The sequence below is a fragment of the Lolium rigidum genome, chromosome 1 (assembly GCF_022539505.1).
Source record: "Lolium rigidum isolate FL_2022 chromosome 1, APGP_CSIRO_Lrig_0.1, whole genome shotgun sequence".
NCBI lineage: Eukaryota > Viridiplantae > Streptophyta > Magnoliopsida > Poales > Poaceae > Lolium > Lolium rigidum.
Genome location: NC_061508.1, coordinates 205907145 through 205979233, shown reverse-complemented (window position 1 = coordinate 205979233; position 72089 = coordinate 205907145). Strand labels below are relative to the sequence as shown.

General features: G+C 44.2%; 1 protein-coding gene across 1 annotated transcript; it reads right to left on the bottom strand.

Annotated features, from left to right (window-relative positions):
- Window positions 1-34340: 34340 nt before the first annotated feature.
- On the bottom strand, window positions 34341-40664 carry LOC124688664 (protein RAE1-like). The gene is made up of 12 exons (XM_047222309.1): window positions 40623-40664; window positions 39635-39715; window positions 39449-39535; window positions 39299-39364; window positions 39002-39195; window positions 38001-38142; window positions 37786-37866; window positions 36486-36614; window positions 35781-35858; window positions 35176-35247; window positions 34809-34889; window positions 34341-34729 (listed from the first exon to the last, which is right to left on the bottom strand). The coding sequence occupies exons 2-12, from the start codon at window positions 39686-39688 to the stop codon at window positions 34682-34684; spliced, it is 1032 nt and encodes a 343-aa protein (XP_047078265.1). The 5' UTR covers window positions 39689-39715; window positions 40623-40664; the 3' UTR covers window positions 34341-34681.
- Window positions 40665-72089: the final 31425 nt, after the last annotated feature.

Genomic DNA, 72089 nt, shown 5'->3' with positions numbered 1-72089 from the left:
GAGGATAATTCGATTTGTTGGTGGAGTTCGTGCTTGACGATCCGACTACACGTGCAAAGCTCGTGCGCCAATGCAATCGCTAGGACAATCTCCGGGAGTTACCGATCTTGCGGATGCACGATCAGCCTGACCAGCAAGGGTCTTAATTCCTACCTGAAATCGAGAACAAGTAAGAACTAAAGATGCAATCAGAATATTGCGAATAGAGATGAAAGCTTGATTGATAATGGTGGGATTCTGAATAGGCGGTCTTGTTCTGGGCGTTGGCCTCAAAAGAAGTACACGTAGTTGCAGCAATTGGCTAACTTTTAATCTAATCAAAATCCGAGTCTAAACGTGACGGCTATGGGGGTATTTAAAGGAGGGAAAGGTGGGGTTTCGGCCAGCCATGCATATGGTGGCCGAACCAAACCCTAGAAGGCCTTTCCCCCTTCAATACGGACTCTAAAAAGTGGCTGACTTAAATCCTGCGAAAATTACATGGGCCTGGCCCAAAACTAAAGGTGTCGCAGCACCATGAACTCATGTGGACGAAATTATGAAGTGGAGAACTCTATATTTCGTCCATGTCTTCATCTCCAATTATGGTGGCTTCAAAGTTCTGAAATCTCCACTCGCAGCGTCTTCTTCAATCCTCATATGTTTGCTGCCATCTCCTCCATGTGTGATCATGCTCCAATGCTTGTCCCTCTCATCCATGCTAGGTCCATCATTCCTAAGAGTAACAAACACATCTGATTTAGGCAGCATCATATTCTCATGTATGTGAGGAATAGTTCCAAGGAACGAAAGTACATGATAGTTAAGTTGTTTGGCACGAGCTCGAGTGATTGGTCCTTGAATTTGTGTGGCTGTAGGTACAGCGGTTGTATCAATAGATGGGATGTCCTCATCACACGTGGTGTAGGTCCGACATACTTATTGCCCAAACCTCGCCTTAAGTCAGAGGGGTCGACATATGGATTTCCCAATTCATCGAAAGCCTCTGATGTCTCCTCCTGATCGCGACTTGCTTCTCCAATGGCGTAAATCTGATGATATGTTGGGTTCTGAACCTTGCTGGGTTTGGTGACACCATCGTAGAGATTGGTGAAGACCTTCCAACAGTGATGGATTTGTCGATGAAGCTGTAGCTGTCGGTGTCACTCGAGTCATCGCTTATATAGGAGTCCGCGGATGACTCGAAAGACATGTCGCTGAAGATCTTGGCGAGTTTTTCGCTTGCCTTGGTGCTGATGAAGCGTGGCGACGAAATCTCTTCGTCGCCTGACTCGATGGATGATGCTGAGCTTGAAAAATCGGGATCGACCACCGATAATCCCGACGAGATCGTAACTTCGAGACGATACGCTCCTTCTTTCTCGACGCGGAAGTGGAACTTTCCAAACGTCATCTCCATGGGCTCCTCCAGATACGCATATGCATCCAAACGGGAGGGCGGGTGAGGAACAAAATCGACTAGACCAGTTTCGATCTGTTTAACTCTGTCCAAAGCGTTGCTTGCAGTTGATGAAGTCGACGATCTTGAACGTGCCATCGAGATCAGCTCCTTGTCGCCTCTAAATCCCACAGACGGCGCCAATTGACAAGGTATTAACTTGTCAATGCCTACAAGTAGTAGACTAGGGTTTCGTTGGATGTAGAGGACAAGTAGATCTCGAAGGTTTCAGCCGAAAAGTACTCGACGATGTAAAAGTTAGGGTTTGTGAGACAATGAATCGATCCTTTCTTTGTCCCTCGACTCCCCCTTATATTGGAGGCGGAGCCGAGGGATTCGTGATACACAAGTTTACAGAGTCCGGGAGGGTTTCTAACTCGTCCCGCAAGATTACAAATAATGCTTCTATTACAACTCTAGCTTTCCTTAATAATATCTTGGACTTCCGAATCTTCTTATCCTTCGGGTCGTGGGCCTTCAGTAAACCCCGGGTACCTTCTTCGGCAGGCCCATTGGAGATGCCTATGTCAGCCGATGATATAATTCTATTCATGGATCATGACTTGGAAAAACCACGAAATCTGAAGTCAACATTCGAGCAGTTGTCAGGTCTTAAGATTAGTTTTCATAAAAGTGAATTGTTTTGTTTCGGTGAAACCAAAGACGATGCCAACCTATATGTCGAGTTGTTCGGATATGGGCTTGGTTGTTTCCCGATTAGCTATCTCGGTATTCCGATTTATTATCGGAAAATGACCGTTGGATGAATGGAAATTTGTTGAGAAAAGACTACAGAAATGTCTTAGTAGCTGGAAAGGCAAATTACTGTCCCTTGGGGGGAGATTGGTTCTCATTACTTACGAATATGGTATTGTATATGATTTTCTTCTTCCACCTGCCCAAAGCTATCTTACATAAATTGGATTATCTCCGATCAAGATTTTTTTTGCAAGGGGTAGTGAGAAGAAATAATATTGGTTGAAAAAATGGAGTGTTGTTTGCCGTTCAAAAAATCAAGGTGGGCTTCGAGTTCATGATCTTGAAGTTAAGAACAGGGCCTTGCTAGGAAAATGGCTGGCCGGGTTGTTAACTAAGGATGGTATATAGCAGCAACTATTACGGAAAAAGTATGTGGGTTCAAAAGCGATATCTCATGTCTATTGAAAACCAGGGGATTCACACTTTTGGGATGACATTATGGCGACTAAGAAACACTTTTTTCATATGGTTCGTTCTCCATAAGTAATGGGGCGGAGATTAATTAGATTCTAAGAAGATAGATGGTTGGGAACAACTACTCTTCGAGATTAATATCCAGCCCTATACAATATTGTTCGTTATAAAGGTGATACCTTGCAGAAGGTTATGGAAACTTCTCCACCTGCTATGACGTTCAGGCGTGATCTTATTGGTCCCCATCTAACTTGTTGGAATGAATTGCTACAGAGGTTAGTTTCAATACAACTAGTTCAGACTGATGAATTTCGATGGAGTTTTACCAAGAACGGTGTTTTCTCGGTCAACTCCATGTATAAGGCGTTTACCACTCCCAGTCAACCGATTTTCAATAATAAATCCATCTGAAAAATGAAGATACCGCTGAAAACAAAAGTCTTTGCGTGGCACCCTTGGCGTCTCAAATGGCGTCAGCTTCCATGCCACGAACGCGTTGGCGTGCGCTCTCCCGCCTTCCATTCCCCTGCCACCGCCAACACCTTCCGCCTCCTCTGCGTGTGGCATCTCTGGAAGCATAGAAATGGCGTGGTGTTCATAGGGCTCGCTCCCTCGCTCTCCCTTCTTCGCAAAAGTTGCAGAGATGACGCTGCTCTCTAGCGTGCAAGGTTGCCACTTGATCACCGTTGTGATGTTGATCTCTGGTTAACCTACCTTCTCCCCGAATGACCCTGATTAGCTTTTTTTTTTTGTTTTGTTTTCGAACTCACCCCCTTGCGTCGGGTGCTGTCTCTCCCGAACCTCATGTATTCGGCTACCTTACACACGGTATCTCATCCGATTCAGGCGGGAGCCTTGCTCCCTCCGATGATACTAAAAAAACTATAAAAAAACCTTGTATGAATTGTTTTGGCACGCTCATCCTCACCTCCAGCCACCAAACTTCGAGCTTATCATGTGCATCTGGAATTCTCGCCTTCCCAACTTTTTCAAATATAATGCAAGTTTTCCTAGAAAACGTTCACCGCCCTGACACATAACAACTTGTAGGTCGAACCTGCTGTGTACGCACCTGACTTGACCATGGGCAGCTGAATTCGTCCGGCTCCGACTGTGTGATCAATGCTTTTGATAGCTTCCCAAAGCTTGACGAATTGAACCACTCCATGGACCATCAGTGTTCCAAAGATGTCTCAAACCCACCTGTTTGTATTGAGAGCCTAATCACGACTTATCTTTTCGAAATTATGTGATTTTTCACGGCCTGAAGAATGAGAGGAAAAATTTCTTTGACTGATCTATCTTTCACTCCAGAATCTCAAGTTAAGTGCCCATCTCCTACTTTAATTTGAACAAGGCTGCCAAATACCTCTCGAGCATTATTATCAGTGAGAGACGGCTAACCTTGCCAAGGTCGAGAAGGATCCTTGCGAGTAAACTGTACAATTAGAGGATACGATGAGGGATTTTTTCTTCCAACATGCGGATAGGACATTCATCTTCATAGGCAATTATCTATGTACATTTTCTTTTCTTTTAAGGGTTGTGTCCATCACTTGGATGCAGAGACCGGGGTGTAACCCCCATTTCGAAACAAAAATGTACCTTTTCTTTTATTGAGTCTCAGTCATAAATTATTATTGGCTTTGGTTCTTCCGTGGTGTGTGCGTCTGTGTACATATTTTTATGTAGAGGTCGGGTGTAATGTTTAAAGTCTTAAGTAATAAAACATCCTTTGTGAGGAAAAAAAAACCCAAACCTTGCAGTCTCAAGTGAAAGTATAGAGATGGTAAACCTAGAGGGGGGGTGAATAGGTTTCTACAAATTTTAATTCTTTCTTTGCAATGTTAGGCTTTGCGGAATATAAAGATGAGCCTAATGCAAACTAGGTGAAGCAACCTATATGAGGATACAACTAACTCAAGCACGAAGGCTCTCACAGGCAGTTAAATCACAAGTAAGGAGTTCGGTTAGAGATAACCGATAGCACGCGGAGACGAGGATGTATTCCCGTGTTCCCTTGCTTTGCAACAAGGTACGTCACGTTTGGAGGAGTGGAGGTCCCACGAAGGATTCCCCGCGCCACGAAGGCTCACCCTATTCTCCGGAGCCTATCCCACGAAGGAATAGCTCACTCACTTGTGGTAGACTTTGAGGTAGCCTCCAAACCTTCACAATCTTGCCCGGAGCAAATCCACAGCCCGGATGCTTCCGGACTCCTCTTGTCCACCTAGGGTTTCCAAGGAACCCTAGGAAGCAAGCTTCTCAATGAATACAAGGGGGAATGAGATTTGGCTTGGTAGAACGGTAGATCGGGTCCTCCTCTAATGATTCCCCGGAGGGATTTGAGTTTGGGTGGAGGAGGAGGGAGATCTGAGGCTTTTGGTGTTTCTAGCAATGGAGTAAGAGAGAGAGAGCTCAAGAACAGCTTATAGTATGTTGCCTAACCCTTCCAAGGTAGAAGAAGGGGTATTTATAGTGTTCTTCAAAATCTGGCCGTTGCCACTTGCCACCTCAAGCATTCTTCCCGACAAACCCGGTCAGACCGGACCACAGACCGGACAGCCCGGTCGTGAGGCCGGTCAGACCGGACTGGTGACCGGAGCACCTTTGCGTCGTCCTGGCGCTTCTCCGGTTGGTGCCCGGTTGCTGCCCGGTTTCCGACCGGTCGACCGGATGGAGCGCCGGACCCGCCGGTCAGGAGCCCGGTCGACCGGGCCACAGACCGGACCTGCTGGTTCCTCCTTTGGAGCCCGGTTTCCGACCGGTCGACCAGGCCAGCACGCCGGACTGGCCGGTTGCAGGCCCGGTTGGACCGGGCAGGTGACCGGATTTCTCCTGTAACCCCTTTTTGTTTGTTGTTGAAATGGGGGGGTCTCCTTTAGCCTTCTTGTTCCTTTGATACACCATTTACGCCTCATTGCCTAATACCTGAGATTATCCTTATAAACATATTAGGCCAAATACTTTAGCACGGTGTCATCGTTACCAAAATAATGGATAAGGGTGAAATACCCTTACAATCTCCCCTTTTGGTATACGATGACAAACCGAGCTAGAGTCACAAATAGATATTATGATAAGCTCTAAACCTTGATTCCATATAAGATATTACGAAAGCTCCCCCATAATGTGTGCACTTGGAGAATTTGCGTTTGAATGCAAAGTGCACCATTTGTGAAACATGAGAAGCTCCCCCAATATCTTTAGGAAACAAGCATGGTATGGAGATGTGCATATCAAGATATATAAGCATAGCACACATAAACATCCTAACATAGAGTAGCACACATAATAGTCGTCCATACACATCCATACAAGAATTGTTGGAAATAGCAAATGGTTCTTGAAAAACTCAAAGTAAACAAGCACAAGCCATATAAAATCCAAATAAGGCAACTCCCATGGCTTGTGGCACTCAAAGAACCCCGTGGTCCTAGACTCTACTTCTCTTCTCCCCCTTTGGCATCGGAACACCAAAAAGGCGAAGAAAAGAGGAGAGATGCTAGCGCACCCATCAGTAGTGACCAAACCCAAGCGAGGAGGAGCTCTCGCGTGCATCATCATCAGCCGCATCATCATCATCACCCGCATCATCATCAGCATCCTCAGCAGCATCATCAGCAGTAGGAGTGGGAGCACGAGCAGTCCTAGTAGGAAGAGCACCATGAGCGTACACGGAGTAGTCGAAGTTCTGAAGCATCTCATCGGTAAGAAGAGGCATCTCCCACTGAGGAGCTACCACAGGCTCCATCTCAGGTCCAGGAGGAGGAACAAGGTGGTTCCTTGAGGCCATGAATTCATTCTGGCGCCTCCGTGTCTCCTGAGTCATAGAAAGAGTCTGATGTGCAACATCATTGCTGTTCTTGCACATTTGGAACATGCATGTGAAGAAACGAGCAGCCCCATGCTGGGAGCGCCGAGAGTGACTGGAGCTAGCATCATGATCATGGTGTGCCTTGGAGCGGCGCTCAGAGGTGGGCATCATGGAGGGAATGTCTGGACGAGTGGCCTCCTGAATGGGAAACCTGAAAAGGTCCATGATGACTCTTTCACCTCGAACGTTCCGAGGAGCGGGAACAATGTAGTTGATGAGCCGCTGAACATACTGGGCGTAGTTAGGAGTCATGCGGTCCATAACGGCTCTCTTCAGTTCACAGTAGATTAGATCACAGCCATCAATCTTCCTTACCCTGTCAGGATGACAATAGTACATCAAGTTGAGGTGATAGTTCCGGACTTCACTGTGGTCGCCAGACTTGCTGATGAGGTTCTCACGGAACAGCTTGGCAAGTACCGGATAGGAGTAGTACATCCCGGAGATAGTGGGAGGTCCAGGTGTAGGGTTCGCAGGATAGCGAGAAGAGATGTCACCCTTTGTAAGCCTGGACCGTGAATGAATCCTGTATCCTGGATTACTGTCATCACCACAACCCATGGCTGCATGGAACTGAGAGTAGGAGCATGAGTACTTCGTCTTGCCGGTCATCCAGGTGAGGGTGCGGTCCTCATCATCATGGAAGAAGACGGTGCAGTGAAACTGGCGGACAAGGAGGGGACAAAAGGTAGGATCATCTTGGGTATCATCCGGCTTGAGGCACACGAGGTCATACAATCCCAGACTCTTCAAGGTTTGAACCACAAAACGGTACTTTGTGGCTTCATGCAGGGCAAGCTCGTCAGGATTGATGGCCTTGGGTGATACAATATTACCATGCTTCATAAACTCATGAGAATCATAGAAACCCTCCCGCAGGGCTGCTTGTGTGTTGGTCCAGAAGGCCCTGTCCGAACGAGTGTAAGTTGGCTCCTTAAAGCGATACGGATTCACTGTCCTCCATTCCTGCCACTCAAGACGGTTTGCAAGCCCAACATTGAGGGTTGGCACTACCTCATCATCCTCGTGGGCAACATGCTTATCCTTGTGCTTGGTAGCAACAGATTTGGTTCTACCCCCAACTGAGCTACCACCGTCAGTACCCTGCTGAGCTTGAGGAGGAACGCGGCTACTAGAACGACGAGGAGGATCAGTCCTTCCTCTCTTGGAAGCTTTGCCACGTTGCTCACCACTCCAACTACCTGTGAATGAGAAAAATAGAGCAGGGATAGAAGTGGGGTAAGCGTACATGTCATCGGTAAGAGAGAAGCCAAGAGAGCATAGCATATATTCAAGTGTAGTGATGAAATTGTGCGAAAACTGGGCAGCTCGGCGCAGAGGCCGGTCAAACCGGACAGCAGACCGGACTGGCCGGTTTCCGAACGGTTGATCGGGCCATGCACCGGGCCGGCCGGTTGAGCGGCCGGTCGACCGGGCGTGTGACCGGGTCTGTCGAGTTGTCATGTTGTGCCCAGATTTTCTACCACAAAACCATGCAAAAGCTCATAAACTTGAATATAGACTATAGCAATACAGTGGAGAAGTGCATTGTGGTGAGAGACACTCTAAAGGCATGAGGACTTTACAAACCCTAACCCTAACCCTAAGTTTTCTCAACTTTCCTCAACATGTGACAATGGGAGAGGGAAATCACGAAGGAGAGGGAATGGAAAGGAAATTTACCCGATGACATTGTCCTTGTTGCCCAAGAGAGCAAGAAGAACACGTGGAGAGGGCTTGAGGACCAAATCCCCAAGATCTTCCAAGCAAACTCGAGAAAGACCAAATCCCTTGGTGAAGAAGCTTGAGAGACCCCGATCTACGGTTGGGTGAAGTTTGGGGAGGAACTAGTGGTGGGAAGGACCTAGGTTGTGGTGGAGATGGTCAGGGCGCCGGCCATGGAGGTTGGAGATTGGGGAACAATGGGGAAGAAGACCCCAAGGGGTATCCCGTCCCCAATATATAGGTGGCGGCGCGACCGGTCGAGAGTCCGGTCAGACCGGGCTGGTGACCGGCTGACCCGGCCCAGACTCCGGTTTCCGACCGGTCAACCGGACCATCCGGTCAGGGACCCGGTCCAACCGGACCAGGGACCGGCCAGCCCAGAATTTCCTAATTTTGCCTCGTTTTTGCCCCTATGCTTTGTGTAATGTGTGTGAGTGCTCAAATGATGACATGTACATATAGATAGATAGATGATGATGAGATGAGCATAGACATGGGGTTGGAAACACAAAGTTCTCTAGGCATACCCATTGGAGAGAAAATCCAAACAAGATGTGAATAGCAACAATGGGCATGATTCGAAATGTATATCAAGAATCATAAGTCATTTTGGAATGATTTTTGCAATAAGATCATTTGGCCTTATATAGTCAAATCAATTTGTAATGAAGGCTCAATGAGGGGCGGGGGATTACTCCCCCTATGTGAAAGCGCAAATGTCATGTGACCGCGAAGAGACATGCTTGGGTCCATATAATGACATTGGGTCTATTTATGTTGCACACATAGGTATGCATCATACCAAGACATGGTAAGATGACTATCCCCATATGTGCTATACCTCTAAGCTAGATAGCAAGATAAATGCAAGAATATAGTGCAAGAAGTTAATCAATCCAAGTTTTTAGGATCAAGAATACCTAGTTCTCCTCTCAAGTTAACAAAGCGGGCTTCATCCAAAGGCTTAGTGAAAATATCCGCCAATTGGTAGGTTGTTCCCACATGAGTGAGATCAATATCCTTATTGGCAACATGATCACGTAGGAAGTGATGGCGAATGTCAATATGTTTGGTGCGACAATGTTGAACCGGGTTGTTGGCGATCTTTATTGCACTTTCATTGTCACAAAGAAGAGGCACCGTACCAAGAGACACACCATAGTCTTTCAAGGTTTGCTTCATCCATAACAATTGAGTGCAACAAGATGCCGCGGATATGTATTCGGCTTCGGCGGTGGATAGGGCGGTGGAGTTTTGTTTCTTGGATGACCAACTCACCAATGACCGGCCAATAAATTGGCAAGCCCCGGAGGTAGACTTCCGATCAACCTTATCACCAGCCCAATCGGAATCCGAATAGCCAATGAGTTCAAAGGTTGACCCCTTTGGATACCATAGCCCGAGAGTAGGAGTGAGAACAAGGTATCTTAGTATCCGTTTGACCGCCACTAAATGGCTCTCCTTGGGAGCGGATTGAAAACGAGCACACATCCCTACACTTAGCATGATATCCGGCCTAGAGGCACAAAGGTAGAGCAAGGATCCTATCATGGAGCGGTATACCTTTATGTCCACATCCTTCTCACCGTCACATGAACCAAGTTGCCCCTTTACGGGCATGGGTGTCTTCATTGGACTCGCATTGGTCATGTTGAATTTCTTGAGCATGTCCTTCACATATTTTTCTTGAGAGATGAAGGTGCCTTTTGCAAGTTGCCTCACTTGGAAACCTAGAAAGAACTTCAACTCTCCCATCATGGACATCTCAAATTTCCTAGTCATCAATAGCTCAAAAGCTTTGTTATGATTGGGGTTAGTTCCACCAAAAATAATATCATCAACATATATTTGACATATAAAGAGGCCACCCCCTTTAACCCGCTTGGTGAAAAGGGTGGAATCGACCGTACCCATGCAAAACCCATCATGTAGTAAGAAATCCCTAAGGAACTCATACCAAGCACGTGGAGCTTGCTTGAGACCGTAGAGTGCCTTATGGAGTAAATACACGTGGTTGGGTCGGCATGGGTCTTCGAAACCCGGGGGTTGTGCCACATATGCGGTTTCTTTTAGGGGACCATTCAAAAATGCACTTTTCACATCCATTTGATATAATTTGAAATTGTGGAAAGATGCAAATGCAAGAAAAATACGAATAGCTTCAAGACGGGCTACCGGCGCAAAGGTATCCTCAAAATCCATACCTTCTATTTGGGCAAACCCTTGCGCCATTAACCTTGCTTTGTTTCGTATAACAATGCCATTCTCATCTTGCTTGTTCTTGAATACCCATTTGGTCCCAATGACATTGATGCGATGATCCTTGGGTCTCTCAACTAGAGACCATACTTCATTGCGAGTGAAACACTCCAATTCTTCTTGCATGGCAATTACCCAATCCGGATCGACCAAGGCTTCATGTACCTTGAGTGGTTCAAAACTAGACACAAAAGCATGATGTTGACAATAAGTGATAAGTAATGCATGGTGTCTACGAGTTACCACTCCTCTTGAGATGCTACCAAGGACTTGATCCACTTTCATGTCGCTTGCCCTTGTAGCGGCCTTGATCTTCCAAACGGTTCCTTCATGATCAATGAATTCATCTCTTGCTAGTACTTGATCATGAGGGACCATTTGAGCTTGATCATGAGTTGAGGATGTTTCTTGATCGTCATCATGATCTTGCTCCATGGAATGAGGGTCTTCTTCTTGTTCTTTGGATTGTGACTCATCTTGAGTAGAGGATGGTTCTTGAGTTGCACATGATGGTTCGGCTTGAGTTGAGCTAGGCTCCACTTGTGGCGTGCTTGAAACATCTACTCCATCATCTTGATCATCATTATGAACCTCCATGGGCCGGATGTGTCCAATGCCCATATGCTTGATGGCACTAGATGGATCATCATCATTACCCGCAACACATGGAACAACTTGCTCCACTTGGGAGCCATTATCCTCCAAGAACACCACATCACAAGATACTTCAATGGTCCCGGAGGACCGGTTGTAGTATCTATAGGCGTGAGAGTTCTCCGCATATCCAACAAATATACCCTCTATGGTTCTAGTTTCAAATTTACCGAGCTTTCCTTTGTTGTTCTTAACAAGGCATTTGCATCCAAAGACACGAATATATGTGACATTAGGCTTGTTACCGGTAAGGAGCTCGTATGGGGTTTTGTTGTGGAGGGGACGGAGGAAGAGCCGGTTGGAGTAGTGGACGGCCGTAGAGATGGCTTCTCCCCAAAAGTTGTGGGGTGAGTTGAATTCACTCAACATGGTTCTTGCCATCTCAATGATAGTCCGGTTCTTCCTTTCAACAACACCGTTTTGTTGAGGGGTGTATGGCGCCGAAAACTCATGCTTGATCCCTCATCATCAACAAACTCTTGCATAGTGTAGTTCTTGAACTCGGTGCCATTGTCGGTCCTAATTGCCTTGATCTCGAATTCATACATACGTTGAGCTTTCTTGGCGAAGGTGATGAACTCTCTATGGGTCTCGTCCTTAGTCTTGAGGAGAAAGACCCAAGAGTATCTTGAGTAATCATCAACAATGACAAGTCCATACTTGCTCCCACCAAGAGTATCATAATGTGATGGCCCAAAGAGATCCAAATGAAGGAGCTCCAAAGGCCTAGATGTGGAAACAATACTCTTGATGGGATGCTTCTTCTTGAGTTGCTTTCCGGCTACACATGCACTACAAACACGATCTTTCTCAAAAGAAACGCCGGTTAGTCCCACAATATGCTCACCCTTTAGGAGTTGTTTAAGATTCCTCATGTTAACATGACCAAGGCGGCGATGCCACAACCAACCTTCGTCATGCTTGGCCGCCATTAGACATGTGGAGAAGGAGGGGCTCTCTTTCGAGAGGTCAACCACGTAAAGGTTGTTCTCCACATATCCAACAAGGACCAATTTGAGATTGTCGCTCCTAAAGACTTGCACATAATATTTAGTGAAATATGAATTGTAACCGGCATCGGCAAGATGATATATAGAAAGTAAGTTATAGCCAAGGTGTTCAACAAGCATAACCGTCTCAAGACACAAGTCCTTAGAGATTGCTACCTTGCCATACCCAAGTACCTTTCCCTTTGAGTTGTCACCAAAGGTAATGCTTGACTTCTTGTTGATATCTTCAATGAATTGATCAAGCACACCTTTTCCTCCGGTCATATGATTGGTGCATCCACTATCAAACACCCATTTTGGACCACCGGAGGAATACCCCTAAAAAATCAAGTAGAGGATTTAGGAACCCATCGATTAATGGGTTCCTTTGCAATGGCAACAATATCTTTTGGTACCCAAATTGAGTACCCTCTATAAGCATAGCCATTAGGAGGGCCAACATAGTTAGCATAGACATCACCATAATAATCAACAAATAATGCATAGTGATCGTTTGGCCCCGTGCAGTCACCACTAGTGGCTTTGCCCTTTGAGGCTTTGCCATTGTTAGTGACCTTCTTGTTCTTATCTTGAGCGGGTTTCTCCTTCTTGTAGTTGTTCTTCTTGTGAGACTTGGGAACATATCCAAGTCCATACTTTTGATTGTTTGACCTTTGCTTACTCAAGAGGTCATCCAATCCCATCTTGTTCTTGGCGGTGGTAAACTTTGCAAGTTCCTTTGTTAACCTAACATTTTCCTCAAGAATAGATGCATGCTCACAAGAGGATTCATTAGGATGATAGTCGAGACCATATTTAGTCACCAAGGATTCAAGATATGCATTGGTCTCAACATGCAAAGAGAGTTCCTCTTGTAAACGAACATGTTCCTCAACAAGCTTAGCATGCTCATTAGTAAAAGATGTAGGGGGACTAGCATGCTTTTCAACAACAATGGGATCCTTCATTCATTCAAGTGCTTTCATGTAGGTTTCTTGGAGTAGGTCATGGTTCTCTCCAAGTTTCTTGAGCTCATCCTTTACAAGCTTGTTAGCTCTTTCAAGGTGGTCAAGATCCCTAGTGAGAGAAGCATGAGCAACTTCAAGTTCCTCTTTTGAGGTATGGAGCACTTGAGTCAAAGATTGAGCCCTATCAATAGTTTCTAGGTCCTTAACTTTATCAAGTTCATAGGTTTCAATTTGTTGCTTAAGGCCTTGAGATATGCACCTTTCGGTTTTTAGCTCTTTTCTTAGGAGATTGAATCTCCGTTCCTTTTCATCCAATTGATATTCTAATTCCTCAATGGACTCATCCTTTTCTTTGAGAGAGTCCATCAAGAAATCAAACTTGACAAGAGCATCACCACGAAGGGTGCATCTAACATTGTAAAGTTCCTTAAGCACAATTAGTTCATCTTGATTTTCATTTTCATCATCAAGAACACTAGATAGGGAAGGTGGAGATTCCATTACCTTGGTTTCCCTTGCCATAAGACAAGAGCCAACGAGTGTAGAGGGGGAAGAGTCATCGGAGTCATCATCTTGAGTGATTCTTGCCATGAAGGATGAACCAACATCATTCTCCGTGGAGTAGTCCTTGGAGTAGTCATATGTGAAGAGTGACCCGGGCTTGGAGAATGCCAAACCGGCCACCCCGGCCTCCTTCTCCTCATCTTCATCTTCATCATCGGACAAGTACTCGGCTCCAACAAAAGCTCTTCCCTTGTTCTTCTTGAATCGATCGTTGATTGGGTTTGGCTTCAATCTTGGCTTGACCCCTTTGATGAATCTTGGCTTGTCTACCCTTTTCTCATAAGGGCACTCATTTGCAAAGTGGCTATCTTCATCACAATTGTAGCATGTTCTCTTCTTCTTCTTGTCATTGAGGAGCATTGGAAACTTTGCCTTGTATTTCTTGGCAAAGAAAGCAAAGTCGGTAGCCATGTCACTAGTTGAAGTCATATCTTCTTCTTCTTCAATTTCATAGTCTTCTTTGCTTTCATGGTCGGCTCTAGCTTTGAGAGCAAGGTTGTGTGACGCTTCATGGTTGTGTGAGGCTTCATCAACACGGTTCATTGCCTTGAGCCTCTTTCCGGCTTTGGCCATGCTTTCATTGGCGGCCACATAGGAGACTAGATCATCGGAGTTGAGATCGGCACTCTTGGTCATGATTTGCAAGTTGAGTCCAAGGTTGGTGTCTTCTTGTTTGACGGCAATCATAGCAATGACTTTGGATTTTATGAAGGCTTCGTTCATCTCAAATCCGTCATTGTACTTCTCAGCACCAAGTCCCTTGACCCTTACTTTCAGAGCACCAAGCCTAGCATAGGCATCGAATACGAATTCTCCATCTTTAATCATGAACTGGTAGGCTTCTTGCTTTGCGGTCTCATAGAGAGCTGATTGGATCAAATCGGTTCCCTCTTGGAGTACTACGATCCGATCCCACAACTCTTTAGCGGAGACAATGTCATCGACTTGATCAAGAAGCTTGCGGTTGATGCCACTTCTAATCTTGTCACGTGCGGATGCATTGAGTTGACGGTTGTAGAACTCGGTGGAGGTCAACCGAGTAGGATCTTGTGGCTCCCGATGTCCATGAACAATGAGCTCCCATAGCTCCACACTGCAACTGCGAATATGAGATTCCATAGCAGATTTCCAATGTGGAAAGTGAGTTCCATCGTAATGGGGAACGGTCCCACTATGGTTTATATGAGGCATGGGTGAAGTGTTTCTGGGATAGTTATGGTTAACCTCATGGTAGGATTCTTTAGAAGCCGAAGCCCCACTAAGAGTTCCACCCGCAGTTAGGTTCTTAAGCATGGCAGTCATTTCTGTCATTTGGTTTTGTAGCTCATCCTCCTTTTTCTTCTTCTCGGCATCATATGCCAAGAGTCTAGATTTCATCTCTTTAACCGAAAGGTTAGAGTCGTCATCTAGACCCTCGAAGAGTTTATCCATCTCACTCTTAAGGCGGTGAAGCCCTTAATAAGAGTCCAGGCTCGATACCAATTGAAAGTATAGAGATGGTAAACCTAGAGGGGGGGTGAATAGGTTTCTACAAATTTTAATTCTTTCTTTGCAATGTTAGGCTTTGCGGAATATAAAGATGAGCCTAATGCAAACTAGGTGAAGCAACCTATATGAGGATACAACTAACTCAAGCACGAAGGCTCTCACAGGCAGTTAAATCACAAGTAAGGAGTTCGGTTAGAGATAATCGATAGCACGCGGAGACGAGGATGTATTCCCGTGTTCCCTTGCTTTGCAACAAGGTACGTCACGTTTGGAGGAGTGGAGGTCCCACGAAGGATTCCCGCGCCACGAAGGCTCACCCTATTCTCCGGAGCCTATCCCACGAAGGAATAGCTCACTCACTTGTGGTAGACTTTGAGGTAGCCTCCAAACCTTCACAATCTTGCCCGGAGCAAATCCACGGCCCGGATGCTTCCGGACTCCTTCTTGCCCACCTAGGGTTTCCAAGGAACCCTAGGAAGCAAGCTTCTCAATGAATACAAGGGGGAATGAGATTTGGCTTGGTAGAACGGTAGATCGGGTCCTCCTCTAATGATTCCCCGGAGGGATTTGAGTTTGGGTGGAGGAGGAGGGAGATCTAAGGCTTTTGGTGTTTCTAGCAATGGAGTAAGAGAGAGAGAGCTCAAGAACAGCTTATAGTATGTTGTCTAACCCTTCCAAGGTAGAAGAAGGGGTATTTATAGTGTTCTTCAAAATCTGGCCGTTGCCACTTGCCACCTCAAGCATTCTTCCCGACAAACCCGGCCGGACCGGACCACGAACCGGACAGCCCGGCCGTGAGGCCGGCCGGACCGGACCGGTGACCGGAGCACCTTTGCGTCGTCCCGGCGCTTCTCCGGTTGGTGCCCGGTTGCTGCCCGGTTTCCGACCGGCCGACCGGATGGAGCGCCGGACCCGCCGGTCGAGAGCCCGGTCGACCGGGCCACTGACCGGACCTGCTCGGTTCCTCCTTTGGAGCCCGGTTTCCGACCGGTCGACCGGCCAGCACGCCGGATCGGCTGTTGCCGGCCCGGTTGGACCGGGCAGTGACCGGATTTCTCCCTGTAACCCCTTTTTGTTTGTTGTTGAAATGGGGGGTCTCCTTTAGCCTTCTTGTTCCTTTGATACACCATTTACGCCTCATTGCCTAATACCTGAGATTATCCTTATAAACATATTAGGCCAGATACTTTAGCACGGTGTCATCGTTACCAAAATAATGGATAAGGGTGAAATACCCTTACATCAAGCCACCAAGCCACCAAGGTATTTCGGCTTGGTAACCTTACTCCATGTCACTAAGAGCATCTACATTGGTGCCGACTGGGGTGCCAGCACCGCACTATGGGAGAGCCGGCACCTACTCCCTAATTTGGGAAGCGGTTGTACACACCGGCGACCCTAATAAGGAACCCTAAAAAACAAAAAAATTGTTGATATAGAAATATTATATATGCTTCATTTTGTGATAGAAATATTACATAGGATTCATTTCCATAATTGCAAAATGTGAAATATCGATGAATCCTATACTAGAGGTAGGGGTTGGTGATGGCCCTCGTCTTCTTCGCTGCGAAGAAAGAACATCCAATCACCCAAATTAGGGGGCACCTTTATCGCTGCAGATGAAGAACATCTAGAAACCTAACCTAGTGGGTTCAAGTGGCCATTAACATTTTCGCTGCAAAGAAAGAACATTCAGAAATCGGTGCTGCCATCGTCATTGTTGTCGTTGTGGTAGTGCCTACGACATGAAGAGTCGTCAAACACCTTCGCCATGAGCTCGCCCTCGCCTTCCCACTTGAAGTTCACCAAGCAGCTCCCACTTGAAGTTCACCAAGCAGCTGACCTCGAGGTTGTGGGCGCGAGCGAACTTCTCCCAGCCACTCTGAAGGAACATGTGCCCTTCCCCGTCGAACAACACCTCGATAGGCGCATCAGCTGGTTTCCCGCAAGTTCACGCTAACCGGCTCCCGGCTGGCGAGATATTGCGCAAATTTATTCAAGAGCCTTTTTGAACACAAAGGCTCCTCTTTGATGAGGACGACGAACTCGGAGAACTCGCAGAAGCAGTCTAGCGATGACGAGCGTTCAGGGAGTGGGGATCCTGCACCCCGGTCTCTGCCTTGGCGGCCGCGGCCGCGACCTCCACCCTTAGGACGAGCTATGGAGCGCTTCATGAGATGGTGGTGGCCGGCTGCGACGCTAGGGTTTGTGTGAGGAGGAGTTGGTGCCGAGCACCCCGTTTTATATCCGGAGGCATGCATGGGGCGGTGGTTGCGCAATTTATTGCTTGGCGAAGGTAGTTGGGCAATGGCGCCATTAATCTCCGTTATGCATGGCTAGGTCATTATGCGAAGCTGCTCATATAAAGGCTACCAGGAGGGGCCGAGGGCTTCCATCCGATGTGGCGCTAGACGCCAACGCGTCCCACCCAAAGGGGGCGGCACGAGGTTGCAAGTGATTGTATTGAGCTTCAGAACTGGCCAGCTACTTATTAGGCGCGCCGATGTGGCCCAAAAAATGCAACGAATCCCCAAATCGCTATTGAGGTCACTATGTGACGCGCCAGTGGAGATGCTCTAAACACTTGCCACCATGTACTTCATCAGCGCCAGCCCAGAAGACAGTTGTCTATATATTCCAGCGTCCAGATTGGAGTCTCCGAAACATTTAGCTAATGCACTGGCCTAGCAGATATAACTGAGTCAATAAGCACAAATCTGCATGCCTTTGCTATGAGACCACGTTGTCAAGCTGGGACAAACTCCAGTATTTTATCCAGCAGAGGTTGCCATTCGGCTTTAGCTGTCGTAGATCAAACTGTAGCCTAAGATATTTGAAAAGGAGTTGATCAATGGGCATTTAAGGATATCAGCTACTCTTTCCCTGACAAGATCGTCTCTTCTAATCAGGATTGCAGAGGATTTACTATAATTGACCTTTAATCCTGACGCCTCTCCAAAAACATGCAAAAACTGTATAGTCAGATCCTTAGGTGTGGGTCCAAAGAAGATTAGCACATCGTCTGCAAACAGTGACAGCCGTTGCAATGCAGAGCATCCTGCAAGAGGACTGAGCACAACCTCCTCAGCAGCATTGGGTTCATTACTTCCATTGGCATAACAAAAAACATCGGGGAAACTGGATCTCCATACTTCAGCCCTCTCCCCTCTGGCATGATCAAAATCTCTACCAGGAAGGCAGGAACACCATTAACCACCACTTTGGAACTGGCAGAGTAAAGAATGAATGCCAACCAGCGCAGAAAAAAAAAAGGAAGCACTTTAAAAAGTAAAGACTATGACAGGGAGTCAAATGCTTTTGAGATATCTAGCTTTTTTTTAAACGGAGGCAAAAGATTTGCCCCAATCTATTAATTAAGAAGATAATTGCCCAGTTAATTGACAGAAAACCGGTGAAAACCGATACAAACGCACCAAGCGAACTACTCATAACACAAGAAAACCCCACGCCCGCATTGACTACCTGACAAACTCTCCCAACACAACAACAATTGTAACCCCTACCCCTGCCAGTTGACCTCGATGAGAACACCTAACAAAAGAAAATGGGCAACGCAAGCCACAAAATGACACAACCCAAGAGGACGTGCCAAAAAAATCAAAGATTATCCATCAAGCAGCCACAGACGCCTTTCTTGTTTTTTTTTCGAAATGGGAGCGTCGCCCCAGCCTCTACATCCAATGGATGCACACAGACACCTTTCTTGTGGCGCCAATCTTCTTTTCTTTGCACCTGATTGACTTCTCCTTCCGGAAGGTAGTCTGAGGGCGATCACCAACCTTCTTGCTTTTTCCCTTGGTTGATGTCCCTGTTAAGAGGCAAGCAATTGCCCTTCCACATCCAGGAATAGCATTCTCCAAGCTGTTGAGCAAGTCGCAAAGCTCTTTTGCGAACAAAACATCAGAGTTATGTGTTGATGGGGCTGGAATGGTCACGAAAGCCGCATCTGAACGCTCAGGTGAGTTCACCTCTAGCTGCTCACCTAACATAGCTCAATCCGGTAGAACACTATTGTTGATCTTCCTTGCCACTTGTCTCACTAAGATGAAGTTATCATGCAAATATCTTCCTTCGGTAAAAGCCAACTGATGGTCTTTCAGTCGGGCCTCCTCAACAATAACTCCTTTCTGGTATTTCAAACAAGATAGAATAATGAAGAAAACGAGGAAGCACAATAAGAGGATGCTAGAGCTCCAGGGTCTCAAGCCGTAGCCATGACCTGTGGGAGTTCTTGGGACAATAGCAAGCAAGCAGGTGCCACCGCCGGCACAGTATTTTAGCGAAGGCTTTTGGGGGAGAGGGAATGTTAAGGGCCAAAGCCGATAAAACAGCTAAACCTAGGTGGCAGCCAGTGAAGCAAAGGTCATGCAAGTTCTTACTGTCAAAACAAACAAAAAAGTTGAATAATCGAACTTACAGCCATTTATTGTTTATATAAAATAAAAGTTTGTTGATTTTCTTTATAAAAAAAATCCTAAATATCATAAAAACACAACTTCTATGACTAGTATATCAATTTAACACACTTTTGGGAAAAAAAAACACAGAGCCACAGCTCCTAGGGCAGGTTTATTTAGATTATCCAAACTGCTCAGTTTACAGCCTTGTGTTATGGTTGACCTGGCCGGAAACGTAAAAGAAAAAAAAAATGCCAGGACCATAGAAGGCTCTCTCTCTCTCAGCTGCAAAGTTCGGCGCCAACTGAGATGAAGGTGTAGTAGGCAAGCGAGTGCGACACGCAGGTCCAGGTTAGCTTCTGCAACTTTTAAACAGGTGCCAGGTAGCTTAGCCAGTGTTTATTGGACAACACAATTGAAATCCTAGAACTTCAAGTTCTGGTAGAAATTATTGCATTCATGCATCATCTGGTCATAAAAAGCCAGGTATATTTTCGAAAAATAAACAAAATAAAACCAGAACAGAAATACAAAAGGGAAACCTAGTCGTAGTGTCATACCACATCATATTTTAGATACTTTCACAGGATGTTCAAGGTTATGATGAGTCTATAAAGAGTTCCCCAAACAATTAACTTCTATTTGAAATTATTAGCTGGAACTCCGGTTAAAATTATAAAAGAGAATTGTGAGCACGTAGAAACCAGCCCTTCTCAAAACCAACTGGAATAAAAAATAAATTATCTCTTGGTCGATTTGTCCAGTCATTACTCCAGCTCAGTACGTCTGATACATATACAGATGTTCTCTTCACATCAATTATCTCGCTACTCATAATGCACCAGAATGAAGTGTACATGTACAAATCGACTTGGTGATGAACAGTGGCAGAGCTAGAGAACTACAGACCAGGGTGCCAGGGATATCAAAGCTACCAAAATACTTGTTCATAGAGTAGCACATATGGTGAAAATTAGCAAGTTTGCAATGGAAAAATAATCTACCAGGTATCCAGTGCACCCTCCTAGCTATGCTTGCATCCCCACTGGCGATGAAGCTCTTGAACAGCTCGGTTGACCAGTACAAACCATAGATCTAGCATTATCCCAGCTGACCAAAATAGTGATAACGGAGTAGGTTCATTGGTAGTACAGCTCCAAAATTGCATCTTCGGTAATAAATACATAGTGGGTGAATTTTTTAAAAAAAGTACATACATAGCAGAACACATTTCGTTATGCTCTAAATTACTTTCCGTAACAAACAAAACAAGAAAAGGGCATGATCAAATCTCCTTTCTAGAATTGCTAATAATAACAATCATAATTTGGTGAGAATCATATATAGTTCCACTACCACAGATCACAGATGGAGCACACTTCGTCTCGGGCTTTCCTAACATAAATAAAGCCGGTACTATAGCTAAATTACTCAGCTGAAAAAAGTTTCGTGTACCTGGTTATGGTGATATATCCATGTTCCTTCTCACCCCCAAAAGGTCAAAAAGAGTTGACAGCTGTAGGATGATAACCCAAAGGACCAACAGAGCGACCGGATGATAAGAAGATTTCAGCCACCTGTTTGTTAAGCCATACTTGTTAAGATTCATAAGCAGTCAGCCAGCCCCGACAAAAAGAAGAGCTTTTCTCTGTCACACTTGTCAAGCGCTCCACATCAGGTGAACTCGACGTCGTTCAGGAAATCGTCCACCGGCTGCCATCCCACCGGAGGCAACTTGATCCCGAGATCATCAAAATGCATCACTGGGATGATGCTGTCCGAGACAAGGTCGAACGCCGGCTGCACCAGGAAGTCGTCGATGAGAGCCGGCTGCTCCGGAAAGTCACCGAGGAGCACCAGCAGCGAGGGGTCACAGGAAGGGACATGGAGCGGCTGGGCATCACTGCCATTGGCAGAAGTAGCTAGAGGTTGCTTGGTGTTGGTTTCGACAGGCAGCTTGGCGGACTCCATATCTGAAGCTGTCACGGTTTCCTCGGCAGTACCAGAGCAGGCGAGCCACGGCGGTATATGCTTCCGCGGGCCCTTCATCTGAGCCGCATAGGTACCGCACTGACGCCGGTGCACACCGTGGAGCTCCATGCCAGGACTAGGCGAGGCCAGAACTTCATTTTGGTTCAGAGAAAACGGAACCTCAGATTTTACCTTGGCTGCCGCCGGCGACTGCTTCAGGCCTTGGGGGCAGACCTCTGCTTCACCGCACTGACGCCTATACACGCCGCGTAACTGCGTCGTCCTTCCCTCGGACTCCGAAGCCACAGGTTGCGCGAAGTTAGTCACGGCCTTCGCGCCGCGCAGCTTGACGGCGGCGACGTCGTACGCTCTGGCGGCCTCCTCGGCCGTGTCGAAGGTGCCGAGCCACTCCTGAGCCCCCTGCCCCGACGTGATGTAGGCCGAGCACCTGCCGGACCGCCGCCGTTGCACGCCGCGGAACCCCGTCCAGGTGTCCGACCGGGCCGCCCTCCTCTTCCTTCCGGCCGGAACGACGGTCACCTCGTCGTGCTCCACCGCCATCGCGCCCGAGCTCGAGCTTTCTCGCCGGACGCTCTCCACCATCATCCTCCTCTGGTCGGTCGACGGCGGCGGCGAAAACCCTCGATGCTCGGTGGATTTGGGGCGCTCTAGTATTACCTTATCCCCAACTTTGATTGGCTGGGCCACAGTCGACAGTAGCTCTATTTTTGAACACAGCGAATTTAAAGGCAACAGTATCTACCAGTGTCATATGTACCATCCACTCTCTGCTTTGAGATTAGTGTGGCTTTTGACATTTGTATAATATATAAAACTAATAATTGAAACACAAGTAAAAATTTTGTGAAACTAAAGTGATACATTAAAAATATTGTGAAACATTCTGACAAAAAGTGAAATTGATGACATCACTGCTAACATCACTCAGGTTTACAAAATATTCGTGTTTCGGTTATATTTTAATTATATTTCAGATTCATTTCATAATTTTGTGTAAGGATTTGTCAACACATAGCTCATGTACTCCTGTCACTCCTACTTTTAGAGAACTCTACCGAATGATCAATGCACACATATCCTGATGTGGTGTTTTTTTCTAACCACTAGTACAAATGCCCGTGCGTTGCCACGGACCCTTAAATTTCCTTTATCAATGCATATATATAATTTACAACTTACTATGCAAATTCAAAACACGGCGAAACGACGAAAAGTGTGGGCCGCTATTTTTCCCCGTAACATGTCAATACATGCAAAACTTCACGTGTCTGGAAAAAAGCCACAGTTTATTCCACAAACCAATAAGATTCTATTTCATTTAAAGCATATTTTTAACAACCGACATAATTGACATTATTTAAATATGAAATAAGCACTCTACTAATACTTGTATTAATAAATATATCTATTTCTTAGTACTCCGTAGATATTTGTACACCTAGTATATTGATTCACAAAATGTGTTGACGTGGGGTCGGTATCCATCCAAAGTGCCCTCTGCATAGCGGCAATCTCAGAGCAAAGTAATGGGTACAAAATAAATGACCATTTGGATTGTCAGAATCCCATGAAATAAGATGATGGATATAGTACATAATTTTATTCATTGTGGTTGTAAGCTAAGGCTATTGAGTGTACTTACCCGTAAACAGAAAGCAATATACATGCTAACTACACACCTTCAGACGAAATTTATCATTTGAAATCGGAGATGAACAGCCAACTATTATTGGTAAAACTTATACGACGAAGTGCATCAGATATGAATGTCAAATAAGGGCACACATTCTTTGTAAAATCAGATAGAGCATGTAGATGTTAAGGTTCTGGAGCTAATCATTCACTCCGTAGCCATGGATATACTGCTGCAATTTCACGATGAACCTACACATATGGACAAGAAAGTGAATCGGTGAGCTGCCCCGAAACATGGGAATACAATAGCTGCATGCAACAGTTGTGATACAACAATGACAATGAAGAAACAAAATAAAAATTTCAGGATAAAGCAGATGATAAAGTACATGAAAATTGAAGGATCGATACGAGCTCTGGTTGGTACAGCTGTATCTGAAAAGATCAACCAAAGTGAAGATGATGTGGATGAATTCAATTCAAACAGTATGTGATCTCACAGACTAAATGACAAAAACTACCACAATTGTGCCATAGATGACGCGGAACTACCAAATGGAACACGATTGTCACATGACTACCATGTTTGGGGCAAGCTCGCGACGCGGAGCACTGATTGAACTGATCAACGGTGCTAACCATCTTTCTGGCAGCCCTGGCCCACCGTCAGAGCCGACGTGGCTACCGGCTGACGGACGGCCGTTAGGGCTCGCGTTAGGTCTGTTGTTTTAAGGCGTTGGTTGGGTCGTCTCCTTCCTCTCTCCTTTCTCTCTGTTCCATCGCACTGGAAGCACTCGCCGCCGACGTAGATCTCCGCCACCGCAAGGACAGACGGCCATGGTTTCGTGGGGTGACGGCGAGGATTCCTCTTCAGAGCAGAGCTCCCTCGGCGCTGATGTGAGTCCTCTCCTTATGTCTGTCATAATTTGGGAAAATTGCGGGGTTAGGAATTGGGGAAATTTTGATTCGAGGACGATTTAGGCTGATTCTTCCTTGTTTTTTCGAACTGCTAGAGTGTGAACACTACCTACGACTCTGATTTCTGCGGTTTAGCCGATGATGGTGGCAGATCGTGACTTGCAAGCATGGTGCTGTAGCTGCTCGATTTGTAGCATTTGATGGTTCGTTGGACAGGAGGAGGTTCTTAGGGTGTGCAGGCCATGATGGAGAACCAGCTTGTGATTTTCTTCTTTGGGTAGATGGTGAGTGGCCACCGCACTTCGGAAATCATTGGCAAAGTTGTGGGATTTGTATGGACAAGAGAAGCAAGGCAGGGTTAATGATGCTCTGGACAACATGGAGAAGAGGTTCAAGCTCAAAGATGAGATTGAGAAGATGCACATTGACTCGAGGAATGCTCAAGAAGAGATGAAGAAAATTGTGGAGGAGAAGCGGGTAATACTTGCCTTGAAGGCCCAAGCCGAGAAAGGATTGATTGATGCTAGGGCAGAGTTAGAGCAGAAGAAGGCACTTGGATGCATCAAGCAGCAATATGCACAAATGCATGAGAATTAAGGCGAGAGAAGGAGAGAGATCAGTTGAAAGAAGAGAAGAGAAAGCTTGAGTACATAATTGGGGATTTATTTAAGCTCAAGGAATCCACCAGGGCAAAGCTGAAGAAGATCAAGGAGATGTGTGAGGAGTACTTAGCTTGTGTACCAGTTTAATTTTATTTTTCATGTTTGAATTGAATTCCCTATGTTTTGTAATGTTGAACAATATGTGTTGGTTTGTAATGTTGATCAAATGATGTCTGGTTTGTAATGGTGAAATAAATGATGGTTGGTTTGTAATGTTGAACAATATGTGTTGAATCTGTTTAAGTTGATCCCTGATGTTGAAATGAATTCCTTTTTATCATGTTAATAATGAGTTTAAAATATGTGTTATGTGAGAAAAAATTTAGAGTTATTGGACATTTGGAAAGGTCTCGACATCGAGGCTTCGACTTTGTCGAGACCTTTAGGGTTATTTTAAAGTTGGAAAGGTCTCGACATCGACTCTTCGGCATTGTCGAGACCTTTAGGGTTATTTTAAAGTTGGAAAGGTCTCGACATCGACGCTTCGGCATTGTCGAGACCTTTAGGGTTATTTTAAAGTTGGAAAGGTCTCGACATCGACGCTTCGACTTTGTCGAGACCTTTAGGGTTATTTTACATTTGGAAAGGTCTCGACATCGACTCTTTGGCATTAAGCAACAGTTTGAAACATCATAGTCTTAAATGCAGTATCGACCATAGGTCATAAGCATCACTAAATGGTCTTAAACAGAGTACTGATCATCAGTTTTAAACAGAGTACTCTCTTAAACAGCATAGGCATCACTAAATGGTCTTAACCATGTCAGGCATGGCCTTTAGGTCATAAGCATCACATCAAGCATGGCCTTTAGTTTACAAGCATCACAAAATGGTCTTAACCATGTCAGGTACATGCACATCCAAATGATCTAGTAGGACCAACAGTACAAAGGACCTAATTTCCTTGGAGAGGAGGTTCAGATGCATCTCTTCCTGGACCTGCATTTGCTCCTGCATAGAAATAACCAGACAAACCCCTGGCATTTCCTGGAGCAGATCTTCCAGCACTTCCTGGAGCAGATCTTCCAGCATTTCCTGGAGCAGATGAAGAAGCATTTCCTGGAGCATTCCTTGCAGTACTCCTTGGAGCTGTGCCTGGAGCAGTTCTTCCAGCATTTCCTGGAGCAGATCTTGAAGCATTTGGTGGAGCATTTCCTGGAGCTGCATGATGTACATTGGTCCCAGAAGAACTAGCAGGTACATGAGTCCCAGAAGCATCTGCTGTTGGCATTGCTCTATTGGCCTGCAGATGTCATGCATAAATTAGGACATTGCAATGTAAAAATAAGTATGATGTGTTGTTGATAGTGCATTACCTTGTGATTGTTTTTCCTCATAGCTAGGTCAGGCCTCAAAGGTTGTGAGCAGCTAGTGTACTTGTGGCCCTGTAAGTTGCAGTTGCTACAAGTAATTGTGGACATTCTTGATGTCTCTTTAGGTGTGGGAGGCTCAAACTTGCCCTTCCTCCTTTTTTCTGCCCTTCTACCCTTCAAGTGATCTTTGAATGCAGGTGGCATGATGTCAACTGTATCTGTCTTAGTCCAACCATGTTGTGCTGGCATTGGATTGAATACAGGCTTGTAGCTCTTCAAGTACATTTCTTTTGTGAAAAAAGGAGACACAAAATCTTCTGGACACATAGCAGCCTTATAAATGGCACTCACTGCATGGTTGCAGGGCAAGCCAGTGAGCTGCCACTTCCTACAAGAGCATGTCCTATAAGTAATGTTGATCTCATGTGTAACTTTCCCACTTTTCACTTGCCAAAGTCCTTTATCTGCCCTCTTAGGGATGCAATTTCTTGAGTACTTCTTCATCAACTCCAGCAGTTCTGCATAATGTGGTGTAATTTCCCATCCAGCTGACTCTGCACCATCTCTTTTTCCATCCCATCTGACCATGCATTTGTCATATATTCCTACAAGCATTGTCACTATTGGTTTGTTCCTGACATCAAGAATGTATTTGTTAAATACCTCCGACGATTGTTTACCACTAAATCTGTTTGACAATTGGTGTCCATTGCAAACCTTGTCCATGCCTCCACTGGTATCTTGCTCAACCATTTCCATGCTTCCTCACTCTGCTTCTTCATCTCCTCCATTGCTTCATCAAAACCATCTTTTGTGTATGAGTATGCAGCATTATCCATGCACTTCTTCAAGTCCTCTCCTCTAAAGCCTCGTTGTCCGAAAATTGGCATATATATGCCTCGGGCGATACCTCTGTGGTGAATTAGGGAACACAGTGGACACTGCTTTCAGTAATCCCTTTTGCCTGTCAGACATCATAGTGTAGTACCCAAACTGTCCATGATCTCCACCAAGTGCATGCTTCAACTGCTCAAGAAACCACTGCCAATTCTCTGTATCTTCTTTGGCAACCACTCCCCATGCAATTGGATAGATGTTGTTATTTCCATCTCTGCCGATAGGCTGCAAGGATTTGAGCTCCAGAGGTGAGCTTAATGAAGCAACCATCCAAACCAATAAATGGTCTGCAGCCCTGTAGAAACCCTTCTCTAGCAGCATTGACACAGAAGAACAATCCATGGAATCTAGGGCTGTAAGATATGTCCACCAGCTGTCCTTTTTTCATTGCTTCAACCTGCTCATCTGTTGGACCTGTGACAGTGGTCACAATGCACTCGGAACCGGGGTTTTTGTCTATAACAGTCTGCAGGTAATCCCTTAATCTGTGATATTGCTGCTTGTGATCACCCATCACCATCTCAATTGCCTTGGTCCTTGCCCTGTAAGCCATCCTCTTGGGAACATCCACTCCAAAATCTTTCTGTGCTTTGTCTTCCAAAGTGTTGATGGAAGTGCTGATGTTTGATTTGTATTCAGTAACATATGTACGACTAAGCCACTTTGCATTAACTCTAGTGCTAGATGGATCTGTTGGGCATGTGTGCTTCAACTCCATTTTCTTGATGCAAAATGTAGCCTCATTTTTTATCTTGGCAGCTGTCATATAAAATGGACAGTCCCACTTTTTCTCCTTCTCCTTCACATTCTCTTCATTCTTTTTCTTCTGCTTGTCCTTGCACAACACAATGATCCCGTCAGGTGTATTCCTGTGGTAATGGAAATTCCTGACCTGCACAATGTGGAGTCTAGCCAAAGCTTGCCTGAATTGATACACATCTTTGAAGCAAAGTCCCACCATGAATTGTTGCTCTGGATTCTGTCTACTATCATCATACCACACCCTCTCCTTGACCATCTTTCCTCTGCTCTTTCTCCCTCCTGCTAACACAAAAGGCAATGGCTCATACCCATCATCCTCTTCTTCTTTCAGAAATCCTTTGTCACCCTCATCATCGAAGGAGCCCAATCTGGAATAACATCTCGCCTCAACTTGAGAATGTGATCTCAATGTTGGACCAGGCCTCTTCACTTGCCTCTTCACCTGCTGGAATTGTTGCATTGTCATAAATATCCTCCACATCACTCTCCCCATCACAATGAAGCATTGGATCAAGATTCCTCTTCCTCTTAGCAGCAATTCTCTGGTGCATTTCCTCTTCCTGAGCTCTTCTTGCCTTCTCTGCAGCTACTGGGTCATATCCTCATCTTCAGATTCCTCTTCTTCTTCTGCCATACATGTCTACATTTTTACCCTTCTCACAGTTAACACTCTCCTGTGTGTGCATCTGAGGAAAGTTGTGATCATCAATTTGTGACTACCAAACATCACAGAAGGAACTGTCTTGGCTCAGAAAAGGGTGTGTAGTTGGCTCTTCTTCCTCTGGATCAAGATCAATTGTGCTTGCATGCTTTCTCTTCAATGGTGATAAAACAATTGCTCTTTTCCTATTGTCCTTCATCACAGTGAGCACCAGTTTCTTTGTACTTGCATACTTCACTAGCATTTCATCAACCTTATAATTGTTGTCCACTAGCTCTAATCCACTCAGTTCTACTCCTTCATTTTTAACATAATATAAGGAATCACACAGACCATATCCTTCTTCCTCCATGATGGACAACAATTTCAGAAACCTTATATCTGTCCTATGTAAAGTTTTGTGAACAAATTTTGCTCCATCAAATTGAAAATAGAGCTCCCACATCTCTGCCTGCTCCCTATAATCCAAATTAACATTCTAGTCAATCTACATCGTCATTCTACCAACATTATTGCCAGAAAAAACACTAGGGCAAAATGGAACAGGGGATTACTCTACAGAGGGCAAAATCCAACAAAGAGGTAGTCTACGAGAGGGCAAAGAACTCTTACCCGCTACCATTGTAGAGGTAATGGCTCATGGGGTCATTCTGAGACGTCATTCCCTCAGATGTCCACCACTTCTCGGACTCTGGACGCGGTGGGCTTGGTGGCGTCAGCTGCAGCACCGGTGACGCTTGCTGCAGCACCGGCGACGGCAGGACGAAGCCCTCCATGCCATCATACGCCGGAGATTCGCCGTGCACGCCTGGGTCGCCGAACCAGTCGCCGCCGCCTCCTCTGTCTTCCATTTCGTTCGATTTGGGGGAAAGTCAACCAGGAGTTGCCCTAACGCGAGCCCTAACGGCCGTCCGTCGACTGGTAGCCACGTCAGCTCTGACGGTGGGCCAGGGCTGCCAGAAAGATGGTTAGCACCGTTGATCAGTTCAATCAGTGCTCCGCGTCGCGAGCTTGCCCCAAACATGGTAGTCATGTGACAACCGTGTCCAATTTGGTAGTTCCGCGTCATCTATGGCACAATTGTGGTAGTTTTTTGTCATTTACTCGATCTCACAGGAGTCGCGGCAACAATTCTATTTTCACAGCCAGGTCTCTGACCCAGCCTGGACATCAAGGTATACTTCTCCATCTTTATTATTTAATAACTCAAACATACACATTAGCTACCAACAAGCTTTTTCGTAATCTCTGCCCATGTTGTGTTTCTGATATGTATACTTACATTGAATATGCGGTCCCATTGCTCATGCCTTAAACTTCGTCTGGACCGATATCCTGATGTGTAGGTCCAGAAGAATATTGCTTAACATTATGAATTACACCAATAAGACAATCCACCTTCGAATTTGGAACCAAATAGAAAAAACTATGGAAAAGAACAAATTAACCGGACTAAGATGTTTTCATCTTTGGTCGAATAAACTCACTGCAGTGGTACAATTGACAAATTATACATGCCATAACCTGATGGTACCCCTATACCTTCTGCGCATGATTAAATAATTTCAAGAAATCAGCACGGTATGATGTATGTTCAGACTAAGCTATTTTTGGTTCTTGCCGACTTGTGGCCAACAATTCACACACTTAACGTATTTCACCAAGAACATAGCATATATTAAAATTATAACTTTGAGTAAGTGGTCATAACAAATTACACATATGAGCACGGCCATCAATTGTGGTCAGTGCACAGTATTCAAATATATTCTTGAAATGCTTGTCACACGCAAGTTTTTCTACCAAGAAAACTGCCAACGTGATACACCAATATAGAAAATCATACTCCCTCCGTCCTAAAATAAGTGGACATCTAGCTTTAAATTTTTTCCACAAAAGAGTGTACTCCTATATTTTCAATGCACTTTAAAGTAGCAAAAATTACTTCTCTCTCATCACACAGAAATCAAACCCAATAATATTGAGCACATGCTCTCCTTGTTTTTCACATGCACTTAGCTCATTGGAGGTGAAAAAATTAAAGATGATCTTCCCAATGTATTTTTTACTCTACTTCATAATTTATCTTGAAACCTCGCATGTACACTCATTGTGGACGGAGGAAGTACCTTATTTTAGTATATTCATAATATCTATTTATGACGGAAGAAATATGTACATGCTAATTGGGTTCCACATAAGTTTTAGTTCTTTCTTACCCACACCAGTATGTAGTACAAGAGTATTATGCATGTTATGTCATATCGCTAATCACCAGGATCGCAGGCTTCACATCATTGTACAATCAGCTCTCCTGAGACCCGCTAAATTTCCTTATAGATCAGTCGATCAGATTTCCCTAGGGTGCCAACAACACAAGATGCCTAAAAATTCTTGGGCGACAAGTAACTAATTTTAGTACATAAACATGGCACATGGAAGAATATTTTGTGACGTTGCCTCTCAGTACTTTTAAAAAGCATTACTGCAGGTTGTACTCCAGTTCTAATGTCTTTCGTTCTGAAGCAGTCGAACGATGTTTTGAACCCTTGTTCCATCAATCAAATATGTGGAAAAAACAGAAGTGTGATGACCATTCATAGATTAGTGCTTACAATATGTAATATAAGCATGGAAGCCTCAGCAAACGACATGTGCAAGGATATCACTGAAATCGCCATGCTACATTGTGACAAACTCTGGTTAACAAAAGAAAAAGCTCAATACAAAACACCAGTTAACGATCCCATAAATCAATTTACCGATCCACTCTAGCCAAGACTGGCTTCTACATGGAATCAATTGTTACAATAAGGGTAATAATTAACTACACACTATTTGCAACATCACACCGTTTGTAGCTACTTTTTCGTAATAAGTGAGAATTGAACTAAAAAATGGTCAAGATCATTTAGCTCACCTTAGGTGGTTAGTACAAAATGAAGAACCGTATCTGCTTTGCATCATGTTAGTATATAGGAATAACTCAATCACAGATGCCACCAGAAAATACCTTCACGTGGAGCTTGACATCGAAGCTTCTGTAGCGTATCGCGGGAGCTCGTCGGCACAGAGGGTACCACCTGCATCACCTCCAAAGACGCGTGCACCGACCTCTCTGTGTGGGGCTTTCACAACGGAGCTCTAACCCACCATGGACATGAGGTCAGAGCTCATCTACGCTGAGCAGCGAGTGTAGTCAGTATACACATGCACGCAGTAACCAGACATCGATTCCTTTCCTAAAATCACAAACTATAATTGTATATATCTGTGTGACTAACATAGCATTTATATGCATATCAATGAACTTAGAATACAATTAAGTTCTTATTCCTGATAGCATAAATTAGATCTCGTTGCTTGGTGAATGAGTGATTTGCTTACATCTCTAAATAAATTGTTCAGCAAAGAAAATGGGATAAACCGAGCCATGTAAAATGGGATTAACAGTGCATATTGCTTAAGTACAAAAATAAAGATGACACCACGCCAGAACAGATCACAACATCTTGAGTCCTACTGTTATCTAATCAGGGGACTAACAAATCTCTACCTCTTTAGTGTACCTATGAAAAACAAATGTATTAGAAAGTAAGCATCTGCAGAAAACAAATTCATGAAAACTTTCCTTTATTGTTTACTTCTGTCAGTTGAGACCTAGGACTTATGCAAGCTTCCTGTAAACAAAGAAGCCATTGTGGTGTTTGATGCAGCACACTCTAGCCACACGAGTGGAATACTTGCTCGCTGCATATATTCAGACATGTATACGTTGAGAGTTTTGAGGACATTTCAGTAGGCGATGGTAGTAGTGCTATGACAGAAGATCCAACAATTTAATCATTTGATCACATAACCGTAAGAAAATTATTTGCCAAGATTTGAAGAGGAAAACTAGAGGAGACAGTATCCAGAATGTAGATAGAGGCAGGGACCGGACCTGGAGAAGCCTCCCTATAAGATAAACTGACAGAAAAAGTTCAAAAGCCTAAACACTACTTCGCGTCCATCAGGGAACCGGACCTGTTTGAAGGCCAGTGGCCTTGGTGGCGAAAGGCAGATGCGCCGGAGTGATGGGACAGATAGCTGGGGAGTGGGAGAGAAGGCAAGGACGAGACACACAGTGACCTGGATCTCGATGCTCGTCGCCGCCGACCAGGGTGCGCCGGTGCCGAGGAGGTGGAGGTTGTGCGACCCCAATGGCTCCTTGTGCAACGCCCTGGCCGCGTGCAACACCGCGGCGCGCGCCCGTGGGCAAGCACCTCTGGCCGCCAGGGCTCTGCCGTCGAGATCGCGCCCGACTCCAGCCGCCTGGCCACGAGCCACCGTACTCGCTCCCCGAGAGAGGCCTGCCACATATCAGAGGAGGGCCGATGTGAGACCGGCTCCTCCTCTAGGCCAGCACTGCCCCAAGCCTCCCATCCATCTAGCGCCACCCCTCACTGATCCACCACCTCCTTTCCAGCGCCGCCCCTCGAGCTCCCCCTGCTCCTCCTCCAGAAAGGCGCAAGGAAGGTCTCAAACGGGGGCGCACCACGGCCGCCAGCAGGAACCGCCGCTCGCTTGCAGTCTCCGAAATTCCTCGCGCGAGGCCACTGCAAGTCACCGCCGCTTGTCTAGTCGTCGAGGCTCTAGGAGCTACCGGCTGCCCGCTGCCTTCTGTCGTCGCTTCTAGCTGCCGCCATCGCTCGGCACGCACCTTTTGTTCCGGCCACCGGAGGCGCTCGCGTCAGCGGTCGACGAGCTCCTTGACGCGGCACGTCCCGCAGGCGCCAGGGACTCCACCGTCGCGTGGTTCCCCTCGCCGCTCGCGCCGCCGCCCACCATGATCTGGTCGTCCCTGCGCGCCACCACGCCTCCCCTAGCCCGCTACCGCGACCCTCTGCGCCATCTCGCGTCATGATGTTGTGTAATTGGTGGGATCCCGTATTTGGTGGAGTGTCCTTTTTAATGGTACTCAATTCTGATGGTCCGGTAATTCCTTTTCGATTTCTTTTAGTTTCCTTTCTGATGATGCGATGATTCTGGTCTCTGATGGTACGGTGATTAATTGGTGCGGTGGGAGGGCAAAAGGGTCATATAGAAATTATGTAGGACGAAACCTTCGACCGGAGGAAACAGAACAAGTTCCTCCTTTTTAGATAGTAGAGATAGAGATAGAGATAACTAAATCTTTATTGATCACTGCACACGTATCTCGAGAAAAGACAACACACATATGCAACATTGGGGGACAATATTTGCAGCATTAAAACAACATTTGCCCAGAATCATTACCGCATTTTGCTCGTATGTTCACAGCAAAACGCACAAGAGTTTGAAGCATGTAAAAAAAATCTCATGCAACATTGAAATTATGAGGAAAAAACTAGCCTTGTGCCTCGCCTAAGACAATTTGGAACCCTTGTGGGAAAGGAAATTGATCACTGCACACATATCCAGCTGCAGTGTTTTTTTTAACCATAACTAGATCTTTATTGATCACTGCACATGTATCTCAAGACTCGGGCCAAGTCGACACACATATATGCAACATTGGAGGACAATATTTGCAGCATTAAAGCAACATTTGCCAGAATCATTACAGTATCTTGCTCGTATGTTCACAGCAAAATGCACGAGTCTGAAGCATGTCGAAAAACCCATGCAACATTGAAAATCTGGATAAAAACTAGCCTTGTTGGAGCATTGTCGACCCACTACAATGAATTCGAACCCTGGTGCCACATCAGGTCAGCCCGACCCATTACTTCTCCTCCTAGAACTAGCATGATAATATTCGACCCACTTAATTATGCATTCATAATGTTTTCTTAACACAAACATCTAGCGTTTGGGCATCAAAGTTACATTACTTTAGGAATCAAGAAGTACACAGATTCATCAGGACAAAGTGTGTTTAGTGAAGACTTCACAAACCAAAACAGGCGTTGCTATAATATCAGAATAATAACTCTACCATATATTAGACCCATATTTGCGAAGATCTACATCTCTTGCAACTTGCAAGACAGTAAAATCAAGAGTACACACTGATATGATTATATCACAAAACACAGGAAAACAATATCTTGGGATAACTATGCATTACAGAAACAGCTATGTGCTACTGACTCACAGCTAAGTCCCTATCATCGGTGGCTAGGAGCTAGGAGTGGACTTCACATCTACCGGATGGTCGAACCAAAGGAAAAAATTCAGAGGACACAGCAGAGCGAAACAAGGCCCTTGAATATACATGATCTGTTGTACACCTATTGACTTCTGTTAGCCAGGCTGAGATCACTTCCGTCCAGTTGCGATTCTTGGCTTTCCTTTCACCTCGGCTTCCTGTTCAAAATGAGGCAGTTTTGAGTGCCAAAGCATAACAACATATAAAATTTCAGGAATATGATCATGGCGAAACTACCTGTGGACTGTGGAGATAAATGGATGTCTTTGCAGTTGCAGGATTATGGTTTTCAGCACCACGGCTCCAGTCATAACAGACCTGCTCTCCAGTAATGATAATTATTATGGCTATTCAGAACTTGGAATTCAAATTTAATTTATGACCAGATAATTCATTTAAAAACAGCAATTCAACTGGAATAGGAACTCTTCAATAAAGCCGAACATCAGGAACTGATTTCCTCGGCATATTTAGGCGCAGGAGCAAATCACAGACGTGTCACATATCTAAACTCACCCAATTCAAAAACATGGTGATGCATTTCACATGAAGGGTCCTAATTCTTACAAACAATAACAAGACACTCAAGCATCACTCGACTTACCCCATAAGCAAATATTGAGCCATCGTTATTGAAGGTACTGCAAGAAATTGGTTGAGGGCACCGACTAAAAGCCTGTACAGAATCAGTGCAGATAAAATGTGAGAATATGCAAAAGGTGTATGATAAACAGGAGAACTGAAGCAATAAACTTTGGCACACCCAAAGAGCCCTCTATGCTAAACAAGTAAGCAACTCTGAGAATGGAACACTGAGTAAGCTATCAAGCTATATCTACAAGCTAAAAGAATATCTGATAGCAAATTACACAGATGCCTCGTATGGGGTCCAAGAATTGAGTGAATATGTAATATCAAGAATAAAAGTGATGACAAAAAGGCTGGCATTGCAAGGCTGGGAAAATGGGAATGGATGGCAACATTATCAACTAATGTTTTCTAGCTCATGACCATGATAGTAAGTTTTTTAGCTTGGCCTTGGTTTCATTTCCCAACATGAATGCACATTGACAAACAATTTATATGCAGGCCATTAACATGTCCACGGATCACAACACAGAAAAACAACATTGGAACAACTAGCAAACAACACAAAAAAATAGACCAACAAGAGTGAGCTTCAAAACAGGATCTCGAAAACTGACAAACCTTCAGTCTCTGCTTGCTATCCTTATCCCAAAAATTGAAAGCACCATCAGATCCAGCAGTGGCAAATGTGTGATGAACCTGTGCCACAACATGAAATCCCAGATGAAACTTCACTAACAAAATTTTCCAAACTTCAAAATTATCACCAGTAAGTTGGCACTGTTTATTACATTGTCCAGTGATATATAGCCAACAAGCACACTCAACTCAATGGATCTGAATTATCATCATTCAAGCACACCAATCCAATGAATAAGATGTCAAAGTAACCAAAAAGAACAAGACAGAAGCAGAAAAGTTAGGTACGATTTGGAGTTTACTCGATCAACCTAAAGCCAATCTGTTGGGAGCATTTTTTGCAACACATTATTTTTTAACATATATATATGCCTATAAGTACGGTGGTTGTTTGGTTAGGTACAGTGTGGTATCAGAATCGATATTAAGCTCTACACATTTTTGGAAGAGAATAAACTGAGCCTTGATATTTTGCAGATTAACAGAGACACACTGACTAAAACACAACTACTTTACCATTTTCCATAATAGCAGAAGTGGGATAATGAAACAAAAGACTGGCACATGATAAATAGAGAGAGAGACTGGCACATGAGGGAGGGAGGGAGGGAGGGAGGGAGGGAGGGAGGGAGGGAGGGAGGGAGAGAGAGAGAGAGAGAGAGGGAGAGGGAGAGAGGGAGATCTCACAGGGTGAAAGTTGAGTGAATTGACAGAGAAAATGTCATTTCCTTCCCTGTGACATTTGAATGTGAAGTTTTTGCTTGACTGTGCATCATCAATATGATGCACACCAACTCTCCCTTCGATGGAGCCCACCTTTAAGCAAAAGTAAGGGGTCAGCCACATAGAAATACCCCTTTTGCCTAAAAGTCACATGTTGATGTAGAAAAAGATAAGTATGCACCAGCAAAAATTGATTGGTCACCGCATGAATAGATCATCACTCGCTAAACATATGCCCATATGCAGGTAAACAATAGGAATATATGCAGATCTGCAAATATATAAATATATGCTTGAACCCTTGGATGGTTTTACCATTTGTACTTCAACATGATTTCATGTTCAGGTCGGCTTTAACTGCTCTATGCTAAGATCCCTTCTAGAGTTCTGGGGAAGGAAATTGTTTGCAACATAGTTGGAGGCTTGGGAGGTGGTCAAGGCATTAAGATAAACTGCATTCTTTTTCTATGCAACTCTTAACCAGTGGTACTTATATTTGAGCAATATTTCTAGTAATACTCCCTCTGTAAGGTATATTTCAGTATTTGACTGTCCAAATTCAAGCTTTTACTGAAAATTTATTCTATCACATTTTATCAATCGTTTCAAAGTCATAAGAAAGTCCTTTTGAATATGAATCCAATGGTATCAATTTTGTGTCACAAGGTGACTTCACAATCAATGTACACAGCCATATATATCCTGAGGGATAGGAAGTTCAAAATACAGGTAACTAAGACTAGTCACAATGGGAGTATCATACGTAGTATCATGCATGCCATGAAAATCTGAGGTGGCACAACAATTAATGAGAGAGGTGAGAGTGGTATCATAGGTAGATACCGTATCATAACACATAAAACAAGAAAATTTAATGTCAAATACATCTTGTACACAAATTTGCATTGAGATTCTATAAAATATTAACTATGATAGAACTATGACTACATCATACTATGCATTAGAGGGGTGATATCATAAATTAGTATCATATGCATGATACTAGTGTATGATACTTACCATTGTGACTAGTCTAAACAGCACTCATTTACTGCAAATGATGTCAGGCCAATATCTTAAATCTTGTAAAACTCAAGCTAGATTAAAACAGGCTAATTGGGCAATAAAATCATATGACGTGTAGAAAAGAACATATGAATAAACTTTAAAGCATTGTAAGAATTGGTCATGTACTTGAACAAAGGGGATTTTGGTTTTGTGTGGTAATGCTGATGGTGAAGGACGCAAGAAAATATAGCATTACCAGGAATCCTTGTTGATCAGGGAATGCAGCAACACACCGTGTCTGGTATTTTAGAGGTGACTGAATACGCTTGAACTCCGTCTAACATACCAGAGATGGGATTAAGTCAGTAAGTTAAGAAACACAAGTGAACGGCAGTAAAAACGTGAGCCCCACCATCACCAAAAGAACTGAACCAATGAACAAGTGCATAGTCAGTTCAGAAACACAATGACCTGAGGACTCTGCAAGTTGAAGATGACAATATGACGATCAGCTGTTCCCACAATCATGAGGGGGTAATTCACTGCAAGAGAGTAGCAACGATCTGGCAGTTGCTGGACATGGGCGGGATTTGCTTGCCTCGTGTCCCAATACCTATAAATAGTATGACGGTCAGCATTGAAGGGGGGATAGAACAAATCATAAGCATCAGGATTAGAGGTAATGTTAGTATGTGTTGTGATGAGGCAGTCAAAGCTCAGCCCAAATATTGGTCTTAGCATGATACAGATAAAGTAAGACACAAAGAAACCACAAGTACATAATGCAAGCATACTATCTACACTTACAGCCAGAACACATATTGTTTCCTAAATAATTCTCACAGAGATTATCAGGACCTCTGATCCATGCTAAAATTCAAAAAGAACATGCCTAACATTAATCGCATGATGAAGATTTAATATAGTACCCCCTCCATTCCATGTAGAAATGTGTCTAGAAACATCCAAATCAGCGACAACTAATATGGAACGGAGGGAGTAACTATATGCATCGATTGTTAATTTGTAGCAACTTCCAATCTTCCACTATGAGCAAAATCTACTGTAGGTGTAAATAGAACAGATATCCAGAAAGTGCACAACCTTTGATAAGAATCTGGCAATACAATTCAGCAAGTAGTAGATCTTTGAGGATCAAAGAAGACATAATGAAATGAGTGGACAGATAAACTAGATGTGATACACCCTCTGCAATATTTGACATAGGTCTTATTGAACTCGGTATTGGCACTTTTCTTCATAAATTGCACATAATTGCTGTTAAATAACTTGGCCAATGTACTATATAAATGTATAAATGTAAAAAACATGAAGTAAAGAAACTATACTGAAAAATAACATGAACCCCATAATGAAAACCAGCCATAAGTAGGATTTAAGTTCGAATGGGTGATGAATTTCAATTTCTAAGTAAAGAATACTGAGGGTGCAGAGGATTAGAGTTCCTGCACCTTAGTGTCTTGTCCCAGCTTCCTGAGACAAGAAGATTCATTTGAGATATCCATGCGATGTCCTTGACAGGTGCATCATGCATTGCAACCGTCTGAGCCTGCCCACCAGACAGCAGAGGCCACATTTTGACCTGTTTATCGCAGCCTCCAGAGAAGACAGTCGTTCCATCATCCTTCCAAGCCGAACAGAGTACCTGATTGACCGAAAGAAAACAATCATTATACCAGGTAAACTAGATCGACTCTAAATATGGAATATAGAAGCTCTCTCTCAGGAGAAATATATCAAGATCATACTGGCTGATCATGCGATATGGACGCCTTTGCCTGACTGGTGCCGTTGGCTATCTCCCAACACCTCACCTGCACAAACCTCAAAGCTATTCATAGTAAGATACATCACAACAATAAATACTGACTGGAAAATTACAGCAGAAACAAAATTACCTGGTTGTCCCAGGAAGTTGCCACAAGCAGATTACTCTTGGGGCTAAAGCTGAGGCTAGAGAGAGAGTCGCCGGGATTAGGCAGGACCTGCATTTAAACGCAAACGTTGCAGAGAATATGTAGTGTTTACAGAATGAGAAAACGAAAGAAAAAAAAAAGCAGGACACTGCTGCAAAAGCATCGCACCTCGAATGACTTGTTTGGGTTTGCGTTTGAGGTAAGGCTCGTTAGAGTAGCCATCTCTCCTTGTGCCTGAACCTTGAAATTCTGACAACCATAAGCAGCAAGTAACAAATAATCAGCACAAGCGCAAGCAGCCCACACGATCTATCAAGCACGAGCGCGAATTACATGACTTAAATCATCTCAAAAAAGGTATACGCTACAAAACTAAACACTGTCTACACTTCACGTGATCAGAACCAAGCATCCGCATTAGGGAAGTTATTACTAAAGTTTGCACCACAAAATCCCCACAAAAAATCGTGCCAAAAGCGCTACCCCGTGGTATGCGCAACTTTCCTTATCAAAATACAGGAGTGTGCCACTTCGGCATAGTAGTATCGGTCCAAATTCTGTAAAGGTTAACTGATGAGTAATGCGAGGTGGTGGACATGAACACTGGGAGTCTGGGACTGGGATCACATCACTACAAATGGTGACACCCTGACCACTTATGGGCCTCCAGGACATAAGTGATAATTGGACTCATTACTGAACAGTGAAATCACTACTTCACTAGTAGGAGCTGAAAATTCTCAAACAAAAACAAAAAACTAGTAGGAGCTGAACATCCGAAAAAACGCCCAAATGGAACTGCAGGAAGGGGGGCGGGCCAAAACCTATTCAACAGCACGAGCAGTACGGGCGCGGCCAGAACCAGGGGGGAGCGGGTGAGGGGAATCAAATTATTCGAAAGCTTGCTTGCACGAGCCACTCGATCTCGCTAATCCGCCCCAGGGGCCGCCGGCGCCGGCTAGTAGCGCGGAGCTCGGCACCGGCCGCCGGATCAGAGCTCCCCAACCAGCAGCGCAGCGGGACCTAGCACGACGGCCCGCGGCCACAAGCATTGCGCCAAAGCACAGCCCAGCACAGCGCCGCCGAGCCAAAATCAGGAACCCTAGGGCTAGGAGACGGCGTCAGCGCGGCGGTGGGGTAGGGTGCGGGGGCTTACCGGATTCGATCGCCGCCGCTGGGAATGGGGCTGCGGCTGCGAGTGGCGCCGAGGAGAAGATTCTCGAGTTCTATGGGAGGGACGGTTCCCGCAGGTCGTGGGGTTTGCTGCTGGCTTGCAGTCTAGAGATCGAGGGCGATGAGATATAGGCTTTGGTCTAGCGTCCGATGCACGCGGTGTATACCTGAGCATTTCTCGGGCCGGGCCGACCAAGGCCCAACGCGGAAAATCTCGGTCCAGGCCCGGCCCGACCGTCGGGCCGGAAATCTTGGCCCAAGCCCGGCCCATCATAAGGAAAGCCCGTCGGGTCTCGGGTCGGGCCGCTTCCTTAAATCGTGCAAAATGATGGCCTAGGCCCTGACCATCGGACCAAAAATATCTGGCCCAGGCCTGGCCCACGGGCATGGTCGGGTCGGGCTTGGCCTAGGAATTTCGAGCTGGGCCGGGCCGGGCCGACCGGGCCGGGCTGCCCATGGCCAGGTATGACGCGGTGTGGTGTGTGTGGCGTCATCCACTCCGTCCAAACGGAGTGCCAGGCTCGTGTCTCATGTCAGGAAGGCGTCTCCGGTGCAGGAAAGCGTACTTCCAACAGCGTAGAAGGCGTATTGTGAAGAAAAAACTTTAATAATTGAAATAAATTGTTTACTATAAATGTTTTTCGGAGAGGTTCGAGACCGATGTAAGTGTTGTTGTTCAGGGTTTAGGAAGCTGGGGATTGAGCTGATAATATGTGTCATGTGTGTCATGCGGGCCGTAATCTCGAGCTAGAGGCTACCCCGCTACTTGGGTTCGAGTCCCATCCTACCCGGATTTGCGGCTCATAGCCTCTTCTCTAAGAATATATCCTGGACGCTAGTGTTTATTGGTTTCTTTTTTTATGGTTGTATCTCTGAAGTAGAGAAAGCACTGAAATTTGGAACTGTGGAGTTGGCCTGTTGGGAAATCGATGAATGTGGGAAATCGATGAATGGAGTTCGTGAGCTCACACGGCGGTGAATCTAGAGATGTTGTGGAGCCCTTCATGGTTACTGCCCGGCCGCCGATGAAACGCCATATCTTCTAGTGGAAGGGCCACCTTTCTCATTCCTCCGGTGCTGCAGCCAACAGGGAGGCTGTCGAGGGTACTCCTCGGCAATGCCCTCCGATTGGGGCTTAGGGTTGACGGAATCCTGCAAGCTGACACGAGACATCGGTTTACAGACAAGCGGGGAGAGCGATTTACCCAGGTTCGGGGCCCTCGATGAGGTAAAACCCTTACGTCCTGCCTGTCTGTTCTTGATTATGAAGATATTGGGTTACAATGGGGTGCCGAATAGTTCGGCTGAGATCTCGTTGAGAGGCTAAGTGCTATGATGGCCTAGCTCTAGACTTTTTGGTGGCCTAGATTGCTAAGATTGATTGTCCCTCGGCAGCCCCTCTCCTGGCCTTTATATAGGAGGTCAGGTCTCAACAGGTCTAACCGTGTACGACTAGGTTTACAACAGTTTTAAATCTAATCCTCCCTTGTTCGGCTGCTTCCTTGCCTTGCCCGTCAAGGAATTTTCTGGTGCGCCATCCAAGCGGCCCGTCTTGCCTCCAAGTGCCTTCATGGGCCTCCAATTAGACAATATGGGATAGGGCAATGTCGGTTACCCGAAGGGTAATGCCCACGTCAGTAGCCCCCGAGTGTCCAGCCGAACATAGTTCGGGTGGGGACTGAAGCATGTCTCCTTCTGATGTTCTTCTCCTTGATTGCTCTTGTTCATCTTGAATCAGCATCATCTTCTTCTGTTGGGTGCGCGTCAGCGCTCCCGATGGGAGTAGCCCCCGAGTCTAGGTACGGATGCTTGCAATCCGTGCATAGACTCAAGTTGTACCACTCGAACATTTTATTCTGCCGAAGTTTTTCTGCAAGTCTTCATCGGTCATCCGATATATTTTCCACATGCAAGGGATGATAAGTAACGTGCCCAACTTTTGTTGGTTAACTGCCGATGGCAAAACAACGTTACCCTACACAGAATCAAGTCCCCGGGCATGATCCTGAAGTGCAAAAAAGTTCTGGCGCTCCCGATGGGAGTAGCCCCCGAGTCTAGGTACGGATGCTTGTAATCCGTGCGTAGACTCAGGCCGAGCAACCACCTTTCTCTTCATCTTTTCCTCGAGTCCTTGATTTATCGGGTGCGCGTCCAGCGCTCCCGATGGGAGTAGCCCCCGAGTCTAAGTGCAGATGCTTCACAATCTGTGCTTAGACTCAAGTTCACCATCCAATAACTTTTCAGTTTTTCTTCGAGTGTTTGCAACAATCTCTATGACGTCACTGTTGACGTGCGGCTGATGTGGTTTGATTGACAAGACTTGACCTGACGGGCCCACCCTAGTTCTGCGCGGGCAGTTTTTAGGACTTGACCAGTGCACGCGCGGCGACCGAGGCGTCCCCTCGATTTTCGCACAACGTGGGAATAATGGACCGCAGGTTCCGTTCTCTTTTCAAGCGCCACGTGTACAGCCAGAACCGCTCCACCTCCCACGACGCCTGTGGAGTTATGGCCACGATCTCGCACAGATTCTTACGGCATAAATAGAGGGCCTCCATGTTTTTACCTTTCACACCTCTTACTGCTCATCTTCCTCACCCAAATCTTCCCGCTTCCTCTGTTTCTTCGTCAGAAGTTCCGCACGCCATGGGCAAGAAGAAGAGCGCCAGCACTTCGGACGCGGCCAAAGTTAGCCGCGATTGGAGTGCCTCCGCCATTTCCAACCGCGACATCAACAAGCTGCGCGCCCTCGGCTTCATCTCCTCATCTGAAGATGATATTCGTCTTCCAGGTGCGGTGATACGTCCAAAACGTATCTACTTTCCCGAACACTTTTGCTATTGTTTCGCCTCTAATTTGTGTATCTTGGATACAACTAACACGGAATAACGCTGTTTTCAGCAGAACTGCTCTGGTGTCTCGTTTTTGTGCAGAAATCCAACTTTCAGGAAAATCCTCGGAATTTATGCCAAAGATCCTATTTTTCCAGAAGATTGACGGAGCCAGAAGGGCAAGCCAGGTGGGGGCCCGAGGGACCCACACACTAGGCCGGCGCGGCCCAGGAGGGGGGCGCGCCGCCCTATTGTGTAGCCGGCTCGGCTGGACCCCGACGCCCTCCTTCGGACTACTTAACGCCGCCACCGTCGTGAAACTCCGTCTCGGGACCAGAAACTCCGTTCTGGCACTCCGCCGGGACGGGGAATTGGAGGAGATCATCGCCATCATCACCACCGACGCCTCTCCATCGACCAGCCATGTTTCCCCCATCCATGTGTGAGTAATTCCCCCGCTGTAGGCTGAAGGGGATGGTAGGGATTGGATGAGATTGGTCATGTAATAGCATAAGATTGTTAGGGCACAGTGCCTAGTGTCCGTAGTTGGTACTTTTATGACATTGTTGCAACTTGTTATGCTTAATGCTTGTCACTAGGGCCCGAGTGCCATGATTTTAGATCTGAACATGTTATCGATTCATGATGATATTCACTGCTTTATGATCTTACCTGCAAGTTGTATACACGTATTGCTATCCGGAACCCGAGACCCCAAAGTGACAGAAATGGGGACAACCGAAGGGGAAGGCGGTGATACGAGGATCACATGTGTTCACGGAGTGTTAATGCTTTGCTCTGGTGCTCTATTAAAAGGAGTACCTTAATTTCCAGTAGATTCCCTAGAGGCCCGGCTGCCACCGGCTGGTAGGACAAAAGATGTTGTGCAAGTTTCTCATTGCGAGCACGTACGACTAAATATGGAACACATGCCTATTGATTGATTAGTACTTGGATACCGTTTTATTATTATCCGCAAATGCCACGCTTGATTGTTACATGAGTTTCTCTCATCCATGCAACGCCCGTCATCCATCCCTGTGCCTACGGTATTTTAATCCTGCTTGTTTACTATAATCACTACTACTTGTCTTTGTTACTCTCCTGCTGTTATTTCACCACTACTATCGCTATAAAGCTGTCACTATCGATAAACTCTTGCGAGCAAGTCTGTTTCCAGTGCGACTGAATTGACAACTCCGCTGTTAAGGCTTTCAAGTATTCTTTGTCTCCCCTTGTGTCGAATCAATAAATTGGGTTTTACTTCCCTCGAAGACTCGTTGCGATCCCCTATACTTGTGGGTCATCAAGACTATTTTCACGGCGCCGTTGCTCGGGAGCATAGCTTTATTTGGAAGTTCACTTGGATTGATATTGTTCGCTGCAAATTCTCCATCATGGGTAAACCTCGCGATCCTAAAGTCGCCATATTACCATCCACTACAAGAAAAGGTACAACTCGAGTACCTCTGTTGCTCTTGATTCACCATCCGTGATAGATAAACTTGTTTCACCACCACAAGCTTCACATGCTTGGTACTTCGCTAGATCTGGAAATTCCTCTCATAATTTTGATGATGCTTCGTCGTGCTTGATAATGATGGTTCATTGGGATCTTTTCTAGATGCTACAATTGCTAGGTCTAGACAAATTGAAAATGCTGAAACTCCTAATGAATATGTTGCTACACCTGTTAATTCACCTGAGTCTGTTGAATACTCTAGTGATGATCTTGATGAAGATTATGTAGAACTTGATGATGATTTTATTGATAAATGCAATGCTACTACTGATGCAGGAAAAATTAAAAATTTGCTTGCACAACATACTGTTAGATATAAACTGTCTCCTGATCCTAAATTTGCCACATCTCCTATAAACATTAAGGATAAGGATTATGATTTTTCTCTTGATTTGTCTCATATATCTATTGTTGCGAAAACACCTTTTTGTGGTACTGAAAAAGAAAGTGTTGTAGAACACATGATTGAGCTAGCTACTCTTAGTAGCTTGTTTTCTGATGATGTTAAGAAGCGTACTTATTTCGTTGCTAAAAAATTTCCTTTCTCATTAAAGGATGATGCTAAAACTTGGTATAATAGTTTGCCACCTGATTCTATTAATAGTCCAAAAGAATTGCTTGATGTTTTCTTCCGGAAATACTTTCCTGCTAGTGCTCAACATATTGCTTTGCAGAGAATTTATAACTTTGATCAGGAAGATGGGCTAGATTTTGCTCTCTTATTAGAGCTCAGCCTGAACATGATTTGGAAAAGCATGATTTACTTGATATATTTTATAGTGGACTAACCATTGAGTCTAGGGCATACCTGGATAGTTGTGCTGGTTGTGTTTTAAGGAAAAGAACTCCAGACGACGCTGAAGAATTATTGGCAAGAATAGGCCGGAATCATGATGATTGGTCTACACCTGAACCAACCCCGACACCAATATTGAAGAAGAGGGGTATGATTAAATTAAATTATTAAGATATGAGGGAAGCCAAGAAATCTCTTAAAGAGAAGGGTATTAAATCCGAAGATGTGAAGAATTTACCTCCCATAGAAGATTTATGTAAGATCACTCCCCCTTCATCCATGATTGAGGTACACTCCCTTGAACGCTTTACTAGAGAAGATATTTCGTATTCAAAACCTCCTGCTCAATGCTTAGATGAGTTTGATAATTATATTGTTAAGCAAAGTAATTTCAATATGAGAGTAGAGAATCATTTAATGGAAAATTCTCGAGCTATTGGTGAATTGCATGGTATTGTGGAGAGAACCTCCAATGATGTTAAGATGCTTGTTAAACATTTTCAAATGGTTCAAACTCAAATTGATCAACTCACTAAAGTGCAAAATGACTTGTTAAAAGATAATTCTAAAGAAAAACATGCTTATGAAGTAACAACTAGAGGCGGTGTTTCTACCCAGGATCCTTTATATCCTGAAGGGCATCCCAAAAGAGTTGAACAAGATTCTCAACGAACTGAAACTAGTGCTCCATCTAAGAAAAAGAAAAAGAAACATAAAACTGTTGTAGAATCCTCTGAGCCTGTTAATGATCCTAATAGTATTTCTATTTCGATGCTGAAACCGAAAGTGGTAATGAACATGATAAAGATAATGATAAGAATGATGCTTCGATAAAGAAGAGGTTGAAGAAGAACTCGAAAAGCATGCTAAAAATAAAAAGTATACTAAAGAAGATTTTATTGCTAAGAAACATGGTAATGAAAGGGAACCTTGGGTTCAAAAGCAAATGCCTTTTCCTGCTAAGAAACTAAAATCAAAGGAAGAAGAACACTATAATAAATTTTGTGATTGGATGAAACCTTTATTCCTGCAAATACCTTTGACTGATGCTATTAAATTGCCTCCTTATTCAAAGTATATGAAAGATATTGTCACTAACAAAAGGAAAATTCCTAATGAGGAGATTTCCACTATGCTTGCTAATTACTCTTTCAATGGTAAGGTTCCAAAGAAGCTTGGCGACCCGAGTATTCCAACTATTCCTTGTTCTATTAAGAATAATTATGTTAGAACTGCTCTATGTGATTTGGGAGCGGGTGTTAGTGTTATGCCTTTCTCTCTTTATAAGAGACTTTATTTAGATAAGTTGATACCGATTGATATATCTTTGCAAATGGCTGATAAATCTACTGCTATTCCTGTTGGTATATGTGAGGATGTTCCTGTTCAAGTTACTAATAACTGCTTGATATTAACTGATTTTGTTGTGTTGGAAATGCATGAAGATGATAATATGTCTATTATTCTTGGGAGACCTTTTCTTAACACCGCAGTGGCTGTTATTGATTGCAATAAAGGAAAAGTTACTTTCAATGTCGATGATAAGGAGCATACCATTTATTTTCCCAAGAGGATTGAAAAAGCATGTGGAGTTAATACGATTTCTAATGTGAGAACTATCAAAGTGGGAACTATTGATTGTCCAATATATGAGCCTAAAGAAGAATATCAAACTCTTGTGATTGGATCCATATCAATACAATACAAGGTAACATGATTGATTTGAGGTTTATTTCTTCATATGTTATGTAAAATTTATTTGGTGGCAAGACTTGATCAACCTTGTTAACAAATTCATTTTATATGCATAGAGGAACTAAACAACATCTCTTTCTTCCTCCACTTGATCTACTTGCTGTAGCACTTTTGTTTTGCAAAGTTCTTTAGTTAATTAGAGATTTCAAAATCTTTTTTTGCCGAGTAATAATAATTTTGACACCCGAAATGTGCATTTTTCAAAGTTTTCAAAAATTCACAAAAATTATACCATTGGTCCTATTTTTCGACGAGGCACCCGGGAACACACAGGGATGACCAGTGGGGCACCCCAGGGTGGCACCCCACAGGCCGACGCGGCCAAGGAGGGGGGCGCGCCACCCTGGTGTGTGGGCCCCTCATTGCCCCACCACTTCATCTCTTTCTCCCATTCTCTTCTCTCTCCCGAAAAAACTCGCACCAGATTCCTCTCACTCGTGTTTGTGCTCAAGAGCTCAAGATTTCTCGATCTCTTTGCTCAGCCCAGATTTCTGTCTGAAATTTGGCACATTTGCTCTCCGGTATGTGACTCCTCCGATTATCCAAGTAGAATTTTGTTTGGTGGAGTATATCTTGAATATTTTGCTGCTGTAGGTAACATGTTTAGTGAGCTTGCATGCTTGCTCTAAGTGGTAGAAACTAGTTTTGATGCATGATTAGTACCCTAGCAAGTTCCTATGGTAGTTTCCCTCAATTATATGTCACCAAATCAAATTTTATAATGGTTGTTGAAAAATTTCAGAAAATGGAGTGGAATAAGCACCAACTCAACCAACAAGAATTTTAGGTGCAACAGGTTATGAGAGTTCACCGCGAAGAAGGAGTGTACCCCTCTTACTACCCGTGTGTTGATTTTATGAGAAGTGCAGGAATCTTGCGAGATGTTCAGAATCTAATCTCTCGTGCAGGGTTGGATGATTTTGTTGTTGGTGAACCATGCGAATATGCAAAATTGACTATGTCTGTAGTGCAGGATTTTGAATTCAATTGGTCGCAATCTAACCCCATGGTTCGGTACAAAATTTATAATAAAGCTGTCAACTTGCCATTCAATGATTTTTGTGCAGCAATTAGAGTGCCGCAATGGGGATCATGCGAGAAGATAAGGGGATCGCCGCAAGAGCTCTTGAACCTCTTCAAGATGATTTGTCATGGAAGAATCTACTTAGAGGATGGTGGTAAAATCAGTAGTATTCAACTCCCAGCTATTCGTTACTTTGCTTATTTCATCACCAAGTGCGTTCTTGTTAGAAAGAATGCAAGTAAGTTATCTATCCAGGATTTAGCCTTTCTAGCTGCTGCATTGCAAGGTGATAGGACTTACAACTTGGGTGCTTTGATAGCCTATAGACTTGCTACTAACCGTGAGAAGGGAGGAATTTGTGGAGGTCTCATCGCCTCTCGCTTATTAGCTATGCATGGTGTAGAACCTCATCATCTTGATATTCAGCTCCCCATAGAGAAACTTGACATAGTTTCCATGATTAAGCATGAATTTGTTTCTGATTTGTCTAATTTGAGTAACTTGTCTTACAGAATAACATTTTACAAGAAAACTTGGAGAACAACTAAGAAAACTGAAAAATTAGTAGGATTGCCACACTCTGTTCTATTTAACTTTGATTCCAGGAAGGATTGGTCAGTCACGGAAGGTGAACTGAATGCATACATAGAGGGAGATGGCCATCATGCAAGAGACGGAACGGAGGAGGCCGAGGAACGCCTCGACTCATCCGATGCAGCAAGTTCTTCGCATCAACAAGTTGGGCATGAGGAGCCTTCACCCTCTTCTACTGCACCGGGACCTTATTATGACTACGCCATGTATGACCCACCGGCGTGGAATCCTGATCCTCGCTGGGGTTGAACTCCACTTAGGCCAAAAGCCTAAGCTTGGGGGGAGGTATACCGGCATCACTCATTCTTTGCATATTATGGTTGCTGGATACTTGTATATACTTGTTTAGTTTCTTTGAGTGGTTTTCTAATGAGAGGGAGATGATATTTGGGGAAGTGCTGATTGAAAACAGATTCTGGACTGTTACCAAAAAAATTCCCAAAAACAGCCAGAACGTTATTTTGCGAAGCCAATTTTTATGCATGATCCCCAGGTTATTATCTAACTTTCATTAGTTGAACACTTTTCGAGCTAAGCAGCGGAAGAATTTCTTAAAAATCGATTACTGTACTGCTGTCAAGTTTGACGAATTTCTGTTGCTTTGCGTTTATGTGACTCTTCTAGTTTTCATTTTCTTGTTTTTGCTTTGTTTCTTTCCTAAAACACAAAAAATACCAAAAATATTTCTGTTGTTTCTCTTCACCACTTGTTTATTTTGGTTTCTTGCTTTTATTTTTCTTTATTTGCTATCGTTGGTTTGCTATAAGAAAATCCAAAAAGATTTTGCTTTGTTTACTTGTTTCCTTTTGTTCTTGCTTCCAAATTCGAAAACACCAAAAATATTTGCTGTTCTTCTTTGGTTTTGTAAAGTTCATTATGAGTTCAATGGTCTTCGGTGGTCTGGAGCGTGGTTTTCATTCCATATTATTCAAGCTACACAAGTGAAAAGGCAATAATGACGATATACGACGATCCGATTGTGGTGAGAGGCTGGTATGAACTCTATTTGTTTTCATTTTTGTACATATACTCATCCATGTGAGCATGCTTAGTTGGTTCATGTGAGGTATATGTCATTTAAGAAAGTCTAGTAGTTCATGATCTCTCATGATTAGCTCCAATTTATTAATATGAGTAGCATGTCATAAATATTTGCTTGCATTGCTTTATTCATAGATAGGTATGACATTGTGGTATCCTCCTCTGAATAATTCTCTTGAATCAACTTGGCACGTGCTCACGCATGCATATGACTGAACAAAATGTCAATTAAGCCTCGATGATTTACTTTACCTCGAGTTCTTGTATCACTTTTATGCCTCCGTTAATTTATTTTGTCGCAAGCATGATTATGACGATTCATTGCTCTCTTGATTGTCGCTTCCCGGTCTATTGCTAGCCTTCACTTGTACTGAGCGAGAACGCTGCTCGTGCTTCCAAACACCTGAAAACCAAGTTATTCCAGAGTGTCCACCATAAATACCTATGCATGGCATTTCAAACCATTCCAAGTATATTCTCATGTGCTACCTTTAAACCTTCAAAATGCTTCTCAATTTGTGTCAATGTTTCATAGCTCATGAGGAAATATGCGGTGTTTATCTTTCAATCTTGTTATTTACTCCTGACAGACTTTCATAATGGACTAGTGGCACATCCGCTTATCCAATAATTTTGCAAAAAGAGCTGGCAACGGGGTTCCCAGCCCCAATTAATCAACTTTCATTAATAATTCTCTTCACATGTTTTGCCCTGATTTATCAGTAAGCAACTTAAATTGCAAATAGACACTCCTCCATGGTATGTGATTTATGGAAGGCACCCGAGGATTCGGTTAGCCATGGCTTGTGTAAGCAAAGGTTGGGGGAGTGTCATCATTAATAAAACTAAAGTACGTGTGTAAACAAAAGAGAAGAGGGATGATTTACCTTGCTGGTAGAAATAACGTCCTTCATGGGAGCCGCTCTTGAAAGTCTGGTTGATGAGGTAGTTAGAGTACCCACTATCATTCGTTGACAACAACAAACACCTCTCAAAATAATTTTACTCCTGTTTTACAAATGAAAAGCTCTAGCACATGTTAATCCCTGCTTCCCTCTGCGAAGGGTCAATCTTTTACTTTTACATTGAGTCTCCATCCTTTCTTTGAGCACTTTCTTGAGAGCACAATTGTCATTCTTAGTATAATATGCTTGTCCCAAAATGTGATTAATTGTGGTATAACTTTGATGCTTTTATCTTTGATAATCTCCATTTCCAGTCTTCCCATGAACCTCAAAGGTGCCCAAGCATTTATGTTTTGCTGTACAATTACGGGCAAGCGAGATACCACTTTATCATATCATTCTATGAACATTGCAATCCTACTGATAGACATGATTCATGATGCTCATTATTAATTTGTTGGTACCTTTTCCATGATTGACATAGCTATTAGATGATTTTATTTGCATGTATCTTATTATGAACTGCTTAAGTACTTGCCATATCATGAGAATATTTACATCATATGAACAAATGTGTTCGTGAAAGTTCTTTTATCGCACTCGGTTGTTAATCGAATTGCTTGAGGACAAGCAATAAGCTAAGCTTGGGGGAGTTGATACGTCCAAAACGTATCTACTTTCCCGAACACTTTTGCTATTGTTTTCGCCTCTAATTTGTGTATTTTGGATACAACTAACACGGACTAACGCTGTTTTCAGCAGAACTGCTCTGGTGTCTCGTTTTTTGTGCAGAAATCCAACTTTCAGGAAAATTCTCGGAATTTATGCCAAAGGTCCTATTTTTCCAGAAGATTGACGGAGCCAGAAGGGCAAGCCAGGTGGGGGCCCAAGGGCCCCACACACTAGGCCGGCGCGGCCCAGGAGGGGGGCGCGCCGCCCTATTGTGTGGCCGCCTCGGCTGGCCCCCGACGCCCTCCTTCGGACTACTTAACGCCTTCGACCTAAAAATGCACGGGGGGTTAGAAGAAATCGCCAGAAACCATCCAGTACGCCGCCACCGTCGTGAAACTCTGTCTCGGGACTAGAAACTCCGTTCTGGCACTCCGTCGGGACAGGGAATTGGAGGAGATCATCGCCATCATCACCACCGACGCCTCTCCATCGACCAGCCATGTTTCCCCCATCCATGTGTGAGTAATTCCCCCGTTGTAGGCTGAAGGGGATGGTAGGGATTGGATGAGATTGGTCATGTAATAGCATAAGATTGTTAGGGCATAGTGCCTAGTGTCCGTAATTGGTACTTTTATGATATTGTTGCAACTTGTTATGCTTAATGCTTGTCACTAGGGCCCGAGTGCCATGATTTCAGATCCGAACATGTTATCGATTCATGGTGATATTCATTGCTTTATGATCTTACCCGCAAGTTGTATACACGTATTGCTGTCCGGAACCCGAGGCCCCAAAGTGACAGAAATTGGGACAACCGAAGGGGAAGGCGGTGATATGAGGATCACATGTGTTCACGAGTGTTAATGCTTTGCTCCGGTGCTCTATTAAAAGGAGTACCTTAATTTCCGATAGATTCCCTAGAGGCCCGGCTGCCACCGGCTGGTAGGACAAAAGATGTTGTGCAAGTTTCTCATTGCGAGCACGTACGACTATATATGGAACACATGCCTATTGATTTATTAGTACTTGGATACCGTTTTATTATTATCTGCAAATGCCCTGCTTGATTGTTACATGAGTTTCTCTCATCCATGCAACGCCCGTCATCCATCCCTGTGCCTACAGTATTTTAATCCTGTTGTTTACTATAATCACTATTGTTGTCTTTGTTACTCTGCTGCTGTTATTTCACCACTACTACTGCTATAAAACTGTTACTACTGATAAACTCTTGCGAGAAAGTCTGTTTCCAGGTGTAGCTGAATTGACAACTCCGCTGTTAAGGCTTTCAAGTATTCTTAGTCTCCCCTTGTGTCGAATCAATAAATTGGGTTTTACTTCCCTCGAAGACTGTTGCGATCCTCTATACTTGTGGGTCATCATGCGGTTTCTCGCCCAAGGCCCCCGAAGGGTTTTACTGTCATGTTCGTTGCCTTTTTGTTCCGTGGTCTTTCTCTTCCGGCCCACGAGTTCCTTCGCTCTCTTCTTTTCTTCTACGGGATCCAGCTCTGGCAGCTGACCACAAACTCCATCCTCCATCTCTCCATCTTCATCACTGTTTGCGAGGCCTTCCTCGGCATTGACCCTCACTGGGGTCTTTGGAGGAAGATCTTCTATGTGAAGCGCCACAATGACAGCAATGGCCCCCCCGTCATCAGTGGCGTCGGCTTTGTTGTCAGGAAGGAGGTCGACCACTTCGACTATCTGATACGTCCAAAACGTATCTACTTTCCCAAACACTTTTGCTATTGTTTTGCCTCTAATTTGTGTATTTTGGATACAACTAACACGGACTAACGCTGTTTTCAGCAGAACTGCTCTGGTGTCTCGTTTTTGTGCAGAAATCCAACTTTCAGGAAAATCCTCGGAATTTATGCCAAAGGTCTTATTTTTTCAGAAGATTGACGGAGCCAGAAGGGCAAGCCAGGTGGAGGCCCGAGGCCCCCACACACTAGGCCGGCGTGGCCAAGGAGGGGGGCGCGCCGCCCTACTGTGTGGCCCCCTCGGCCGGCCTCCGACGCCCTCCTCTGGACTACTTAACGCCTTCGACCTAAAAACGCACGGGGGGTTAGAAGAAATCGCCAGAAGACATCCAGTACGCCGCCACCGTCGCGAAACTCCGTCTCGGGACCAGAAACTCCGTTCGGCACTCCGCCGGGACGGGGAATTGGAGGAGATCATCGCCATCATCACCACCGACGCCTCTCCATCGACCAGCCATGTTTCCCCCATCCATGTGTGAGTAATTCCCCCGCCGTAGGCTGAAGGGGATGGTAGGGATTGGATGAGATTGGTCATGTAATAGCATAAGATTGTTAGGGCATAGTGCCTAGTGTCCGTAATTGGTACTTTTATGATATTGTTGCAACTTGTTATGCTTAATGCTTGTCACTAGGGCCCGAGTGCCATGATCTCAGATCTGAACATGTTATCAATTCATGATGATATTCATTGCTTTATGATCTTACCTGCAGGTTGTATACACGTATTGTTGTCCGGAACCCGAGGCCCCAAAGTGACAGAAATTGGGACAACCGAAGGGGAAGGCGGTGATATGAGGATCACATGTGTTCACGAAGTGTTAATGCTTTGCTCCGGTACTCTATTAAAAGGAGTACCTTAATTTCCGATGAGATTCCCTAGAGGCCCGGCTGCCACCGGCTGGTAGGACAAAAGATGTTGTGCAAGTTTCTCATTGCGAGCACGTACGACTAAATATGGAACACATGCCTATTGATTGATTAGTACTTGGATACCGTTTTATTATTATCTGCAAATGCCTTGCCTTGATTGTTACATGAGTTTCTCTCATCCATGCAACGCACGTTCATCCATCCCTGTGCCTATATTTTAATCCTGCTGTTTACTATAATCACTACTGCTGTCTTTGTTACTCTGCTGCTATTATTTCACTACTGCTACTGCTATAAAACTGTTACTACTGATAAAATCTTGCGAGCAAGTCTGTTTCCAGGTGCAGCTGAATTGACAACTCCGCTGTTAAGGCTTACAAGTATTCTTTGTCTCCCCTTGTGTCGAATCAATAAATTGGGTTTACTTCCCGCGAAGACTATTGCAATCCCCTATACTTGTGGGTCATCAAGACTATTTTCTGGCGCCGTTGCCGGGGAGCATAGCTTTATTTGGAAGTTCACTTGGATTGATATTGTTCGCTGCAAATTCTCCATCATGGGTAAACCTCGCGATACTAAAGTCGCCATATTACCATCCACTACAAGAAAAGGTACAACTCCGAGTACCTCTGTCGCTCTTGATTCACCATCCGTGATAGATAAACTTGTTTCACCACCACAAGCTTCACATGTCTGGTACTTCGCTAGATCTGAAAATTCCTCTCATAATTTTGATGATGCTTCTGCTGTGCTTGATAATGATGGTTCATTGGGATCTTTTCTAGATGCTACAATTGCTAGGTCTAGACAAATTGAAAGTACTTGAAACTCCTAATAAAAATGCTGCTACACCTGTTAATTCACCTGAGTCCGTTGAATACTCTAGTGATGATCTTGATGAAGATTATGTAGAACTTGATGATGATTTTATTGATAAATGCAATGCTACTACCGATGCAAGAAAAATTAAAAAGTTGCTTGCACAATATACTCGTTAGATATAAACTGTCTCCTGATCCTAAATTTGCCACATCTCCTATAAACATTAAGGATAAGGATTATGATTTTTCTCTTGATTTGTCTCGTATATCTATTGTTGAGAAAACACCTTTTTGTGGTACTGAAAAAAAAGTGCTGTAGAACACATGATTGAGCTGTCTACTCTGAGTAGCTTGTTTTCTGATGATGTTAAGAAGCGTACTTATTTCGTTGCTAAAATTTTCCCTTTCTCATTAAAGGATGATGCTAAAACTTGGTATAATAGTTTGCCACCTGATTCTATTAATAGTCCAAAAGAATTGTTTGATGTTTTCTTCCGGAAATACTTTCCTGCTAGTGCTCAACATATTGCTTTGCAGAGAATTTATAACTTTGATCAGGAAGATGCATGGAGAGAAATTGCCTGAGGCTTGGGCTAGATTTTGCTCTCTTATTAGAGCTCGGCCTGAACATGATTTGGAAAAGCATGATTTACTTGATATATTTTATAGTGGACTAACCATTGAGTCAAGGGCATACCCGGATAGTTGTGCTTGGTTGTGTTTTTAGGAAAAGAACTCCGGACGTACGTCGAAGAATTATTGGCTAGAATAGGCCGGAATCATGATGATTGGTCTACACCGAACCAACCCCGACACCAATATTGAAGAAGAGGGGTATGATTAAATTAAATGATGAAGATATGAGGGAAGCCAAGAAATCTCTTAAAGAGAAGGGTATTAAATCCGAAGATGTGAAGAATTTACCTCCCATAGAAGATTTATGCAAGATAACTCCCCCTTCATACATGATTGAGGTACACTCCCTTGAACGCTTTACTAGGGAAGATATTCCGTATTCAAAACCTCCTGCTCAATGCTTAGACGAGTTTGATAATTATATTGTTAAGCAAAATAATTTCAATATGAGACTAGAGAATCATTTAATGGAAAATTCTCGAGCTATTGGTGAATTGCATGGTATTGTGGAGAGAACCTCCAATGATGTTAAGATGCTTGTTAAACATTTTCATATGGTTCAAACTCAAATTGATCAACTCACTAAAGTGCAAAATGACTTGTTAAAAGATAATTCTAAAGAAAAACATGCTTATGAAGTAACAACTAGAGGCGGTGTTTCTACCCAGGATCCTTTATATCTCGAAGGGCATCCCAAAAGAGTTGAACAAGATTCTCAACGAACTGAAACTAGTGCTCCATCTAAGAATAAGAAAAAGAAACATAAAACTGTTGTAGAATCTTCGAGCTCGTTAATGATCCTAATAGTATTTATATTTCGATGCTGAAACTGAAAGTGGTAATGAACATGATAAAGATAATGATAAGAATGATGCTTCTGATAAAGAAGAGGTTGAAGAAGAACCTGAAAAGCATGCTAAAAATAAAAAGTATACTAAAGAAGATTTTATTGCTAGGAAACATGGTAATGATAGAGAACCTTGGGTTCAAAAGCAAATGCCTTTTCCTGCTAAGAAACTAAAATCAAAGGAAGAAGAACAGTATAATAAATTTTGTGATTGGATGAAACCTTTATTCCTGCAAATACCTTTGACTGATGCTATTAAATTGCCTCCTTATTCAAAGTATATGAAAGATATTGTCTCTAACAAAAGGAAAATTCCTAATGAGGAGATTTCCACTATGCTTGCTAATTACTCTTTGAATGGTAAGGTTCCAAAGAAGCTTGGCGACCCAGGTATACCGACTATTCCCTGTTCTATCAAGAATAATTATGTTAGAACTGCTCTATGTGATTTGGGAGCGGGTGTTAGTGTTATGCCTTTCTCTCTTTATAAGAGACTTTATTTAGATAAGTTGATACCGACTGATATATCTTTGCAAATGGCTGATAAATCTACTGCTATTCCTGTTGGTATATGTGAGGATGTTCCTGTTCAAGTTACTAATAACTCGCTTGATATTAACCGATTTTGTTGTGTTGGAAATGCCCGAAGATGATAATATGTCTATTATTCTTGGGAGACCTTTTCTTAACACCGCAAGGGCTGTTATTGATTGCAATAAAGGAAAAGTTACTTTCAATGTCGATGACAAGGAGCATACCGTTTATTTTCCCAAGAGGATTGAGAAAGCATGTGGAGTTAATACAATTTATAATGTGAGAACTATCAAAGTGGGAACTATTGATTGTCCAATATATGAGCCTAAAGAAGAATATCAAACTCTTGTGATTGGATCCATATCAATACAATACAAGGTAACATGATTGATTTGAGGTTTAATTCTACTTATGCTATGTAAAATTTATTTGGTGGCAAGACTTGATCAACCTTGTTAACAAATTCATTTTATATGCATAGAGGAACTAAACAACATCTCTTTCTTCCTCCACTTGTTTTACTTGCTGTAGCACTTTTGTTTTGCAAAGTTCTTTAGTTAATTAGAGATTTCAAAAATCTTTTTCTGCCCAGTAATAATAATTTTGACACCCAGAAATGTGCATTTTTCAAAGTTTTCAAAAATTCACAAAAATTATACCGTTGGTCTTATTTTTCAAAGAAGCACCTGGGAGCACCTGGGGATGACCAGTGGGGCACCCCAGGGTGGCACCCCACAGGCCGGCGCGGCCAGCAAGGGGGGGCGCGCCACCCTGGTGTGTGGGCCCCTCCTTGCCCCACTTCTTCATCTCTTTCTCCCATCTCATTCTCTCTCTCAAAAAAACTCGCACCAGCTTTCTCTCACTCGCGTTTCTGCTCAAGATTTCTCGATCTCTTTGCTCAGCCCAGATTTCTGTCTGAATTTTGGCACATTTGCTCTCCGGTGTGTGACTCCTTCGATTATCCAAGTAGAATTTTGTTTGGTTGAGTATATCTTGAATATTTTGCTGCTGTAGGTAACATGTTTAGTGAGCTTGCATGCTTGTTCTAAGTTGTAGAAACTAGTTTTGATGCATGATTAGTACTCTAGCAAGTTCCTATAGTAGTTTCCCTCAACTATATGTCACCAAATCAAATTTTATAATGGTTGTTGAAAAATTTCAGAAAAGGAAGACGGATAATTGTAACTTTGGAGACGTGTTTGAAAGAGAGACGACAAGCACGGGGAGGCCTTCTAGGACCGCCATCCGATTCAGGCAATCCTATAATGAGGACCTCATCGCACCGAGCTTCGAACCCGAAGAGGACAATGGAGTCCCTAACGCTTCATCTTTCCCATGTTATAACTTTTTGAGTAATGCAGGGTTGTTGGATGATTTCTTAACCCTCGTCGGTAAGGCGGGTTTAACCACCTACATGGGAGATGAGAGGGAGCAATACTACATGCTCACTAAAATCTTTGTGGAGAGCTTTAAGTTCAACAACAAGCACTATCACCCGACGAGTTGCATTCAAGATCTATGGTAATCCTATTACTATGAAGTTGGAGGATTTTTGTACTGCATTGGATATTGCCCCTGTAGGTACAACAAAGAAGATCGATGACAACCCCAAGGCTTTGCTGGAGCTCTATCGAGAAATCACCAATGATGATTGCCGCACCATTCAGCGTGGCAAGATAAGAAACATTCAACTCCCCGCCATTAAGTATTTTGCTTATTACATTGCTACTAGCATTCTTGGAAGGGGGAACACTAGTAATATTTCTAGCTATCATCTTGCTTTCTTAATTGCTGCACTCACTGGAGACACACCTTATCATCTTGGTGCTCTTGTTGCTCGCCGTTTGTTTAACAAGGGGCCTATATTTGGAGAATTATTGCATCGCGCATTTTAGCATATCTAGATCTTCCTCTTGACCCTACTGATGTGAAATTCACTCCTATAAGGCTTGATATTGCTGCTATGAAGAGTCATCAATTTGTTACATCTGACTCTAGTTTATATAATATGGTCTATAGAATGATGTTTGCTGACGGGGATGAGAGGGAAATTCCTTTTGCTGCAGCCAGATTTGTTCAGTGTTGATAGGAAACCATGGTCGCGCTCTAAGGAGGAGGTGGATGAGCAGCTGAAGATACATGGCTTCCACCAGCAGCATGACTCCGAGGATGCCGAGCCCTCCTACGACTATACCGTCACGTATCCGGGTGCTTCCTCCAGCACATACCCGGATCCATCTTCGTCATACTACGGAGGTGCTACTTCATGGGCACCATGGGATTGATCTCCTCTTAGGCCAAAAGCCTAAGCTTGGGGGGAGGTATACCGGCATCACTCATTCTTTGCGTATTATGGTTGCTGGATACTTGTATATACTTGTTTAGTTTCTTGAAATGGTTTTCTAATGAGGGGGAGATGATATTTGGGGAAGTGCTGATTGAAAATAGATTCTGGGCTGACACCAAAAACATTCTCAAAAACAGCCAGAACGTTATTTTGCGAAGCCAATTTTTGTGCATGTTCCCCAGGTTGTTATCTAACTTTCATTAGTTGAACACTTTTCGAGCTGAGCAGCGGAAGAATTTCTTAAAAATCGATTAATGTACTGTTGTCAAGTTTGACGAATTCCTACTGCTTTGTGTTTATGCGACTCTTTTAGTTTTCATTTTCTTATTTTTGCTTTGTTTCTTTCCTAAAACACAAAAATACCAAAAATATTTCTGTTGTTTCTCTTCACCACTTGTTTATTTTGGTTTCTTACTTTTGTTTTGCTTTATTTGCTATTGTTGGTTTGCTATAAGAAAATCCAAAAAGATTTTGCTTTGTTTGCTTGTTTCCTTTTGTTCTTGTTTCTAATTTGAAAACACCAAAAATATTTGCTGTTCTTCTTTGGTTTTGTAAAGTTCATTATGAGTTCAGTGGTCTTCGGTGGCGGGAGCTTGGTTTTCATTCCATATTATTCAAGCTACACAAGTGAAAAGGCAATAATAACGATCTACGACAATTCGACTGTGGTGAGAGGCTGGTATGAACTCTATTTGTTTTCATTTTTGTACATATACTCATCCATGTGAGCATGCTTAGTTGGTTCATATGAGGTATATGTCATTTAAGAAAGTCTAATAGTTCATGATCTCTCATGATTAGCTCCAATTTATTAATATGAGTAGCATATCATAAATATTGCTTGCATTGTTTTATTCATGGATAGGTATGATGTTGTGGTATCCTCCTCTAAATAATTCACTTGAATCAACTTGGCACATGCTCACGCATGCATATGACTGAACAAGAAGTCAATTAAGCATCGATGATTTACTTTACCTCAGAGTTCTTGTATCACTTTTATGCCTCCGTTAATTTATTTTGTCGCAAGCATGATTATGACGATTCTTGCTCTCTTGATTGTCGCTTCCCGGTCTATTGCTAGCCTTCACTTGTACTGAGCGGGAACGCTGCTCGTGCTTCCAAACACCTGAAAACCAAGTTATTCCAGAGTGTCCACCATAAATACCTATGCATGGCATTTCAAACCATTCCAAGTAAATTCTCATGTGCTACCTTTAAACCTTCAAAATACTACTAATTTGTGTTGATGTTTTATAGCTCATGAGGAAATATGTGGTGTTTATCTTTCAATCTTGTCATTTACTCCTAACAGACTTTCATAATGGACTAGTGGCACATCCGCTTATCCAATAATTTTGCAAAAAGAGCTGGCAACGGGGTTCCCAGCCCCAATTAATCAACTTTCATTAATAATTCTCTTCACATGTTTTGCCCTGATTTATCAGTAAGCAACTTAAATTGCAAATAGACACTCCTCCATGGTATGTGATTGATGGAAGGCACCAGAGGATTCGGTTAGCCATGGCTTGTGTAAGCAAAGGTTGGGGGAGTGTCATCCATAATAAAACGAAAGTACGTGTGTAAACAAAAGAGAAGAGGGATGATTTACCTTGCTGGTAGAGATAACGTCCTTCATGGGAGCCGCTCTTGAAAGTCCGGTTGACGAGGTAGTTAGAGTACCCACTATCATTCGTTGACAACAACAAACACCTCTCAAAATAATTTTACTCCTGTTTTACAAATGAAAAGCTCTAGCACATGTTAATCCCTGCTTCCCTCTGCGAAGGGTCAATCTTTTACTTTTACATTGATTCTCCATCCTTTCCTTGAGCACTTTCTTGAGAGCACAACTGTCATTCTTAGTATAATATGCTTGTCCCAAAATGTGATTAACCGTGGTATAACTTTGATGCTTTTATCTTTGATAACCTCTACTTCCAGTCTTTCCATGAACTTCAAAGGTGCCCGAGCATTTATGTTTTGCTGTACAAATACGGGCAAGCGAGATACCAATTTATCATATCCTTCTATGAACATTGCAATCCTGCTGATAGACATGATTCATGATGCTCATTATTAATTTGTTGGTACCTTTTCCATGATTGACATAGCTGTTAGATGATTTTATTTGCATGTATCTTATTAAGAATTGCTTAAGCACTTGCCATACCATGAGAATATTTACATCATATGAACAAATGTGTTCGTGAAAGTTGTTTTTATCGCACTCAGTTGTTAACTGAATTGCTTGAGGACAAGCAATAAGCTAAGCTTGGGGGGAGTTGATACGTCCAAAACGTATCTACTTTCCCGAACACTTTTGCTATTGTTTTGCCTCTAATTTGTGTATTTTGGATACAACTAACACGGACTAACGCTGTTTTCAGCGGAACCGTTCGGTGTCTCGTTTTTGTGCAGAAATCCAACTTTCAGGAAAATCCTCGAAATTTATGCCAAAGGTCTTATTTTTCCAGAAGATTGACGGAGCCAGAAGGGCAAGCCGGGTGGAGGCCCGAGGCCCCCACACACTAGGCCGGCGCGGCCCAGGAGGGGGGCGCGCCGCCCTACTGTGTGGCCCCCTCGGCTGGCCTCCGACGCCCTCCTCTGGACTACTTAACGCCTTCGACCTCAAAACGCACGGGGGGTTAGAAGAAATTGCCAGAAGACATCCAGTACGCCGCCACCGTCGCGAAACTCCGTCTCGGGACCAGAAACTCCGTTCTGGCACTCCGCCGGGACGGGGAATTGGAGGAGATCATCGCCATCATCACCACCGACGCCTCTCCATCGACCAGCCATGTTTCCCCCATCCATGTGTGAGTAATTCCCCCGCTGTAGGCTGAAGGGGATGGTAGAGATTGGATGAGATTGGTCATGTAATAGCATAAGATTGTTAGGGCATAGTGCCTAGTGTCCGTAATTGGTACTTTTATGATATTGTTGCAACTTGTTATGCTTAATGCTTGTCACTAGGGCCCGAGTGCCATGATCTCAGATCTGAACATGTTATCAATTCATTATGATATTCATTGCTTTATGATCTTACTCGCAAGTTGTATACACGTATTGTTGTCCGAACCCGAGGCCCCAAAGTGACATAAATTGGGACAACCGAAGGGGAAGGCGGTGATATGAGGATCACATGTGTTCACGGAGTGTTAATGCTTTGCTCCGGTGCTCTATTAAAAGGAGTACCTTAATTTCCAGATAGATTCCCTAGAGGCCCGGCTGCCACCGGTCTGGTAGGACAAAAGATGTTGTGCAAGTTTCTCATTGCGAGCACGTGCGACTAAATATGGAACACATGCCTATTGATTGATTAGTACTTGGATACCATTTTATTATTATCTGCAAATGCCACTGCCTTGATTGTTACATGAGTTTCTCTCATCCATGCAACGCCCGTTCATCCATCCCTGTGCCTACGGTATTTTAATCCTGCTCGTTTACTATAATCACTATTGCTGTCTTTGTTACTCTGCTTGCTATTATTTCACTACTGCTACTCGCTATAAAACTATTACTATCGATAAACTCTTGCGAGCAAGTCTGTTTCCAGTGCGGCTGAATTGACAACTCCGCTGTTAAGGCTTACAAGTATTCTTTGTCTCCCATTGTGTCGAATCAATAAATTGGGTTTATTTCCCGCGAAGACTGTTGCGATCCCCTATACTTGTGGGTCATCACTATCCAATGAAGGAGTCCGTCCAGGGCTGGCGCAACAAGTGGTTTTACCTGCGTGATCCCATAGTGCCCGGGCGGCGCTCGAATCTCCCCCACTTTGATGACGTCTTGGTGGCTCACAAGAAAAAGTCCTGGCGAAACGCCCTTTCTCCCGAAGAGAGGGCGACAGCCGACAGACTGTTTGAGCGGGTCATCGTCTTGAAGAACACGGGAGGCTTGACGATGTGCGGCACTGAAGTAGTTTCAGTGTTCCTACAACGTCGAGTGCAGCCGCTAATGTCTCGACCCCATCAGTTATGGCTTTATACCGCCAAGACCGACAAGTCGAGGATCAGCTCTGCCGACCTGTCGGCAGATGAGCTTCGGGACGAGGTTCGTTGCTTGACGTGCCTTAGTATGAAGGATAATATTGTCTTGACATCGGCTCGTCCTCCTTACAATTTTGACCATCTCCCAACTGAGGTAATCTTTGCCGCTCTTTGCTTGCTTTCATCTCTTCTTTCTTCGTTCTGTTTTACAAACTTCACCTTCTCTTCTTGATAGGCCTCCTCCGTCGTCCAATGCTATCCTCCCACACCGGAAAGCGGTGTGGAACCAGAGGATGATGATGACGATTCCGAGGGGACCGAGGACGCCCAGCAAGTCCTTGAGGACAGCGATGTCCAGGAGGACGACACTGTCGAAGAGGTTGCTTTTACCAGGAGCAAGCGTCGCTTGCAGATAGACGAAGATTTTATCACGACGGCTGAATCCAGTCCCAGCGACCGAGATAATGATGTCGTTGGAGCTTCTCCGCCTTCTCCTGCCGACAAGGGGCCATCAGGCTTTTTCGCTGCCGAGGATGACTTGGAACTGTAAGCATCTTTACTCCCTTGCAACTTAACCTTTGTATTTTTGTATGCTAATCATTCTCCTTTCTGAAGTAGCTCTGATGATGATCTTGTCCCTCTCGCAAAGAGGGCTAAGTTATCTGCTGAGAGGGCAGCATCAGCTAAGGAACCGAATCCTTCTCCTGCCAAGTCGACGCCTCCTACGAGGACGGCCGTGGAAAAGATTCCAGTGTCGAAGGTTATTCCTCCTGGCGGTGCTCCTACTTCGTCGGCTTCTCGCGATCACGTAAGTATTTATTTTACTTTGCTTTGCTGAATTTTCTTCATGTCGACTGAGTCTCCCTGATTTTCCTTGCTGCAGCCTATTTACGCCACATTCGATGTTGTGGTAGATTTTGCCGAGCAGTTCACCCGACTGGAGGCTGAAAACGCCCAGCTTCGGAAGACTGTCAAATCTTCGGCTGATCAAGTGCTGGGGGCCAACAGGCTCGCCGTCGACGTCAAGAAGGAAAATTCCTTGCTGAAGGAGGAGGTGTCGAAGCTGAAGCAGCAGATGAAGGATGAGCAGGACGCCATGCGTGCGGTAGCGGTTGCAGTCGATAAAAAGGAAGGCGTCCTCCGTGAATCCATCAAGGATTTATTGGGTAAGGTTCATGACACATAGTTTTCATTTTTGGTACTTCCTTTTTGGCTACTGATTTGTCTTTTTTTCAGAGGCCTCCAATATAACCGTCACCCGACGCCACCAGCTTCGGGAGGACTCCACATCCGATGCCCTGTCGCTTGCTGCGGAGTCTAATGTCCAAGTCCTTGGACTTCTGCAAAAGACTAAAGGAGCGTTGTCGAGGCCGTACTCGATGATCTTCCCGAAGCCGAAGCGAGGACAAGACCCTTGGCGAGATGGCGGATGCTTTTCTTGTCGACTCTCCCGAGCCTGTGGAGGTATTGAAACGCCGTTCTCGCTTGTTTGGGGCGGTTCTTACTTTCCAGCTGTTAATGGGCCACGGGATGGGGTCTAACTTGGAGGAGTTATCTAAGGCCTTGCTTGTGGATGACGACAACCACGTAGTTGACCTCGAACCCTTTAAAAGATCGGCAGTGACTTGTGCCAACCGACTCCTGAAGTTGGTAGATGAAGCACAGGCTAAGCCCGCTCCTGAAGCTGCTCCCGACTCATCATCAGCGCCTCCTTGAACTTTTGCTTGAAGACTTGTAATCGAGACCAATATTTAGACCTGTTTTACTTCGGCTCTGTTGCCAATTCAAACGATCTTTTGAATGTAATATATACGCCAAGCACTCCCCGATGGGAGTTTTATGCTAATGTTGTTCTGAACCAAAGATTGTACTGCTGATCACTTCATCTTCTTCCCGTGCCGAGCTTTCCTCAGATCCTTCGACTAACGATGAATCCGACCTTATCCGCCACTTACGTGACCAAGTGTGTCATTTAAATAAAGACATTACTTCTCTTCGGGCCATGGCAGCGTTGGTGAAGAAAAAAGGGGAAATAGCAACCGCTATCGAGCAATATGCTCTCGATGGTCTTCATGTTGCCACCGAAAGTTTGGGTTGTGAGTGTTTTCCCCATCTTCTGACTCCTGGCGTAGCTCGGATGTTCTCTTTAACTGATATTCGTTCCTTTCCAGTTGTATCTTCAGATAAATCCGAGGAAGACAGGAAGATCCATGAGAAGGTCGAGGCGATGACTGATGCTGCTCACCCAAAGCACGATCTGTGGCTGCATCGTCCGAAGGCCGTTATTATGGCGAAGTTTGAACATCGGGTGGAGAAGGCACATCACTACTTAGATAAGTTCCATGCCCATCTCACGATGGTCTGGAATACTTTGTTTCCCCTGGATCACCCGAAACCTTGTCTGCCCTGTTCACCCGATTCAAGTCGCCCAAAAGGATTCGGCAGTTGGTGCGAAAAGAGCTTCTGGCTGGTGCTGAACTTGCTTTTGCTTCGGTATTGGCATGCCATCCATCCTTAGATTTGGTGGGCCGCAGCGAACACTGAGAGGAGTTTAGGCCAGTATTATGATATTGCTAGAGGCCCTGCGCATACCATTGTCTCTCGGATGGAGTCGTGTCTTGAGAGAGAAACGAGGGGTCAAGGGAACCAGGGAGCCGAGTCATGAATGTAACAACCTTGTACCTGCATAAGATTGTTTTGTACAAACTTACCGCGTGCGCTACACGCTATACTAGTTTGATTGATAATTTATTGTCGAGGGCGGCTGAGTGATCAGTTCAACCTGCTCTCTCGACGACTTCGTTGAGTTTTGCAATGTTATTGCGAAGCCGATATGTAAGTTTTTGTAAGAGCGAGACCCATCGACTTAATCGAGGGAATTAGACGCTTGGCTTCGTCACGCGGTGCACCGGTTTGAGCCTTATTTTGTGATATTGTAACCATCGACTGCAGCACTCACGTATTTTTCGAGGTTTGGATTGGTTGTTTTGGTGCATCATTAATCTTAGCTCTCGTTGAGAGTATTTAATCAATGGCACTGTGTAAGCATATTCTTCAGGCCAGCGCTCCCGATGGGAGTAAGAGCCAATGGTTTGGTGCCCCAAACGATATGTTCGGGTGATAGGGCCTAAACTAAGAAAAAGGTAGAAAACCTGATTAGAACTTTATTCATAATGCAAAAGCAACCTTAAGGGCTATCAAGTAAGTAAAACAACTGCATCCTATGTATAGAACCGTCGCAACTGTGCGATGTTCCATGGATTCCCAACGTCTTTTCCTGAAGCTGGGTTTTTGAGCCGATATGCTCCTCCTGGTATTATTTCAGTAACGATGTATGGTCCTTCCCATGGGGATTCAAGTTTCAGGGGTCTTTCTTGCTTCAGCCGAAGTACCATGTCCCCAACATTAAAGCTTTGACTGCGTATCCGTCGGCTGTGATAATTCCTCAACGCCTGTTGGTACACTGTCGTTCTTGCGAAGGCGATGTCTCGTGCTTCGTCGAGAAGGTCCACGGCGTCCTGCAGCGCGATGTTGGAAGAAGATTATGTATACGCTGTCACCCGAGGAGCTTCGAACCGAACGTCGGCTGGTAGAACTGCTTCGGCTCCGTGCACCAAGAAAAACGGGGTGTACTGAGTCGACCTGTTAGGCGTAGTGCGCAAACTCCATAGCACAGATGGTAGCTCCTCGACCCAGGCTCCAGCCGCGCCTGTAAGGCGTTTCTTGAGGCCATCCCCTATTAGACCGTTGATCCTTTCCACCTGCCCGTTGGTCTGCGGGTGGCTTACTGATGCAAACTTTAATTTGATTCCTCCGTCGTCCCAGAACTTTCGGAACTCTTTGGAGTCGAAGTTAGTTCCATTGTCTGTGACGATACTGTGGGGCATACCAAACCGACAAGTTATTCCTCTGAAAAACTGAACTGTTGTTTCGGCCTTTTGGTTTCGAACGGGCACTGCCTCGATCCATTTGGTGAACTTGTCGACTGCGACCAGCAAATACGTGTGCCCTCCAGGCGACGACCTCGGCAGTGGTCCAACTTGATCGAGTCCCCACTGAGAAAAGGGCCAGGCTAGAGGTATTGTCATTAGATCTGTTGCGGGGGCATGCGGTTTTGGGGAAAAGCGCTGGCAGGGGTCACATTTCATGACTAGATCTCTAGCATCCGACGCTGCTGTTGGCTAGTAAAATCCTGCCCTGAAGGCTTTTGCTACAAGGGCCCTGCTTCCTGCGTGGTGTCTGCAGGTTCCCTCATGTATCTCACGCAGTAGTGCTTTTCCATCGTCAATGGCGATACACCTTTGGAGGATACCCGAGATGCTACGCTTGTAAAGCTCGCCATTAACCACAGTGAAGGCCTTTGACCGTCTGACAATCTGCCTTGCTTCCACAGAACCCTCTGGCAACTCCTGCTTCGTCAAGTATGCTAGTAATGGTTTGGTCCACAGCGGCTCGAGGAGGAGGACTTGCTCCGCTGACGAAGGTGAAGGTTCTTCGACAGTTTGCTGCTGGTCCGTCGCTGATTCATCAGTCGATGATTTTGAAGGTGCCGAAGCTTTCTCCTTTATCGATCGTTGGGCAATGACTTCGTAAAACACTCCGTCTGGGATGGGGGAGCACATGGACCCGATATTCGCCAGAGTGTCGGCTTCTTCATTGTTGGCTCTGCCGATATGTTTGAGTTCGCATCCTTCAAACTTGGCTTCCATATTTTGATACAACTGTCAATAAGCGATCATGTTGTCGCTGACTGCGTCACATAGGTTCATCGACTGCTGCACCACCAAGTTTGAATCTCCGTAGATTTCTAGGCGAGTTGCCCCGCATGCTTTCGCCATCTTCATCCCGTGCAGCAGCGCTTCATACTCGCTTCATTGTTCGTCGGCAGGGAGAAATTCATACGTAGTATGTACTTCATCTTATCTCCCTGCGGCGATATCAATATTACTCCTGCTCCTGCGCCCGTGCTCCGTTTTGACCCGTCGAAGTACATTGTCCATGATCCCGACATGTCGGGTGCTGCTGGTGTCTGTGACTGGATCCAATCTGCCACGAAATCTGGGAGGACTTGGGATTTTATCGCCGTTTGATTAACGTAGGTTATGTCGTGTGGCGCTATTTCGATGGCCCATTGGGACACTCGACCCGTGGCTTCTGGATTAGTCATTATGCTTTTCAATGGGGCTTCACCTACGACGATAATCGGATGCTCCGCCAAATAATGACGCAGCTTGCGAGCCGACTTCCATACTGCATACACCAGCTTCTGATGGTGAGGGTATCTCTGCTTCGCGGGTGTGAGTACTTGATACGTCTCCGACGTATCGATAATTTCTTATGTTCCATGCCACATTATTGATGATATCTACATGTTTTATACACATTATATGTTGTATTTATGCATTTTCCGGCACTAACCTATTAACGAGATGCCGAAGAGCCGATTGCTCTGTTTTCTGCTGTTTTTGGTTTCAGAAATACTAGTAAAGAAATATTCTCGGAATTGGACGAAATCAACGCCCAGGGTCCTATTTTTGCACGAAGCTTCCAGAAGACCGAGGGGGAAAGGAAGTGGGGCCATGAGGCACCGACACAACAGGACGGCGCGGCCTGGCCCTTGGCCGCGCGGCCCTGGCGTGTGGGGCCCTCGTGTGCCCCCCCCGCGTTGCCCTTCCGCCTACTTAAAGCCTTCGTCGCGAAACCCCCAGTATCGAGAGCCACGATACGGAAAACCTTCCAGAGACGCCGCCGCCGCCAATACCATCTCGGGGGATTCAGGAGATCGCCTCCGGCACCTCGCCGGAGAGGGGAATCATCTCCCGGAGGTCTCTTCATCGCCATGATCGCCTCCGGATCGATGTGTGAGTAGTCCACCCCTGGACTATGGGTCCATAGCAGTAGCTAGATGGTTGTCTTCTCCTCATTGTGCTATCATGTTAGATCTTGTGAGCTGCCTATCATGATCAAGATCATCTATTTGTAATCCTTCATGTTGTGTTTGTTGGGATCCGATGAATATTGAGTACTATGTCAAGTTGATTATCAATCTATCATATATGTTATTTATGTTCTTGCATGCTCTCCGTTGCTAGTAGAGGCTCTGGCCAAGTTGATACTTGTGACTCCAAGAGGGGGTATTTATGCTCGATAGTGGGTTCATGCCTCCATTAAATGCTGGGACGAGTGACGGAAAGTTCTAAGGTTGTGGATGTGTTGTTGCCACTAGGGATAAAACATCGATGCTTTGTCTAAGGATATTTGTGTTGATTACATTACGCACCATACTTAATGCAATTGTCCGTTGTTTACAACTTAATATCGGAAGGGGTTCGGATGATAACTCGAAAGTGGACTTTTTAGGCATAGATGCATGCTTGGATAGCGGTCTATGTACTTTGTCGTAATGCCCCGATTAAATCTCATAGTACTCATCATGATATATGTATGTGCATTGTTATGCCTTCTTTATTTGTCAATTGCCCAACTGTAATTTATTCACCCAACATCTGTTTATCTTATGGGAGAGACACCACTAGTGAACTATGGACCCCGGTCCTATTCTTTAGATCTGAAATATAATCTACTGCAATTGTTCTTTACTGTTCTTCGCAAACAATCATCATCATCCACACTATACATCTAATCCTTTGTTTACAGCAAGCCGGTGAGATTGACAACCTCACTGTTACGTTGGGGTAAAGTACTTTGATTGTGTTGTGCAGGTTCCACGTTGGCGCCGGAATCCCTGGTGTTGCGCCGCACTATACTCCGCCACCATCAACCTTCAACGTGCTTCTTGACTCCTACTGGTTCGATAAACCTTGGTTTCTTTCTGAGGGAAAACTTGCTACTGTACGCATCACACCTTCCTCTTGGGGTTCCCAACGGACGTGTGTCAACCGCACGCATCAAGCTCTTTTTACGGCGCCGTTGCCGGGGAGATCAAGACACGCTGCAAGGGGAGTCTCCACAATCCAATCTCTTTACTTTGTTTTTGTCTTGCTTTATTTTATTTACTACTTTGTTTGCTGCATTATATCAAAACACAAAAAAAATTAGTTGCTAGTTTTACTTAATTTATTGTCTTGCACTCTATATCAAAAACACAAAAAAATTAGTTATTTGCATTTGCTTTACTTATTTCATCATGTTTCCTCCTAAGTACACTCTAAAAGACATACCGGTAGGACATGGGTCTATAATTGGGAAAAATAATATAGAAGATTTTTTCACTCATGTTAGTACCACTGAAGATTTTGAAGATAGACACTTGGTAGAACTTGCTCCTACTTATGAAATTGCTGTTGCTTCTTTAGTTCACATGTTGGAAACTAAATTTGTTAATCTTAATCCTATAATCCAACACATGTTTCTCACGCTTGGTGATATGGAATAAGGGGAAAAGAAAGATTTTGTATTAGAAACCCTTCTTAAAGAATTTGGGGGAGTAGCAAGAGAAGCTAGAAAAGTCTTCACTAAATACAATATGCTAGGCTCTTATACCAATTTTGCCAGTACCCTTGAAAAAATGGAAAAAGATAGACAAAAGTATACTAATCAAGTTAATTATGAGGGGGATATTAAAACCTCAATACCGTGCAAACTCCTAGGAATGTGCGAGGCACTAGAAAATAATTATGCTTGGCTTGTTCCCGAAAATTTGTTTGATGAGAATAGCAAGCCTAAGACTAATGAAAAGGGAGCCTCTGAAACTTACATAGATAAGATACAATGCATAGTTGAGAAAACTCCCAACACCCCTGGTTATGATGTTGATGCTTCATCTCTTGATAATACTTGATACACACTTTCTGCGCCTAGCTGAAAGGCGTTAAAGAAAAGCGCTTATGGGAGACAACCCATGTTTTTACTACGAGTATTTTTGTTTTATATTTGAGTCTTGGAAGTTGTTTACTACTGTAGCAACCTCTTCTTATCTTAGTTTTGTGCATTGTTGTGCCAAGTAAAGTCTTTGATAGTAAGGTTCATACTAGATTTGGATTGCTGCGCGAGTATGCATTTCTTTGTCTGTCACGAATTTCGACCTGCCTCTCGTAGGTAGCTCAGAAAATTATGCCAATTTACGTGCGTGATCCTCAGATATGTACGCAACTTTCATTCAATTTGGGAATTTTCATTTGAGCAAGTCTGGTGCCTCGATAAAATCCATCTTTACGGACTGTTCTGTTTTGACAGATTCTGCCTTTTATTTCGCATTGCCTCTTTTGCTATGTTGGATGAATTTCTTTGATCCATTAATGTCCAGTAGCTTTATGCAATGTCCAGAAAAACGCTTATGGGAGACAACCCATGTTTTTACTTCTGCACTTTTATTTTATATTTGAGTCTTGGAAGTTGTTTACTACTGTAGAAACCTCTCCTTATCTTTATTTTATTGCATTGTTGTGCCAAGTAAAGTCTTTGATAGTAAAGCCAATACTAGATTTGGATTACTGCGCAGAAACAGATTTCTTGCTGTCACGAATTTGAGCAGTTG

Coding starts and splice junctions, on each gene's coding strand:
- LOC124688664 (XM_047222309.1), bottom strand. CDS start 39,688: ATGGCTACTCTAACGAGCCTTACCTCAAACGCAAACCCAAACAAGTCA. Junction 39,536..39,634: donor ACCCAAACAAGTCATTCGAG/GTGCGATGCTTT, acceptor GTTTAAATGCAG/GTCCTGCCTAATCCCGGCGA. Junction 38,143..39,001: donor AGCTGGGACAAGACACTAAG/GTGCAGGAACTC, acceptor TACTATTTATAG/GTATTGGGACACGAGGCAAG.